This window comes from Rattus norvegicus, chromosome 1 (assembly GCF_021556685.1).
Source record: "Rattus norvegicus strain SHRSP/BbbUtx chromosome 1, alternate assembly SHRSP_T2T, whole genome shotgun sequence".
Taxonomy (NCBI): Eukaryota; Metazoa; Chordata; class Mammalia; order Rodentia; family Muridae; genus Rattus; species Rattus norvegicus.
The window spans coordinates 82,084,179-82,156,267 of NC_141534.1; the positions used below are offsets into that span (position 1 = coordinate 82,084,179).

Sequence of the window (72,089 nt, forward strand, 5' to 3'; positions counted from 1 at the left end):
CACGTCTATACAGTATGAACAATTTACCAAAGCTGCCAATTTGTCTAAAACCCTTTCACAGCATTTGTTACAGAATTGGACCTCGGATTTTGAACAGACGCTCAGGGAATTGAGAGCGGCCATCATTCAAGTAAACTCTACCCGACTGGATATGTCTTTGACAGGATTGTCATCCTGGATCACCTCAGCAGTCTCTTATTTTAAGGAATGGGTGGGGGTGGGACTTTTTGGAGCAGTCCTCTGCTGCGGATTAGTGTTACTCCTCTGGTTGCTTTGCAAATTAAGATTTCAAACAAAGAGGGACAAAATTGTGATCGCCCAGGCACTTATAGCCCTTGAACAAGGAGCGTCAGCCGATATTTGGTTAACCATGCTTAAGCAATAGGTCGCCGGCTGGACAGCTCTTGCACTCCTAGAACCTCGGTTCATTGCACAGGATTAGAGTGTCCAGCTTGAGCAGCCCATGAGGGATGACGAGCTTAGCATCGCACAGGGAAGCTCTACCAAACACGCTCCCTGGAAGGCATGTCATATTACATGAGGGTTTCTGCCCCAGTTTTCCCTCCCTCAAAAAAATTGCAGTGCGACGGGTCGGGAGTGCCCTGGGTCTCAACAACAGCTTAAGAGTATCTCTCTTGTACAGGTTCGCCAACTTTGTGCGAGGATATGACCTCTGCCTTCACCCTCCTGTTTATGGGTGTCCTATTTGCTTAAAAATAGATAAGGGGGAGATGTGGAGGGCCGTCCTCACATTCTCCATTGTAAGATGGCGCCGATATCCGGCAGGATGCACCTAATAAAAGGGCAATACGCAAGCGCTTGGTAAATTCCTCACTCAGGGGGACACGTATGCTGTGGTACGTCATCTGGCACATCTGGCAGCGACCAGCCAGAGAGTGACACGTCCTAGGCGAGGATAGTTTCCTATATAAGGGATGGTCTTTCCCTCACTCGGGGTCTCCATATTGTAAGCTTGTGCTCTCGCTCTCAAGATGCATTAAAGCTATTTCTGCAGAAGGATCCTTTGTGTCCTGCGTCATTCTTGCTGGCGAGACGTAGCGTGGGACATACTTCACATTTGCCTATGAAATGAGCCTTGGTGTCAAAATGGACAAGAAAAGATTCATGTGTTAGCTATTTTGATTTTGTGTGCGTGAATGTTTTGCTTTGATGCATATAAACTGGACATCTCCATCAAGCTCTTCCTTAGAAAACTAAAAGGCCATCATGAAAGATGAGGAAGAAAAGTATTATATGCCTTCATGTTCTAGGCAAACCCTGGAAAACAGTGACAGTGAGAAGAGAACACTTTCACTTGGTAATCAACTTTATGGCTTTATACTCAATATCTGCAATATATCATCATAGAAAAATAACACCTAAGTATAGAAGGTAAGGAATTTACCCTCCTAGTTGAAAAGCTGATGGCCATAGATATTTCCTGAGAGGAACTATCATATTTCCTTAAGATTTCCACATTTTAGAGGCTCCTTGTATGTTGTGCCCTAGTCACATACTAGCTTCTCTAAATAGACTTAGAGACTTTTTTGTTTAGTTTTGTTTAAGGAACACAAGAAATTCAGAGGGAAGTATGATGGATATTGAAGAAAAGAAAGGAATTGAAAACAATCATTTACAGATGAGTAAATCTCACATGCCTGTATAAAGCACTCAAATATCTTAAGTTATATATATGAATATATATGCGTGTGTGTGTATGTGTGTGTGAGTATATATATATATGTATATGTATATGTGTGTGTGTGTTTGTGTGTATGTGTGTTTGATATATATATATATATATATATATATATATATATATATGTATATGTGTGTGTGTGTGTGTGTGTGTGTGTGTGTGTGTGTATGGATGGTGCAAAGCCAGCAAAGTAGGCAAATGTTAAGCCAGGTCACTGAAACACAAAAAGAAGTTATATGTTATCATTCCTATGGAGATCTATTCCTATATTTACATGTATTTATGTAAATTGGTATAACATCAATAATACATTTAGAAGCAGACCTATAATGTAATATTAAGTGATGGACAGTTAAAAGGATTGACAGTTTATAAAGGAGGATACAGAGCTAATATACTTCTAATTTCAATATAGTCAGTTGTTCTCTCTGCTTCATAGAAATTATAAAATGTAATTTCTAGAAACTGTAAAACCTTAAGCAAAGCTCTATGGCTGCAGCATGGCTATTCTAACTGTACTGATGTTCTTTTGAAATGTACAGAAATTTGGCTTGGACAAGACTGCTTTGGGGTGGCTATTTTATTGAGGCTCTTTAATATTTTTATTATGAGTTCATTATAATAAAGTGTTTTAGTTTAAAATACAACATCATTACAGATTTTCCAAAGGTGCAGATATTGTTCCACATATACATATTAGTAAATATACTAAATGTCACTAGTAGACTCAAACAGAAATCGCTTGATTATCACATTAGATACCATTTTTTTATTTTTACTTTTTAAGATTTATTTATTTATTTATTCATTTATTTGTTTTTTATGTATATAATGTTCTGCCTACATGAATGCCTGCACATCAGAAGAGGGCTTAAGAGTTCATAATGGATGCTTAAAAGCCATCACATAATTACTGAGAGTTGAACTCAGGACTTTTAGAAATGCAGCCACTGTTCTTAACCTGTTCCTCATCTCTACAGCAGTTCTTTCTTTTTTTCTTAATATTTTATTGATAATGCTTTCTATTCTCATATATATACATATATATACATATTCATATATATGTATATATACATATATACATATACATATATACATATATACATATATATATATATATATATATATATATATATATATATATATATATATCCTCTGGTGCCAGGTGGCTCTTCTCAGCAATCCGTAGCCTATCAATGTGCATTAGTTCAGGTGACTAGAGAAGAGGGAAGAGATTTTGCTCTCCCCACTGCCAGACCTTCTCCTTTCCTCTTTTCTCAGTCTCCTGCTGCTTTGGTTGCTCTGTCTGTACTGGGCCAGCAGGAGACCGACTAGCCTGCAAGGGGTGCAAGAGAGCTTCTGGAGGCAATTTCAGAAGAGCATATCTCTTCCCCAAGTGGCTATGTTACAGTTCTTATGAAAGAAGTTTTCAAACAGTTGAATAATTCCTGTGCATCTTTAATTTTGAACATGACCCTTAAAAAGAGGTTTTTGGATGGGTCAGTATCTGACAGCAGGTACTTCCTATTGGTTTAGCCTGAGAGCTTGGGAAGACCTCATTTACAGATTGGGGGTATGGTCCTGTTTCTATGACTGATCTGTCTTGAGCCTGTGTGAGTTGTGGTCATATCCTTACCTGTGGAGGAGGGACTTGGGGCATTGCTCTACATGAGTGGTCTGTCTCAAACCTCTCTACAGGATTTTGAGTCTGCAGCTAGTGAGGCCTTGATCTGGGAGGCTGGCAATGCACCTGCCATACCTATTAGGGTTTCAGGGAATTCAACCTGTTTCGACCATGAATCAGGGTACCTTACACTAAATGGGAAGTATGCTTTGCAGTGAAAATTTTGGGTGGGATTGAAGTAGCAAAAGAAAACACTAAATAGGCTGGAGGGGTAGTACAGCTAAGCTAGAGTGGTAATGAAGGATGAGGGTAGGTGTTGGGAGTACAAAGAATCATTGAAACAAGTAATTTTCCCATAGGTTGCACTGTTTGAGAGTATTAACATTGGTATTAAACAACATTAGATTAATCTAGGTAGACATCATGTTTTCCTTAATATCATGTAACTTCTGCCAAGTTTCAGTATCCATTTGGTTTTGGCAAGAGAGTTCAATTGTAGCTGGAAGATCCCAAGTCTGTGGGTCTCAGCTATCATCTGTAGATCTCAGCATGTATCTCAGCAGCCTTCAGTCAGATGAGGTGTCTGGAGGAAGACAGATTTGTTGTCCCAGTCAGGTCTGAGGAGATGGTGTTCAGATGGCAGGATCTCTGGGAGCAGCACTGTAGAAAACCCTGTAGAGTATCCACAACAGAGGAGCAGAGCCCCAGTAGGGGTATATTTCAATAGGGTGGGTGGTGTGTGTTAATCCTGTGTTTGTTTGCTTGGGAGCATATCATGACCTGTTGTTATGATACTAAAAAAGTAAGGGTGTTTAAGGAGTTTAGTCATAGAAGGCATCATTTTAACTCTGCTTTGGTTAGCTGAGGAAGAAAATATCAGCTAATTACATTTCTGGGGTAGGGAGTGACAGTTTGTCTGTGAAATAAAACTGGTTGTTAACTAAGGATTAAATATGGGTTATCAGTATAGTTGATTTGACCTGTGGGACTAGATTAGATGACTTTTAAACCTTAGAGAAAATTTGGATATTTTCGGATATAAATCATGAATACTAGGGAGAAAATAAATATTTAAATAAAGAGACATGAAAATTTTGGTTGAAAAGCACTTACCTTGTCTTATCTATTCCTGTTGGAGCATTTCAGCAAAGCCTGAAAACTTTTGGGTTTCAGGTATGTTTTTCCTTTGTCTTTGGCTGACCTAGATGAAGGAGGAAAGGGGTCTGCTCTGCTGCTGCAACTCTTGCAGCTGTGTGCTCTAAGCAGAGTGATCTTTGTTTTCCCGTTTTTTCTTAGTCCATAAATCCTAAATGTAGATTGGAAGGTGATGAAAAGGCCCTTCTCAAAGGGAGAATAGATAGAGTATAGCACAGTTAGGGCCAGAGGGAGTGAGACGCAATTGCTGTGTTATTGGTGGGTGGTCCCACATCTGCTCTGCTGCAGGGCATAGCCCAGGGAAGGCAGGACACAGGAAGTTGGATGGGCTTCCTCCACTCAGTGGATTGGCAGGTGTTGGGCTCTGGGAAGCCTCAAGAAACCACTGAGGGAGTGGGGAAGCACAGTCTGAGGCATAGGGATGGACAGCTGGAGCTGGCTCCTAGGTACCTGAGCCTGCGAGAAGATTGGAACTGTCTGGTTCTCAGGCTCTTGGACACCCAGACACCACTGGATGCCATGGAAGAGCAGAGAATGAAGTGGGAGCCTGCAGGCAAGACATGCCCCAGCTGAGAGAAATGGTGGAACTCCAGCTGGTCCCATCGCGGGAATCCTTGGCTGCAGTTGGCTGGAGGCTTGGGATTAATGGAGACCACAACTGGGAACCTATAGAGGTTTTGCACAGTAGATTACTATGTGTCTGTGTAAGTGAATGACTTCTCTACAGCTCCTGACAATAGTGGGACTTTTCAGGGCGAGCCTGATATTAAAAACCTTTGCGGCGAGGAGGTTTCTGGGAAGAAAGACTAATTGGCTAAACTTCTAGGTATCTCATTAAAATGAAAATTTGTCTATTGCTAATAGGGGGAAATTGTAAGGGATGGCTGAGATATGTGGGAACACTTTTAGTGGGGCACCCCACATTCTTGTGGTTTTGTTTGTTGCCTTTAAGTCTTGTAGCACTAGCTGTTCTTTTACCAGCTGTGTGAGGGCTCTAAGCTTTTCACTTGATAGAGACCATTGTGGCACCCAGATGGCTTTGATGGAGAGCCAATCAAGGCAGAGTATTAAATCTAAAAGTGCCTCTTAGAATTGGGGGACGATTTGGAAGAGAGAGTTTAGGGTCTTTAGAGGTAATATCTTCTGTCCTAATGTGGTGTTTTTCTATCTGGGTATTAGGAACTACCTCTAAGGCTTATAAGATACCTCTCCCTAGTTGAATGGGAAGACTTAGAGTAAAAGGTGAGGCTGCTGGAAGCTCCGTTGTTTTTTAATGGAGCCTTGCCCTTGGGTGGAAGAGGGAGATGCAGGAGGCGCAGATGGCTCAGTTTAGTGTCTCCTCTGAAGCACTGGGTGTGGGGGAGTCCTGTGTCTTCTCTGCCAACCAAAGAGCACACATAGACAGGTCTGTCACTGATTGCTTTTTCTGGCCTCAGTGTAAGAGGAAGTACTTATTCTTTTTTTTTTAATGCTGCTCTGTTCACTATTGCAAGTAAATGGAACTTAGATACATATGTAGAAAAATGAATCAATAATTAAAGTGGGCTCATATATAAAGTGGAATTATACTCATCTTTAATTAAAACAAATCACATAATGTGCAGAAAAATGGTGTTCTTAAACAGTGTATAATATGAAGTGATATCACCCAAATTTAGGGGAAAAAGCATAATGTTCATATTTACTTCTTAACCTATTAATGTACAAATGCTAACAGCTGTGAGTGTAAGTTCAGTATAAAATTCTAAAAGGAAACAAAGATAAAATTAGGTTCTTGGGAAAGACTAATGTCAGGCAACACTACAAATATGGCATAAAAATGGAGGGAAACACAATAGTTTATCTTCTTTCAGCTCTGTCAGGTATTTTGTTTTTTGTTTGTTTGTTTGGTTTGTTGGGAGGTTTTTGTATTTTTGTCGTGTATAATGGAACATAAAAAATAGATTGTGATAGAGTAAAACCCTAAATAAAACTGATGGCTTAAGAATAGTGATTCTAACAGAATAAAGAGTCTCTGAGATCTATAGAATTTGGGATTAGCCAAGAATTTTGTTAAATAGCTAATTATCCTCATGGCGTAGTAATGTTACCTTTAAGTTCTTTATATTAAAGAGATTTTTTTAATAAGGAAAAGTTCAATGTATAAATTATATCATCCCAGAGATGTATACATTTTTGAACATATATCCACAAATAAATATACTTCATCTTATGGAGAGATTCAGACAGAAACCACATGATTTTCTCTGGGGACACAGAATAATGCCTTTGATAATTGTTATCATCAGTTCATCATAAAAATCACTGAGACAGTTAAGGGTCACGGGCACACAATAAAGGCTACAACTGGCCAACCTAGTTTCAACATAATAAAAAGTGGGATAAAAACCCAAACATTCCAATACAATGAGGAAGAAGACAAGAGCTTCTATTCTCTATTGCTATTTAATAGAGTGTTTTGATTTAATCTCATCAGCTAAGGAACTAAGACAAGGAATGAAAGAAAGGAATGAAAATAGTAAAAGAAAAGTATCTCTATTTACAGATATGTGATTAAAATAATTCTCTACATAAAAGAACTCCCCCAACGTCTCCACCGAAACTTCTAGTGATGTCAAATTTTACAAACACTTACAAATTATAATACATATTAGAAGCCATGTTGTACAATAATGACAATTTTCTGTGTGTTTGTGTGTGAGTGTGTGTGTGTTGTGTGTGTGTGTGTGTGTGTGTGTGTGTGTGTGTGTGTGAGAGAGAGAGAGAGAGAGAGAGAGAGAGAGAGAGGAGAGATTAAAAAAGCATATGAAACAGATCAGAGAGAGTGTGTGTGGAAGAGAAAGTTTAAGAGACAGAGAACAGAGTGATAGAAGAGAGATTAGAGAGAGTGTAAGAAATGAGAAGAGAGTTTGTGAAAGAGTAATCATCTAGTATATTCTGTCCAAATTTTCTATAGCTATGAAAATAAATTCAAGAATAATATTGATATATAGATTGTGAATTTTACAACTGGGAGAGCAAAGCAGGCAAGGTGATTATTATGTCAGGACAACCTATCATTAAGAAAAAAAAGGCAAGGGGTTTGTACAAACTTCAGACAGTGGCTTTGAATCTGAGAGTATAGATGAGGTCATGTGAGATAATATATCAGAGAGAGACTGCATAATACAGTGTGCCATCACAATTACTGGCGGAGTTCTGAATATCTGTCTAGGATTACTATGAAGTTCTTACTAGCATGACAGTCACTTCCTCAAATTTTGTTTGAAGCTTCTATGATCTACCTCAATAGTGTCACAATTAGAGTATAACCCCAAACCACAAGTTTTTAGGAAACACTTACATTTCAGTCATTTTTGTTAAGGAATATGTCCTGGGATATATTCTAGACATGCTCACAGAAGACAAATGAACTTAATAAAATTTTTTGAGATGCATAGGACAAAGTGACGACATTATTTGGGTAAAACTTTCATTGAAATTAAAATCAAGCACTCTAGTGTAATGAGTTAGAAGAAAAAGTATATACCGAGGCCAAGGAGAATTAAATATGCCTAAAATATCAGCACCATAGCATTGAGGTCTGGGAATTAGAAAATGTGGAGAATATGGTAAGATATATATTTTAGAGAGCACAGAACAAGAGAATTGAGTACAGACACCATGAGTAAAGAAATGAAGGTGAGGAAGACAACTCCTTTGTGTTTGGCTAAATAAACATGCCTACAAGATGAAGAGGTGGCATAATATAAAAGAGAAAGTGGGAAATTTAACAGAGAAAGGATGGGTAATTGGGTAAAGAAGTAGTGGATATAGATATTGTTTTGAGGATTCTGAATGATTTTGAGACCCCACATACTGCAATATAATTTAAAAAACTCAGCAGGTTTTAGTGAGTGTATTTCATAAATACCAGCTGCTCTGAAATCAAGCCCTACCCGTGCTCATGTGAAGAAATGACAATTGCACTCAAGTTGACAAGTGTCATTTCATACATATATGTATAGAAAACCTTGTGATATGTCTGAACAGATCATTGGAAGTAGTCATGGAGCAAGACTCATTATCTTATATAGATAATATCAGGCAGTATAGAAAATTTAAGGACAGTCATGTTATCCTATGTGCAAATCTCTACTGAGACACAGTATAGGACTAACCAATAAATAGACACCAAACACTGTAGTCCCATCATTACCATCTCAGGCTCAGATCACAACAGTCACACCTAGATATGTTTATGCTGACAAGGCAGGTACTCGTATACTTTTGTAATGGTAAAGTTAGTAGATCCATCTGTACAGATTCCTCACACATGACTAAAGTGACCAGTATTCTCTCTGAATACTCACAATCTCCTGATCCATGACGTGGAAGCATCTCCACTGGTTAGATTTCATAGTGGCAGAACATTCTAAATAAGTTGTGTGGCAGAAAAAGCATGAATGATCTTTCTTGTTAAAAGAGGCATACTTCAATACTGATCTGTCAGGAAAGACATATCTCTTGGTAAAATGTTGACTTCACTGCTCTGGGATAGCTAAATGTTTCAGGTTTGTATTTTAGAACAATTCCATAGAAGTGAATTTCATGCCTGTCTCTAGAATCTTGGGTAAATTCCAATGCCTTAGACTGTTATATGCATAAGGTAGCAATGCATTACCAATTAGTGTTGAGAATCAGAGCCTGTTTGTGCTCATCTCTAAGTAGTTTTCCTGTGACACACACCCTCATTTTATTACCACTCCTATACAATGTATAAAATAGTTATTTTCTACATTTTGACAATCAATTGAAAATTCATGATCAATATTTAATGTCAAGAATAATTCTACTTTTCTTCACTATATTTAACATAACTTAAGTTTCTTGTATTATACATCTTGGTAGTATTAATGTTCTTAACAGGTTTAGTTACTTTTTATACTTTTGATCAAAATACCAGAAAGAAATGTAGTTTGGATTACACTCCTTCTATGGAGCCTGGTTATGCATTTGTCAATTTTCATGTCTCAGGCAACTTGATTTCTAGACCTATGACTGGCTTGGTGGTTGTGTGAAGGAATAAAAATTGAAAGACAGACTCACAAAAACACATGAATGCATTTTGGAGTAGGGATGTTCTCTAATACTACTGCCACTGAAAGCTGGAACTCATATTAATTAGGTACAACAGAGGATATTATAGTAGCTATTATGCAGAGCAGCTATTCGTAGGTGAAGACTCTCAGACTGCTAAAAAACAGGATGAAGTTGCCTTCATTGGTAGCCTTTTGAGACAATAATTAGACATTCATAAACACTCATATTGAGTCTCCCAAGGAAACCATTGCCACTCCTCTTATATCTTTCCCATATGGGTTTTGGCTTTGCTTGTTTACCATGGGAAAACTGATTTTTAATCTTCCTCCTGAACATCCAGTACTTCATGCTGAATTTCAACAAGAGTGATTTTGGAAAAGGAACCAAACTGAACAGTGGAGAAGATACATAGTAAAATTTGTGCCTTACAGCTCTTTAAATTTTATTTAAATTTATCATAGACATGTCATAATTATATTAGTAATTTCTTTGTTAATTTGATTGTGAAAAATCAATACAGTAATGGCAAAAGGGGAGAAATTACTGAATTTCATTCATGTTCTTTCAACCTCATGACCAAGAGCCAAACCAATGTATGTTTTGATTTAAATGTTAACATTTATCTCACTTTCAAGCTGTTCAGATATTTTACTTTTTCCTAATTTTTATACTTTTCAAAAAATATTTAATTATTTTTTATTTTAATATTATTATTTATCATTTTATTTTTGCTTACTTTAGTCTTACAAATGTGAAAGCTGAATGAAAACAGCCATCTCGACTGTGATTCATCATACATGAATTTTCTCATCACAGGTGTCATTATGATGTATTTTTCCTATATTGTAGAATACTATATTACTATATTAGGATCAATACAGATGGGGGACATACAGGAGTTTCTTCCAGGCATTCTGATGTTGCTTACATCATTATGCAACTTCTAGCTTATGTTTGAGTCATAGCAATTCGTGGGAGTTGTATTCATTTGACTATTTAGTTATGCTTTCGGTTATTCTATATGTCATTACTCCATACCCCTGGAGCTACAATGAAGTAGACTATCTTATGTGAGTTATCATGGTCCAGTGTTTCTCTACTTCTGAAGCACAGGTATATCACAGGAGTCCTATAAATCACTGCTACTTAAATTCTAGACCATAATTTAGTTCTACAGTTGAAGACATTTCTTCCATATAAATAAAAGCATGTTTGTGCCAATATTTTGCTGACTTTGGTCATTTTGTTTAGTATCTCACAGAAAACATATATGGTGATATCCTCTACATTACTATAAGTATTCAGGATTGCTTTCACTATGCAATGTAATTTATACTAACACTAATTTGAGATTTTTTTCTTAATACAAAGAATGACATTTAATTTTTAGGAGTTAACACTGAATCTTTATATAAATATATTTAAAATGGAAAATTTAAAATTTTTTTCTTCAGATTATACTCAGAGCATATACTCAGGGGAAATTTTTTTCTGAACAGAACACCAATGACATATGATTTAAGATCAAGTACTGACAAATTAGACATTATGAATTTGCAAAGCTTCTGTAAGGCAAAGAACATTGTCAATAGGAAAAAACAGAAACCAACAGATTGGAAAAACTCCTTCATTTCATAGAGGGCTAATATAATGTGTTCAAAGAACTCAAGAAGTTAGCTATCAGAGAACAAAATAATCTTATTTAAAATGTGTTATGGAGCTTAACAAAGAACTCTCAATTGAGGAATATCAAAAGGCTGAGAAGCACCTAAAGAATTGTTAATCATCCAAAGTCATCAAGGAAATGCAAATAAAAACAGCACTGAGATACCACCTCACACAAGTCAGAATGAATAAGATGAAAAACTCAGGTGACAGTAGATGCTGACAAGGATGTAGAGAAAGGGGAAAACTCCTCCATTGTTGGTGGAATAGCAAGTTGGATCAACCAGAGGGGAAATGTGTCTTTTTGTTCCTTAGAAAATTTGACATAGTATTACCTGAGGACCCAGATATACCACTCGGGCATATACCCAAAATATGCTCCAATGTATAACAAGGACATACTCTCCACTGTGTCCATAGCAGCATTATTTATAAAAATCAGAAGCTAGAAATAACCCAGATGTCCTTCAAAAGAGGAATAGGTACAGAAAATTTGGTACACATAAACAGTGGAGTACTAATCAGACATTAAAAACAATGATTTCATAAAATATTATGCAAATGGATGGGACTAGAAAATATCATCCTGCGTTTTCAGCAGGATTTCCAAACCTGTGGATCTCTGCCTGTACCAGCTCACTGCTCCCAAACCCCATGGGAGAGAGAGCTCACCGCCCTGACAGGGGGGCACTCCTGAGACTGCAGAGCGGAAGAGACCACCAACACTGCCCACCCCTGACCACATCCCTGGCCCAAGAGGAAACTGTATACTGCCTCTGGGTTCCTGGAGATAAGCACACAGGAGCAGCAGGTCCCCTGCATCTGAGAGGACCTACCTACACCTGAAGGGACCGACCAGATTCTCTGCACCCGAATCCCATGGGAGGGAGAGAGCTAAAACTTCAGAGAGGCAGACACGCCAGGGAAACCAGAAGAGACTACACTATGCCCACATTACTGATTCCAGAGGAAAACACCAAATGCCATCTGGAACCCTGGTGCACAGAAGCTCCCGGGAAGGGCAGCACAGATCTTCCTGATTGCTGCCACTGCGGAGAGCTCAAAAGCAACACCCCACGAGCAAGATTGAGCCTCGGGACCACAGGTAAGACAAATCTTCCTGCTCCAAGCGACCTGCCTGGTGAACTCAAGACACAGGGCCACAGGAACAGCTGAAGACCTAGAGATAGGAAAAACTACATGCCCAAAAGCAGAACTCTCTGTTCACATAACTGGCTGAAAGAAAACAGGAAAACAGGTCTACAGCACTCCTGACAAACAGACTTATAGGACAGTCTAGCCACTGTTGGAAATAGCAGAACAAAGTAACACTAGAGATAATCTGATGGCAAAAGGCAAGCACAGGATCCCAAGCAACAGAAACCAAGACTACATGCCATCATCGGAGCCCAATTCTCCAACCAAAGCAAACACGGAGTATTCAAACACACCAGAAAAGCAAGATCTTGTTTCAAAATCATATTTGTTCATGATGCTGGAGGACTTCAAGAAAGACGTGAAGAACTCCCTTAGAGAAACACAGGAAAACATAAATAAACATGTAGAAGCCCACAGAGAGGAATCACAAAAATCCCTGAAAGAAATCCAGGAAAACACAATCAAACAGTTGAAGGAATTAAAAATGGGAATAGAAGAAATGAAGAAAGAACACATGGAAACAACCCTGGATATAGAAAACCACAAGAAGAGACAAGGAGCCATGGATACAAGCTTCACCAACAGAATACAAGAGATAGAAGAGAGAATCTCAGGAACAGAAGAGTCCATACAAATCATCGACTTAACTGTCAAAGATAATGTAAAGCGGAAAAAGCTACTGGTCCAAAACATACAGGAAATCCAGGACTCAGTGAGAAGATCAAACCTAAGGATGATAGGTATAGAAGAGAGTGAAGACTCCCAGCTCAAAGGACCAGTAAATATCTTCAACAAAATCATAGAAGAAAACTTCCCTACCCTAAAGAAAGAGATACCCATAAGCATACAAGAAGCCTACAGAACTCCAAATAGATTGGAACAAAAAAGAAATTCCTCCCGTCATATAAAGTCAAAACACCAAATTCACAAAATAAAGAAATAATATTAAAAGCAGTAAGGGAAAAAGGTCAAGTAATATATAAAGGCAGACCTATCAGAATCACACCAGACATTTTGCCAGAGAATATGAAAGCCAGAAGATATTGGACAGATGTCATACAGACCCTAAGAGAACACAAATGCCAGCCCAGGTTACTGTATCCTGCAAAACTCTCAATTAACATAGATGGAGAGAACAAGATATTTCGTGACAAAACCAAATTTACACAGTATTGTTCTACAAATCCAGCCTACAAAATATAATAAATGGTAAAGCCCAACATAAGGAGGCAAGCTACACCCTAGAAGAAGCAAGAAACTAATTGTCTTGGCAACAAAACAAAGAGAAGAAAAGCACACAAACATAACCTCATATACAAATTAGAATGTAACAGGAAGCAATAATCACTATTCCTTAATATCTCTCAACATCAATGGTCTCAACTCTACAATCAAAAGACATAGAATAACAAATTGGATACGCAACGAGGATCCTGCATTCTGCTGCCAACAGGAAACACACCGCAGAGACAAAGACAGACACTACCTCAGCGTGAAAGGCTGGAATACAATTTTCCAAGCAAATGGTCGGAAGAAGCAAGCTGGAGTAGCCATTCTAATATCAAATAAAATCAATTTTCAACTAAAAGTCATCAAAAAAGATAAGGAAGGACACTTCATATTCACCGAAGGAAAAATCCACCAAGATGAACTCTCAATCCTAAATATCTATGCCCCAAATACAAGGGCACCTACATATGTAAGAGAAAACTTACTAAAGCTCAAAACACACATTGCACCTAACACAATAATAGTAGGAGATTTCAACACCCCACTCTCAAAAATGGACAGATCATGGAAAGAGAAAGTAAACAGAGATGTAGACAGACTAAGACAAGTCATGAACCAAATGGACTTAACAGATAGTTATAGAACATTCTATCCAAAAGCAAAAGGATATATATTCTTCTCAGCTCCTCATGGTACTTTCTCCAAAACTGACCATATAATTGGTAAAAAAAAAAGGGCCACAACAGGTACAGAAAGATAGAAATAATACCATGCGTGCCATCAGACCACCACGGCCTACAGCTGGTCTTCAATAACAATAAGGGAAGAACACCCACATACACGTGGAAGTTGAATAATGCTCTACACAACGATAACCTGGTCAAGGAAGAAATAAAGAAAGAAATTAAAGACTTCTTAGAATTTAATGAAAATGAAGGTACAACATACACAAACGTATGGGACACAATGAAAGCTGTGCTAAGAGGAAAAATCATAGCTCTGAGTGCCTGCAGAAAGAAACAGGAAAGAGCATATATCACCAGCTTGACAGCACACCTATAAGCTCTAGAACAAAAAGAACCAAATACACCCAGGAGTAGGAGAAGGCAGGAAATAATCAAACCCAGAGCTGAAATCAACCAAGTAGAAACAAAACGGACCATAGAAAGAATCAACAGAACCAAAAGTTGGTTCTTTGAGAAAATCAACAAGATAGATAAACCCTTACCCAGACTAATGAGAGGACACAGAGAGTGTGTCCTAATTAACAAAATCAGAAATGAAAAGGGAGACATAAATACAGAATCAGAGGAAATTCAAAAAATCAACAGATCCTACTACAAAAAGCCTATATTCAACAAAACTTGAAAATCTGCAGGAAATGGACAATTTCCCAGACAGATACCAGGTACCGAAGTTAAATCAGGAACAGATAAACCAGTCAAACAACCCCATAACTCCTAAGGAAATAGAAGCAGTCATTAAAGGTCTCCCAACCAAAAAGAGCCCAGGTACAGATGGGTTTAGTTCAGAATTCTATCAGACCTTCATAGAAGACCTCATACCACTACTATCCAATGTATTTCACAAAATTGAAACAGATGGAGCACTACCGAATTCCTTCTATGAAGCCACAATTACTCTTATACCAAAACCACACAAAGACCCAACAAAGAAAGAGAACTTCAGACCAATTTCCCTTATGAATATCGACGCAAAAATACTCAATAAAATTCTACCAAACCGAACACAAGAGCACATCAAAACAATCATCCACCATGATCAAGTAGGCTTCATCCCAGGCATGCAGGGATGGTTTAGTATATGGAAAACCATCAACGTGATCCATTATATAAACAAACTGAAAGAACAAAACCACATGATCATTTCATTAGATGCTGAGAAAGCATTTGAAAAAATTCAACACCACTTCATGATAAAAGTCCTGGAAGGAATATGAATTCAAGGCCCATACCTAAACATACTAAAAGCCATATATAGCAAACCAGTTGCTAACATTAAATTAAATGGAGAGAAACTTGAAGCAATCCCACTAAAATCAGGGACTAGCGAAGGCTGTCCACTCTCTCACTACTTATTCAATATAGTTCTTGAAGTTCTAGCCAGAGCAATCAGACAACAAAAGGAGATCAAGGGGATACAGATCGGAAAAGAAGAAGTCAAAATATCACTATTTGCAAATGATATGATAGTATATTTAAGTGATCCCAAAAGTTCCACCAGAGAAGTACTAAATCTGATAAACAAATTCAGCAATATGGCTGGGTACAAAATTAACTCAAATAAATCAGTATCCTTCCTCTACACAAAAGGGAAAGAAGCCAGGAAAGAAATTAGGGAAATGACACCCTTCATAATAGGCCCAAATAATATCAAGTACCTCGGTGTGACTTTAACCAAGTAAGTAAATGATCTGTACAATAAGAACTTCAAGACTCTGAAGAAAGAAATTGTAGAAGACCTCAGAAGATGGAAAGATCTCCGATGCTCATGGATTGGCAGGATTAATATAGTAAAAATGGCCATTTAACCAAAAGCGATGTACAGATTCAATGCAATCCCCATCAAAATACCAATCCATTTCTTCAAAGAGTTAGACAGAACAATTTGCAAATTCATCTGGAATAACAAAAAACCCAGGATAGCTAAAACTATCCTCAACAATAAAAGGACTTCAGGGGGAATCACTATCCCTGAACTCAAGCACTATTACAGAGCAATAGTGATAAAAACTGCATGGTATTGGTACAGAGACAGACAGATAGACCAATGGAATAGAATTGAAGACCCAGAAATGAACCCACACACCTATGGTCACTTGATTTTTGACAAAGGAGCCAAAACCATCCAATGGAAATAGATACCATTTTCAGTAAATGGTGCTGGTTCAAATGGAGGTCAACATATAGAAGAATGCAGATCAATCCATGCTTATCACCCTGTACAAAGCTTAAGTCCAAGTGGATCAAGGACTTCCACGTCAAAGCAGATATACTCAAACTAATAGAAGAAAAACTAGGGAAGCATCATGGGCACTGGAAAAAATTTCCTGAACAAAACACCAATGGCCTATGCTCTAAGATCAAGAATCGACAAATGGGATCTCATAAAACTGCAAAGTTTCTGTAAGGCAAAGGACACTGTGGTTAGGACAAAACGGCAACCAACAGATTGGGAAAAGATCTTTACCAATCCTACAACAGATAGAGGCCTTATATCCAAAATATACAAAGAACTCAAGAAGTTAGACCGCAGGGAGACAAATAACCCTATTAAAAATGGGGTTCAGAGCTAAACAAAGAATTCACAGCTGAGGAATGCTGAATGGCTGAGAAACACCTAAAGAAATGTTCAACATCTTTAGTCATAAGGGAAATGCAAATCAAAACAACCCTGAGATTTCACCTCACACCAGTGAGAATGGCTAAGATCAAAAACTCAGGTGACAGCAGATGCTGGTGAGGATGTGGAGAAAGAGGAACACTCCTCCATTGTTGGTGGGGTTGCAGACTGGTACAACCATTTTGGAAATCAGTCTGGACATTTCTCAGAAAATTGGACATTGAACTGCCTGAGGATCCAGCTATACCTCTCTTGGGCATATACCCAAAAGATTCCCCAACATATAAAAAAGACACGTGCTCCACTATGTTCATCGCAGCCTTATTTATAATAGCCAGAAGCTGTAAAGAACCCAGATGCCCTTCAACAGAGGAATGGATACAGAAAATGTGGTACATCTACACAACGAAATATTACTCAGCTATCAAAAACAATGACTTTATGAAATTCGTAGGCAAATGGTTGGAACTGGAAAATATCGTCCTGAGTGAGGTAACCCAATCACAGAAAAACAGACTTGGTATGCAATCACTGATAAGTGGCTCTTAGCCCAAATGCTTGAATTACCCTTGATGCCTAGAACACATAAAACTCTAGACAGATGATCAAAATGTGAGTGCTTCACTCTTTCTTTAAAAGCAGAACAAGAATACCCTTGGCAGGGAATAGAGAGGCAAAGATTAAAACAGAGACAGAGGGAATACCCAGTCAGAGCCTGCCCCACATGTGGCCCATACATATACAGCCACCCAATTAGACAAGATGGATGAAGCAAAGAACTGCAGGCAGACAGGAGCCAGATGTAAATCTCTTCTGAGAGACACAGCCAGAATACAGAAAATACAGAGGCGAATGCCAGCAGCAAACCCTGAACTGAGAACAGGACCCCCTTTGAAGGAATCAGAGAGTACTGGAAGAGCTTGAAGGGGCTCAGGACCCCATATGAACAACAATGCCAAGCAACCAGAGCTTCCAGGGACTAAGCCACTACCTAAAGACTATACATGGACTGACCCTGGACTCTGACCTCATAGGTACCATTGAATATCCTAGTAAGATCACCAGTGGAAGGGGAAGCCCTGGGTCCTGCTAAGACTGAACCCCCAGTGAACGTGATTGTTGTGAGGCGGGCGGCAATGGGGGGAGGTTGGGAGGGGAACACCTATAAAGAAGGGGAGGCGGAGGGGTTGGGGGATGTTGGCCCGGAAACCGGGAAAGAGAATAACACTAGAAATGTAAATAAGCAATACTCAAGTTAATAATAATAAAAAAAGAAAATATCATCCTAAGTTAGGTAACCAAGTAACAAAATGGCACACATATTATGTGCTCATGGATAAATGGCTATTAGCCAAAAAAACTTGGAAGAGCCAAGAAACAATTAAAAATCTTTATGAAGCTCTGGAAGAAAGAAGAACAAACTGTGGATGCTTCAGTCCTCAAAATGGGGAAGCAAATACTCACAGGAGGAAATACAGCAACAAAGAATGAAGCAGATAGTGAAGGAAAACCATTCGGAGAATGCCCCACCTGGAGATTCATACCATATGCAGCCACCAAATCCAGTCACTATTGCTGATGCCAATAAGTACATGCTGAAAGGAGCCTGATACAGCCATCTCCTGAGATGCTCTGTCAGAGCCTGACAAATACAGAAGTGGATGCTCTCAGCAAACATTTGGTCTGAACAAGGGGATCCAAATACATGAGTTAGTGAAAGGACTGAAGGAGCTGAAGGTGTTTGCAACCTGATAGGAAGAATAACCGTATCAACCAAACAGACCTCCCCAGAGTTCTCAGGGTCTAATCCACCAACCAAATTGTACACATTGAGGGACCCGTGTCTCTAGCCACACATGTAGCAGAGGATGGCATGGTGTGGCCTCAATAGGAGGAGAAGCCCTTGGTTCTGTGAAAGCTCATTTCCACAGAATAGGGGAAAGCCAGGGTGAGATTGGATAAGTGATAGTGGCAGAATCTTCATAGAAGCATGGGGAAGGGAGATGGGAGATGGGGGAATATGGATCACCTTTGAAATGTATATATAAAATTATCTATTAAAAATATAAAAACATTACAAACTACTCACTTATTTAAATTATGCCAGCATAAGTTCAAATACATTTTGGACACACTGGATTTTCCATTTTCTTTCCTTAATTTACTCTTTTACTGAGACAGAAATGATTATATAAAATAACAGTGAAGAAAATGAATGTAAAGTGTCTTGAATTGCTTTAAAACTAGAACTCAGGAAAGATTTATTGATAACTGTGTAGTTATTACTTCAGTGTGGTCTAACACTTTTCTTTTACTATGAAACCTATGGTAGATTTTGAGCTGATACCATCACAGAGTATTTACAATGTTCTAGTGTCTGGTACAGGAAGCTACTGTGTTCCTTAACAAAATCATAGCCAAAAATAATGCTTTGCTTATAAGATAGGACATTTGTGGCACAAATTTTGTAGGGAAGGGAATCAAAGATATCTGATTTATGTGAGAAAACACTGCATGGGACTGAATCCATCCAAACTGTATTTGGAGTACCAAGAATCAGAAATTAAATAGTATCAATGCCAACAGAAGTAAATGCCACTATTGTGAAAATATACAGCAATAAAATGACATGTGGTGTTATTGTGTCATACTTATAAATCTGTGTCGTCTGCAGTCATTAGCAGAGAATCCTCCTTCGTCAACAGATGGAAGAAATACTGAGAACAACAAACAGAGTCAGAATTTGAGGTTTAATGTGGATGTTACATCCAAATATATCTTTCTTCAGGCTTCAGGAAACACCATAGAAGAGGAAATAGAAAAAATGTGAGAGCTAGAGTTGATCAAGGACATCAAGGAAGCATGGTTTTCTCAATAAATAGAAATATCATAATTCATACACAGTGAGAGAGACAGACAGACAGACAGGCAGATAGAGACAGAGAGACAGAGACAGAGACAGAAATCAAGAGGAGAAAAAATCATGAGTCTGATAAACTTTGAGACCAATGTCTGAAAGTAGAACTAGACAATTGTCCAACCACAAATATAGTAACAATTTCTATGTTCTTAAAATTTATTTTTTTGCTTTTTCACTTTAAATTCTACTCATTGCCCCCTCTTCTAAGCTATCACCCCCAAGATCTATCCCCACATATTCTTGAGGAAAAATATACTTTTTATTTATTTTAACCTAACATTCTTTGCATATGTATTATTTCTTACAAATTAAATTTTCAATGATATTTTCAAGACTGAATTGACCATGTAAATCCTTGATGCTGTTGTCGAAATTGGTGTAACAAAAAGTATTGCTTGGGATATATTCTTCTAGTTAGGGAAAGTTTTCAGGTTTTACTGGGAGAACAGACCCCTAGAATTACAGAGACTTAAATTTTCAGGGTAGGGAGATACTAAGGGAAAGATACCTAAACACTAATATCAGGTATGAGAAGCAGAAAATATTGTGGGAGCGACTAACTGGGAGAAGGTCAGTGAGCAGGACTTAAGTTAATATGGAAAACAAAATTAAAATAAAAATAAATTTTTGTAGCATGCATATAATGCCACCTACAAAAGAAACATAACCTGAACTAACAATTATCTATCTTTAATATCTCTCAGTATTAATGAACTCAACTCACCTACAAGAAGATATAAGATAACGGATTAGACATTTATATTCCAGCATTTTGATGCATACAAAAGCACACACCTCAATAACAAAGGGAGTCAGTATCTCAGAGTAAATGCCTGGAAAATTATCTTCCAAGGAAATGGTTCTAAGAAACAGGCTGGACTTGCTATTTTAATATACACTGAAATAGACTTTCTACCAAAAGTTATCAAGTGAGATGAGAAAGAACACTTCATATTCATCAAAGAAAAATCTACTAAGGGTACATTTCAACACTGAACATTTATACCCCAAATGTAAGGGTACCCACATTCATAAAGAAACTTATCTAAAGCTCAAACAGACATTGAACACCAAACATGTATGGTGGAAGATTTCACCAACCCATTCTTACTGACAGGTCATTGAAACAGAAATTAAAGAGAGACAGTGAGAAACTAAGAGATGTTTTGAACCAAATGGATTTAACAGATTTCGACAAAACAAAAGAATATACCTTCTTCTCAGCAAATCATGGTGCCATATCTATAATTGACCACATAATGGGCAACATAACAAGCCTCTAGGTACAAGTAGATAGAAATGATCCCATGAATTCTATTAGATCAACATGGCTTTTGGTTGATCTTCAATAAGAACAAAAACAACAAAAATCTTACATACCTGTGGAAACTATAAAATGCTCTAGTCAATGATAGAAAGAAATGCTCTAGTCAGGAAAGAAATACAGAACAAAACTAAAGATGTATAGGGATTCAAGGATAATGATAGTAAAACATACAAAATGGGGCACTGTGCAAGCACGGCTAAGAGAGAAAGAAAAGTAGCACTAATTTCTCAGTATATTAATTGTAGGTCTCTTACACTAGGAACTTAACAACACACCTGAGAGGTTTAAAACAAAAAAGAAGCAAACATAACCAAAAGGACTCAAATTCAGGGACAAAATCAACTAAAAAGAAACAAAGACAAAGATAAACAGAATCAACCACACCAAAAGTTTGTTCTTTGTGTAATCAAGAAGATAGATAAATAAACCTCTAGCCAAACTACCTAGAAGGCCCAGAGACAGTATCAAAATTAAGAAAATCAGAAGTCAAAAGTGAGATATAACAAAAGAAACAGAGGAAATAAAAATTCATGAGATCCTACTAAAAATGCCTATACTCAAAAAAGAAATGGAATATCTTGATGAAATGGATGATTTTCTATCAGGAAACTTGTAAATAAGCCATATTGCTTAACTAAATAGAAATCATTGTATACAAAAAAGAAAAAAACAACAAAACAAAAAACAAAAATAAACAACAACAAAAACCTCAGGGCCAAATGGCTTTAGTGCAGAATTCTACCAGAACTTCAAAGAATACCCAACACCAATATTTCTCAAAGTATCCCATAAAATAGCAACAGTAGGAACACTACCTAATTAATTCTCTGAATCTGTAATAACTCTTATACCTAATCATATAAGAATACAACAAAGGGAACTTAAGACCAATTTCACTTAAGACTATCAATGTAAAATACTCAACATTCTTTCATATCTAACCCAAGAACACATCAAAGCCATCATTCACCATGATCAGTTAGCTTTCATCCCAAGAATGCAAGATTGGATCAATATACAAAAATAGATGAACATAATCCACTATATAGACAATGATAAAAAAACATGATCATCTGCTTAGATACAGAAAACAACAACAACAACAACAACAACAACAACAACAACAACAACAAAAACAACATTGACAAAATACACCCCTTCATGTTAAAAGTATTGGAGAGATCAGGAATTCAAGGCCAATCGCTTAACATAATATAAGCATTTTGCTGCAAATGAACAGCCAATATCAAATTAATTGGAGAGATACTTGAAGTATTTCCATGAAAATCATTGACAGGTCAAAAAATGGCGACTCTCCCCATATCTATTGAACAAAAAGAGATTCCAGAGTTCTCTTAAGATCATGTAAAGGTATCACTTTTGAAGATGATATGATAGCATAAAAAAGCAACCTTAAGTTCTCCTAGAGAAATTTTGAGATGATAAACATCTTCAGAAACTAGCTGGATACAAAAGTAACTCAAATAAATTAATAGCCTTACTTTATTCAGATAAAAATGGGGTTGAGAAAGAATTTAGAGAAACAACTACCTTTGCAAAAGGCACAAATAATATAAAGTATCATGGGTAAAACTAAGCAAACAAGGGAAAGATATGTATGACAATAATTTCAAGTCTCTCAAGAAAGAAATTGAAGAAGTTCCCAAAAAATGAGGAGATCTCCCATGCTCATGGATCAGGAGAATTAACATAGTTAAAAGGGTCACACTACCAAATGCAATCTACAAATCATAGCAATCTCTATCAAAATCAATACACAGTTCTTCAATGATATCTGGAAAAGCAAAAATGAAAGAATAGTGAAAACAATTCTTTACAATAAAATAACTGCTGGGGGAATCACCTTTCCTGGCCTCAAACTATACTACAGATCAATAGTTATAAAAATCACATGTAAATAAATAAAAATCAGTGAGATGAACTCACTGAACAATAGAATAGAATTGAAGACCCAGAAATGAAACCACATACTTAGACACAGTAGATATTTGAAAAAGAAGATAAAAATATAAAATGGAAAAAAGACAACATCTTCAATAAGTGGTGCTCCTCTAACTGGAAGTCACAATGTAGCAACGTAAAAATAGATCCATATTTGTCACCTAACATAAAGCTCAATTCCAAGTGGATCAAGCACCTCAACATAAAACCACATACACTGAACCTAATAGAAAAGAAATTGACAAAGTACTTTGATGTTATTGGCTCAAGGGGAAATTTACAGAATTTCTTATACAAAACTACAATGGCTTAGACTCTAAGATCTAGAATTGATAAATGAGTCTTCCTGAAACTGGAAAATTTCGACAAGACAAAAGAAAGAGACCATAAGACAAATATGCAACCTAAAGATTGGGAAAAAATTCTTCACTATCCCAATATCTGATAGAGGGCTAATATCCAAAATATATAAATAAGTTAAGAAGTTAACCACCAAGAAACCAAAAACCCAATAAAAAATGTAGTATAGAACTAGAGAAAGGATTCACATCAGAGGAATCCAGAATGGATGAGAGTCCCTTAAAGGAATGTTCAAAGTGCAAAGTGATCAGGGAAATGCAAATCAAAACATCCCTGAGATTCCATCTCACACAAATCAGAATGGTTAATATCAAAACCTCACAGAAAAGCACATGTTGTTAAGTATGTGGAAAAGAGGAACACTTCTCCATTCCTGATGGAATTACAAATGGTTACAACCACTTTACAAATCAATCTGGAGATTCCTCCGAAAATTGGAAAAGGAACTACCTGAAGATCCAGCTATACTACTCTTGGGTATATATCCAAAAGATGCCCCACAATGCCACAAGCATACATGTTGCACTATGTTCATAGTGTCCTTTTGGTAATAGCCAGAAAGTGGAAACAACTCAGATGTCTCACAACAAAATAATGGATAGAGAAAATGTGGTTCACTTATACAAAGAAATACTATTCAGTTATTAAGAACGAGGTCACCGGAGTTTTCAGGAATATGGATTGAACTAAAAAATATCATTATGGGTGAGGTAACTCAGAAACAAAAGTACATGGATGGTATACAGTTAATAATATGTGAATATTAACTAAAATAGTACAGAAAACATAGGATAAAGTCCACAGAATGCACAACAAGTTAATAAACCAAATTTCCCAAGTCAGAATGCCTCAATCCTACTTAGGAATAAAAAATAAACCTATTTAGATCCACTTCCCTATAGTACGGAGAGGGAAATTACAAAGCCCACTTCCAGCAGAAAGGCAGTGATGGATGGGGTTGACATTCCACATTCGAAATCTCTGACCCATAATCATTCTTGTCTGAAAGAATTGCAGTGAAAAAAAATGGAGAGGATCCAGAGGAAAACTAGGTCAAGGCACAAGCCCAAGGTACGATCAAGTTTAAGGGGAGACCCCAAGACATTACACTATTACTAAGGCTATGGTGTTCTCACAAAAATGGTCCTATCATGACTGCCCTTTGAAAGACACAACAAGCAGTCAGATGCAGATATGTATACCCAACCAATGGACAAAAACTACTGAATCCCGTGGTTGTAGTAGTGAAAAAGTGAAGGAAGCTAAGTAGGAGGACAAACCTGTAGGAGAATTAGCAGTCTCAATTTACCTGGATCCCTAGACCTCTCGGACACAAAACAAACAACTATACAGCATAACCAGCTGTGAAGAAGGCATATACAGCAGAAGACTGCTGTGGCTAACTCAGTCTGAGCTGATGAGCCTAAGCCTCAAGAGAATTAAGGTCCCAGGGAATGGGAAGGTGTGATGAGATGCTGTGTGGGAGTGGGTTGGTGACATCCTCTATGAGAAGGGTCAGGAGGTATGGAATATGGAACAGTTAGAGCATGGAATGAAATGGGAATAAATCAGGAATGTAAAAAAAGATTAAATAAAACTTTTTAAAAATTACATAAAGGAAGATAATAAGAGAAAACTGCAATTGCATTGAATCTTGGAACATTTGGAGCAAACGATAATGTGCTTCCAGGGTTTTATTTAATTTTTCTTGTTAAAAATACATTTATGGAGGTCTCCCTGGTTGCTGCCGCTGCAGAGAGCCCCTGGGCAGCACCCCACGAGCGAACCTGAGCCTCGGGACCACAGGTAAGACCAAATTTTCTGCTGCAAGAAAGCTGCCTGATGAGCTTGGGACACGGAAGCAGAATTTCTCTAGAACCGGGCACGTTCTGTGTTTACCGGAAGTCCCACACCCGCGGATCCCGGCCCGCAGCAGCTCTCTGCTCCCAGACCCGGTGAGAGAGAGACCCAACCGCCTGGTCAGGTGGGCACTCCTGAGGCTGCAGAGCGGAAGAGACCACCAACACTGCTCACCCCTGCCCACATCCCTGGCCCAAGAGGAAACTGTATAAGGCCTCTGGGCTCCCGTGGGGGAGGGCCCAGGAGCAGCAGGACTTCTGCGCCTGAGACACCGCCGGAACCTGAAAGAAACAGACCGGATAAACAGTTCTCTGCACCCAAATCCCGTGGGAGGGAGAGCTAAACCTTCAGAGAGGCAGACAAGCCTGGGAAACCAGAAGAGACTGCTCCCTGCACACACATCTCGGACGCCAGAGGAAAAAGCCAAAGACCATCTGGAACCCTGGTGCACTGAAACTCCCGGAAGGGGCGGCACAGGTCTTCCTGGTTGCTGCCGCTGCAGAGAGCCCCTGGGCAGCACCCCACGAGCGAACCTGAGCCTCGGGACCACAGGTAAGACCAAATTTTCTGCTGCAAGAAAGCTGCCTGGTGAACTCAAGACACAGGCCCACAGGAACAGCTGAAGACCTGTAGAGAGGAAAAACTACACGCCGGAAAGCAGAACACACTGTCCCCATAACTGACTGAAAGAGAGGAAAACAGGTCTACAGCACTCCTGACACACAGGCTTATAGGTCAGTCTAGCCACTGTCAGAAATAGCAGAACAAAGTAACACTAGAGATAATCTGATGGCCAGAGGCAAGCGCAGGAACCCAAGCAACAGAAACCAAGACTGCATGCCATCATCGGAGCCCAATTCTCCCGCCAAAACAAACATGGAATATCCAAACACACCAGAAAAGCAAGATCTAGTTTCAAAATCATATTTGATCATGATGCTGGAGGACTTCAAGAAAGACATGAACACACTTAGGGAAACACAGGAAATCATTAATAAACAAGTAGAGGCCTACAGAGAGGAATGGCAAAAATCCCTGAAAGAATTCCAGGAAAACACAATCAAACAGATGAAGGAATTAAAAATGGAAATAGAAGCAATCAAGAAAGAACACATGGAAACAACCCTGGATATAGAAAACCAAAAGAAGAGACAAGGAGCTGTAGATACAAGCTTCACCAACAGAATACAAGAGATGGAAGAGAGAATCTCAGGAGCAGAAGATTCCATAGAAATCATTGACTCAACTGTCAAAGATAATGTAAAGCGGAAAAAGCTACTGGTCCAAAACATACAGGAAATCCAGGACTCAATGAGAAGATCAAACCTAAGGATAATAGGTATAGAAGAGAGTGAAGACTCCCAGCTCAAAGGACCAGTAAATATCTTCAACAAAATCATAGAAGAAAACTTCCCTAACCTAAAAAAAGAGATACCCATAGGCATACAAGAAGCCTACAGAACTCCGAATAGATTGGACCAGAAAAGAAACACCTCCCGTCACATAATTGTCAAAACACCAAACACACAAAATAAAGAAAGAATATTAAAAGCAGTAAGGGAAAAAGGTCAAGTAACATATAAAGGGAGACCTATCAGAATCACACCAGACTTCTCGCCAGAAACTATGAAGGCCAGAAGATCCTGGACTGATGTCATACAGACCCTAAGAGAACACAAATGCCAGCCCAGGTTACTGTATCCAGCAAAACTCTCAATTAACATTGATGGAGAAACCAAGATATTCCATGACAAAACCAAATTTACACAATATCTTTCTACAAATCCAGCACTACAAAGGATAATAAATGGTAAAGCCCAACATAAGGAGGCAAGCTATACCCTAGAAGAAGCAAGAAACTAATCGTCTTGGCAACAAAACAAAGAGAATGAAAGCACACAAACATAACCTCACATCCAAATATGAATATAAAGGGAAACAATAATCACTATTCCTTAATATCTCTCAATATCAATGGCCTCAACTCCCCAATAAAAAGACATAGATTAACAAACTGGATACGCAACGAGGACCCTGCATTCTGCTGCCTACAGGAAACACACCTCAGAGACAAAGACAGACACTACCTCAGAGTGAAAGGCTGGAAAACAACTTTCCAAGCAAATGGTCAGAAGAAGCAAGCTGGAGTAGCCATTCTAATATCAAATAAAATCAATTTCCAACTAAAAGTCATCAAAAAAGATAAGGAAGGACACTTCATATTCATCAAAGGAAAAATCCACCAAGATGAACTCTCAATCCTAAATATCTATGCCCCAAATACAAGGGCACCTACATACGTGAAAGAAACCCTACTAAAGCTCAAAACACACATTGCACCTCACACAATAATAGTGGGAGATTTCAACACCCCACTCTCATCAATGGACAGATCATGGAAACAGAAATTAAACAGTGATGTCGACAGACTAAGAGAAGTCATGAGCCAAATGGACTTAACGGATATTTATAGAACATTCTATCCTAAAGCAAAAGGATATACCTTCTTCTCAGCTCCTCATGGTACTTTCTCCAAAATTGACCATATAATTGGTCAAAAAACGGGCCTCAACAGGTACAGAAAGATAGAAATAATCCCATGCGTGCTATCGGACCACCACGGCCTAAAACTGGTCTTCAATAACAATAAGGGAAGAATGCCCACATATACGTGGAAATTGAACAATGCTCTACTCAATGATAACCTGGTCAAGGAAGAAATAAAGAAAGAAATTAAAAACTTTTTAGAATTTAATGAAAATGAAGATACAACATACTCAAACTTATGGGACACAATGAAAGCTGTGCTAAGAGGAAAACTCATAGCGCTGAGTGCCCGCAGAAAGAAACAGGAAAGAGCATATGTCAGCAGCTTGACAGCACACCTAAAAGCTCTAGAACAAAAAGAAGCAAATACACCCAGGAGGAGTAGAAGGCAGGAAATAATCAAACTCAGAGCTGAAATCAACCAAGTAGAAACAAAAAGGACCATAGAAAGAATCAACAGGACCAAAAGTTGGTTCTTTGAGAAAATCAACAAGATAGATAAACCCTTAGCCAGACTAACGAGAGGACACAGAGAGTGCGTCCAAATTAACAAAATCAGAAATGAAAAGGGAGACATAACTACAGATTCAGAGGAAATTCAAAAAATCATCAGATCTTACTATAAAAACCTATATTCAACAAAATTTGAAAATCTTCAGGAAATGGATAATTTCCTAGACAGATACCAGGTATCAAAGTTAAATCAGGAACAGATAAACCAGTTAAACAACCCCATAACTCCTAAGGAAATAGAAGCAGTCATTAAAGGTCTCCCAACCAAAAAGAGCCCAGGTCCAGATGGGTTTAGTGCAGAATTCTATCAAACCTTCATAGAAGACCTCATACCAATATTATCCAAACTATTCCACAAAATTGAAACAGATGGAGCCCTACCGAATTCCTTCTACGAATCTACAATTACTCTTATACCTAAACCACACAAAGACACAACAAAGAAAGAGAACTTCAGACCAATTTCCCTTATGAATATCGACGCAAAAATACTCAATAAAATTCTGGCAAACCGAATTCAAGAGCACATCAAAACAATCATCCACCATGATCAAGTAGGCTTCATCCCAGGCATGCAGGGATGGTTTAATATACGGAAAACCATCAACGTGATCCATTATATAAACAAACTGAAAGAACAGAACCACATGATCATTTCATTAGATGCTGAGAAAGCATTTGACAAAATTCAACACCCCTTCATGATAAAAGTCCTGGAAAGAATAGGAATTCAAGGCCCATACCTAAACATAGTAAAAGCCATATACAGCAAACCAGTTGCTAACATTAAACTAAATGGAGAGAAACTTGAAGCAATCCCACTAAAATCAGGGACTAGACAAGGCTGCCCACTCTCTCCCTACTTATTCAATATAGTTCTTGAAGTTCTAGCCAGAGCAATCAGACAACAAAAGGAGATCAAAGGGATACAGATCGGAAAAGAAGAGGTCAAAATATCACTATTTGCAGATGATATGATAGTATATTTAAGTGATCCCAAAAGTTCCACCAGAGAACTACTAAAGCTGATAAACAACTTCAGCAAAGTGGCTGGGTATAAAATTAACTCAAATAAATCAGTTGCCTTCCTCTATACGAAAGAGAAACAAGCCGAGAGAGAAATTAGGGAAACGACACCCTTCATAATAGACCCAAATAATATAAAGTACCTCGGTGTGACTTTAACCAAGCAAGTAAAAGATCTGTACAATAAGAACTTCAAGACACTGAAGAAAGAAATTGAAGAAGACCTCAGAAGATGGAAAGATCTCCCATGCTCATGGATTGGCAGGATTAATATAGTAAAAATGGCCATTTTACCAAAAGCAATCTACAGATTCAATGCAATCCCCATCAAAATACCAATCCAATTCTTCAAAAAGTTAGACAGAACAATTTGCAAATTCATCTGGAATAACAAAAAACCCAGGATAGCTAAAGCTATCCTCAACAATAAAAGGACTTCAGGGGGAATCACTATCCCTGAACTCAAGCAGTATTACAGAGCAATAGTGATAAAAACTGCATGGTATTGGTACAGAGACAGACAGATAGACCAATGGAATAGAATTGAAGACCCAGAAATGAACCCACACACCTATGGTCACTTGATTTTTGACAAAGGAGCCAAAACCATCCAATGGAAAAAAGATAGCATTTTCAGCAAATGGTGCTGGTTCAACTGGAGGGCAACATGTAGAAGAATGCAGATCGATCCATGCTTATCACCCTGTACAAAGCTTAAGTCGAAGTGGATCAAGGACCTCCACATCAAACCAGACACACTCAAACTAATAGAAGAAAAACTAGGGAAGCATCTGGAACACATGGGCACTGGAAAAAATTTCCTGAACAAAACACCAATGGCTTATGCTCTAAGATCAAGAATTGACAAATGGGATCTCATAAAACTGCAAAGCTTCTGTAAGGCAAAGGACACTGTGGTTAGGACAAAACGGCAACCAACAGATTGGGAAAAGATCTTTACCAACCCTACAACAGATAGAGGCCTTATATCCAAAATATACAAAGAACTCAAGAAGTTAGACCGCAGGGAAACAAATAACCCTATTAAAAAATGGGGTTCAGAGCTAAACAAAGAATTCACAGCTGAGGAATGCCGAATGGCTGAGAAACACCTAAAGAAATGTTCAACATCTTTAGTCATAAGGGAAATGCAAATCAAAACAACCCTGAGATTTCACCTCACACCAGTGCGATTGGCTAAGATCAAAAACTCAGGTGACAGCAGATGCTGGCGAGGTTGTGGAGAAAGAGGAACACTCCTCCATTGTTGGTGGGATTGCAGACTGGTAAAACCATTCTGGAAATCAGTCTGGAGGTTCCTCAGAAAATTGGACATTGAACTGCCTGAGGATCCAGCTATACCTCTCTTGGGCATATACCCAAAAGATGCCTCAACATATAAAAGAGACACGTGCTCCACTATGTTCATCACAGCCTTATTCATAATAGCCAGAAAATGGAAAGAACCCAGATGCCCTTCAACAGAGGAATGGATACAGAAAATGTGGTACATCTACACAATGGAATACTACTCAGCTATCAAAAACAACGAGTTTATGAAATTCGTAGGCAAATGGTTGGAACTGGAAAATATCATCCTGAGTGAACTAACCCAATCACAGAAAGACATACATGGTATGCACTCATTGATAAGTGGCTATTAGCCCAAATGCTTGAATTACCCTAGATCCCTAGAACAAACGAAACTCAAGACGGATGATCAAAATGTGAATGCTTCACTCCTTCTTTAAATGAGGAAAAAGAATACCCTTGGCAGGGAAGGGAGAGGCAAAGATTAAAACAGAGACTGAAGGAACACCCATTCAGAGCCTGTCCCACATTTGGCCCATACATATACAGCCACCCAATTGGACTAGATGGATGAAGCAAAGAAGTGCAGACCGACAGGAGCCGGATGTAGATCGCTCCTGAGAGACACAGCCAGAATACAGCAAATACAGAGGCGAATGCCAGCAGCAAACCACTGAACTGAGAATAGGTCCCCTATTGAAGGAATCAGAGAAAGAACTGGAAGAGCTTGAAGGGGCTCGAGACCCCAAAAGTACAACAATGCCAAGCAACCAGCGCTTCCAGGGACTAAGCCACTACCTAAAGACTATACATGGACTGACCCTGGACTCTGACCCCATAGGTAGCAATGAATATCCTAGTAAGAGCACCAGTGGAAGGGGAAGCCCTGGGTCCTGCTAAGACTGAACCCCCAGTGAACTAGTCTATGGGGGGAGGGCGGCAATGGTGGGAGGGTTGGGAGGGGAACACCCATAAGGAAGGGGAGGTGGGAGGGGGATGTTTGCCCGGAAACCGGGAAAGGGAATAACACTCGAAATGTATATAAGAAATACTCGTTAATAAAAAAAAATACATTTATGGAAATCCATTATTAGTTAATGTTTTTATGGGCCTGAGCATTTGGATAAACTATGTAGAGAATATACTGCCCACATTGAATATCTGATTTCTGTCCCTATTCCCATGTTAGGTTTCTCACAACTGTCTCTTTATCTACCTCCAGAATCACTGTATGACTTTCTCTTGCAGCTGTACTTGTACACAATACAAGCTCTTTTTTACATACTGCACACACATACATATAAATAAAACAATAAAAATATTTTTGTGAAATTATTGGTGTATTTATGTTTTGAAATAATATTGATTCTCATTTGTTTTATTAGAAATGATTTATATCACTTTTTGTAATAATTTTGATTATATATTCTATAAGAATGTATGGTTTTTCCGAAGATACCTTCTAGGGTTTGGCTTTTTCATTTTATTAAATAGTCTTGAGGTGGACTCAGTTCATCTTCTTTAGTGTTAAGGGATTTAGCTGCTTTGCCATCATACTGACCACAAATGTCCTTTAAAGATATCAATTTCCTTATAAATTATTACAGGTTAAATATAACAGTTTCCAATTCATATGTAACCAACAGTAAACAAATAATCTTTTGAATAATGATGTTTCTATAGATGTCAACACAATTTGAATAATTGTGGCTAACTCTGCAATAATATTTTAATCCATTACACTGCTGGAAAATGAACTGGGTGTGTATAAAATACCAAATATAAGATTCCTCATATTCTATACATAATCCATTAAAAATTATCTATAAATTCATAGATATCAAATCATGTGAAATGTTTAAATGGGTGTATTGACTAGTTTTGTGTGTCAACCTGTTACAACCTGGAGTTATCACAGAAAAAGGAAACTCAGTTGAGGAAATGCCTTCATGAGATCCAGTTTTAAAGCATGTTCTCAATAAGTGATTAAGGGGGGAGGATTCAGCTCATTATGGGTGGTACTGTTCATGGGCTGCTCGTCTTGGGTTCTATAAGAAAGTAAGCTGAACAAGACAGAGGAAGCAAGCTAGTAAGAAACATCATTTCATGGCCTCTGCATCAGTTCCTGCTTGAATTCCAGTCCTAACTTTCTTTGGTGATGAACAGCATGGAAATCAGCTGAACAAACCCTTGCTTCTTGATCATGATGTTTGTGCAGGAAGAGAAACCATGACTGAGACAATGCGGGTGTCTAGTTCTTGAATAAAGTCTTCAGTTTCTTCCTTAGCAGTTTTTTTTAATGTTACAATTAATCATTTATCCTCTTCATTAATTTAACATGGATCTTGAATCTGGATTTGCCATATCCAACATGTACAGACCAGTTGATCTTTTGACATTTTCTATTTTCCACTGTCTCCTTCACTTATATGGTGACCAGAAAATATGTAAGAACTCAAAGTTAAATGTCAAAAAATAAATAAATATTATTAAAATTCAAGATGGGAATAAAATATGAATGTAATTTTAGAGGAGATCAATTAGTATAATAAATTTGCATAGAAATACCTTAAACCACAGTTTATATATCAAATCTTTCTTTGTGAAAATGACACCTTACACAAATTTTCAGTGAGAAAATTTGGAAGTTATTGTAGATGTGTTCGTAAAAGAAACATTGTTAACGATCTGTGAAGACTAACTTAGGGAAGTGATTTTTTTTTGGTTAATGCTGATGCATTTGAGACCAATAAAGTATCATATTGTGAGGAAGGAATTCACAAATATGAAGATTTAGTGCAGGTGTAAGCACTTAATTATCTTTTGGGAAAATTAATATACTAGGGAGCAGCATAATCAAAGCCCAATGCATTCTTCCAGAATTTTGTGACTACAGGACCTCAATCAGAACTGTACAAGTAGGGTAGTGTCTGAGAAAAATTAGGTACATACCAATATCGGAAGTTTTACCTACCCCTTCCATTACACAGTATGATAGCATGTTAATATATCTATATGTCTATTTAATTTAATTTTGTTTTAGTTTTTTATTCTTTAATATTTTTACCAAGTACTCATTATCCCTTTCCCAGTCTGCCCCCTGACTCTTCATCATCCCAAACCTCCTCTCCCAGCTTAAAGAGGAAATCCCCACCTCCCCAAACCCCACATCTTCCCAATCCCTTGAGCCTCACATCTCTCCTCTCCGGAGTTAAGTATGTCTTCTCTCACTGAGGCCAGACCGAACCATCCTATGTTGCATATTTGTTGGGGGTATCATATCAGCTGGTGTATTCTGGCTTGTTAGGGGCTCAGTGTCTGAGAATTCTTGGTTTCCTAGGTTAGGTAAGACTGCTGGTCTTCCTGTGGGTCACCCTCCTTCTCAGGATCCTCCAACTATTCTCTAATTAAAACACAGTGGTCGCTGGCTTCTGTCCATTGTTGGATATAATATTTTTGTGTTTGGCATCAGAAAAAAATATTCCAACTAAGAATATTGACAAATAGCTTGAAGAGAAACTCCAAAAACGGACAGAATTTGGTTATGTGTGCAACCCTATTTGAAATCAGAAAATGTATTCTAATTTTTTCTGTGTTAATCCTTTGGTTTGTTGTTTAGTCTTATTAATTGTTTGATTTGAAAGATGGTTTCTATGTGTAATTCCTGTCTGTGGTGAAACTCATATTCTATATATGGTTACAGATTCAACTGCCTTATCAAATTTATTTGATGTTACCAGGGGGGAAATGTCCATGAAAGCATAATATTGAATAAAATTTTAATAATAATTTGAGAATTTTAGTTTTCCCAGAGAAAACTAAAGAGGTGAAAGAATGCAAGATTTTATGGATAATGTATGCAAGATTGGTAGACATGATATTTCTATATCATGAGAGGAACCAGTGAGAGTGAATCTAAAACTATATACATGCATTATAAAGAAATATTTGGTGGGTATATACCAACATTAGATTTGACAGAATTCTGGAAATATTTGTTCAGAATTATGATTTCTCCCTGATCTTTTGGATATAATTTCTGTCTGGTCTCATTAAAATTATGTAGAGTTTGGGTGCAAAGATGCATCCAAGCATCCCTGCACTGGATGCCAAGATGGAGAAGACCTCAACAGCAACCATGACCCTGCCCTTGGTGCTATGGTACACAGGGAGAAAGGTGACCCAGACACTGCAGAACACTAGCATGCTGAAAGTCAAGAACTTGGCTTCGTTGAATGTGTCAGGCAGATTCTTTGCCAAGAAAGCCATAGTGAAACTTCCAAAGGCTAGACAGGCCAAGTATCCCAGGACACAGTAGAATGCCATAACAGAGCCCTTGTTGCACACAATAATGATGTTGCCATGCTCAGAATGTTGATCAATATCAACAAAGGGAGGAGAAACTGCTAGCCAAATTGTACACAGAATACATTGCAATAAGGAACATATGGGAATAATGTAGTTGGGTAACCCCAATACCAGGAAGTTTCTTAACCTCCTTCCTGGGTCTGTAATTTTAAAAGCCAGAACCACAGTGATTGTTTTGGCCAGAACTGTGGAAACAGACACAGTGAATACAATTCCAAATGTGATTTGCTGTAAGATACAGGTAGCTCTGTTAGGATGGCCAATGAAGAAAAAGGAGCACAGAAAACAGAACATGAGTGACATGATTAATATGTAGCTAAGGATTCTGTTATTGGCCTTCACAATAGGAGTGTTATGGTGCATCACAAAGACCCAAAGAATCGCAGCTGTGAATGCAGACAAACAGAAGGCTATTATTGCCAGAAGCATCCCCAAGTGATCATCATAGCTTAGAAAAATCACACCTTTCTGAATGCATTTGCTCTTTTCTTTGTTGGCATACTGGTATTCTGGACAATTCACACACTGATCCATATCTGATGTCCAAAGAAAAGTTTAGTTAGTGTAAGGAAAATAATAGTAAGAAATTATTTCTTTTTCAATTTAAGATTGTTGATTATATCATATTTATGGTTATCAGAAAGAAAAGATTTCCAAAACAATTTTTTGTTCAATGTTGATATCAAGTTGAATATTGAATGGAGAGAAGATACTTTCCTAGACCCCAATGTTGTTCAGTATATTTTATAAATACAAACCCATATATTCACTGTTTCCTGACATACTTGACTGGTTTATGAATGTATTCCCTGTGACACATTATAACTCTGACTTTACTTCAACAATATCTGTAATAGGTATTTGAGAACTCACTATCTCAAAGTCATTGACATAGAGAAAGCACTAAATTGAAAATGTAGTCTTTGTGGATGTGCACACATATTGAAATGTATGTGTCCATGTAAAATTAAAATTGCATTGTTGAATTTAGGTGATTCCTCTCATAAATCATAAGAATAAGGTGGTGAATGAGAGGAAATACAATATTGATGTTTGAAAAGTAGAAAAAAATTAAAGAAAAAACCCTCAGATGTTTCTTCCTCTAGAAACAAGTAATGATCACTTCTTCAGTTAGAATGCTGAGGAATTTCATCCTTGCCTCATCTCCATTCCCTCAGTGATGGTGAATGTACTCAAGGATAAAATCAATATTGAGAAACAAAATCAGTAAAGTAACAGTGGAATCCTTGAGCTAGTGTGAAAACCCAGGTGGTTTTTCTTAAGCAATAGGATCCAATTCCTAAGTTGTAATTCCTATCATGGCTACAATATCAACTGTAATTTATTTGAATTTAATTTTTTTGTCATTTCAGAGAATGTTGATGTGCTTCTTTGGTTGTCAGAATTCTTGTCTAGAACAATGCCTTTGTGGAGAGCTATTATTTGATAAGTTACCTAAAAGCTTAAGAAGTTGGTTTAGCTATAAATAGAATATTTTATTCTAGCAGAGAACCTGAGGTTAGATCCCAGCACTGGTGTCTCATGATTGCATATAAGTATAACTATAAGAGTATTAAGTCCTCTTATGTGTACCTGTACATGTATTAGCCATTACACACATATACAAATTAATATAATGAAATGTTTTGTTGTGTTTTTGTTGAATTCATTGATGTAGATATTAATTCTTTTTTGTTTTTACATCTAAAACAATTTCAGTATACTTTTAGAAATTATTTTCTACTGTAGTGAAATGTTGGAATGCATGGCTTCAAAAGAGATCTTCTGAGTACATTGTGTGTTTCTTCTTCAGACATCATGGGAATTAAGTCTGATTGTAAGCCTTAGTAACCAATAACTTAACTGTTGTACCATCTCACAGGCATGTTATATCTTTTAATAAGTTTAATTCTTTGTATACATTGAAAGACAAAATAATTGAAAAGCTAATCATAAATATTATGCATGTTGCCAACCCTAAATAATACTTTAAATAGTGGGAGTGGATTGTAATATGAGTCTCATATATTTTAAATCCTGGGTTAATGTTTATCCCCTACTTTCTGGATTCATAACACATCTAGCTTTGAACAAGATCTTCAGAATTTTACATACTAAGCAGTTTCTCTTAAATTTTCAAATATAATTGTATTCTATATTAATCATACAGAACATGAATTTTGTACCTAACAGTCTCATAATCTAGCCCAACAGATTTTCTATTACATTTGGTACTTCATGGGCTCCTGCATGTACATGGAGTGCATAATCATATAAAGGATGGATATATTAATGAAATATGACTAATTTAATTGTTTCAAAAATTGTTAATAAAATTTAAAGTATATGTTGTTTTACAATAGATCAATTATTGGGAAAAATCTTGTGGAGTATTCCCTTATATTGCAGTTTTATTTCCTAAAGTATTTTTGAGAACATATAATCTGCCATGAATTTTCAATGAGTCAATACGTGATTCAAGAAACAAGTTATATGTGTTTGTTTGTTTTTGGCATGGTTCCATTAATTATTTTTATTTCCTCTACGAGTGAACTAGAAAAGTGATATATTTTATATTTGCAGGTGCTTTTATTTGACTTCATAATCCTTGGCGGGCACAAGAGTAATATGTATTTTTAGGATATATCAAAGCAGCAAACACTCACTTGTCTCATTAGAAATTTCATTTTCGGGGCATAGGCTGCAAACAAAACAGCAGGCTGCCATTCCCTCCTTCCAAGTTTTTCTGAATCCAGGACTACAATCTGCACTGCACACAGAGGATGGCATCTGAGAAAAAAATAGACAGATTCTAAAAATGAGTTTTAGCTATTATTTTTGTGTTGTACATTAGTATACTGAGATTCAATGAGCTTGTTTTATGTACACCAACTTATTGCCACTTCACTCTGTCCAATTTTAATAACCAGCTATGAATATTGAAAATACATTGAAGAAATGGTGGCTAATTTCTCAATGGTTAGTTATTCAGAAAAAAGAGCTGATGATGAGTTGTATATAAAAACTGGAGATTGCAACCTGATGTTTTTTAGTTAATTGTCTTCAAATTGGAATTAAGAGCTGTGAATAGAATGAGGGAACTTTAATTGGGATATTTTCTCAGACAACACTAGCCTGTCCTCACACCTTTCAAGCATTTTTTAAATTGGTAATTGATATAGGAGTTGCATCTCACTGTGGGTAGTATAGCCAGCAAATAATGTGCTTTTGAGACCTATGCCTTAGTTCCAGTCTCCAGATATCCACACTTGTTTTTCTTTGACTATAAGCCATACATTAAATCACCCCTTCATCTTCTTGTCCCTTATGATCAAATTTAATTAAAGCAACAGAGAAGCAAGTTAGTATTTGAAGACATTGGAAATGCAACAGTATGTTTCTTAATCACTGATAATAAGTATGATCTTGGATATATTACCATTTTAAAGCATGAGAAATTGTATATGAAAAAATAGGGGAATATGCAGACACTGGTTTAATATTGTTGGAAATGATAAAGTGATGTGTAGTGTTAAATATGGAGTGTTTCATTAGGTTAAAATGCTCCACAGTGGCTACAAATACTGGAAAAGGCTGGGTAAAAATTAGATTGTTTAACACTAATTGAAGATTTGAAGAGGTCTCCCTATGTTTTTCATATTGTTGAAATAGGGTTTTACCATGAAGTATCTAGAGATTAATTTTCACAATAAAAATTAGAGTACATTTTCTCTTTTTTACCCCATGATTTTCTTAAAATTTATGTTAACACTAATATATTAAAGATTATTTTGAGCTAAAGTACTAAAAATGGCATACTTTATTCTTTGAGTTTATTTTAAAGTAGTATCTTCATATCAAACACGGCTGGTTTAGGCTCACAATATAGGACAAATTGGCAAGAAACAATTATTTTCAGACAACTGAGCCTAAAGGGCCTGGATAAATACATGAATCAATAAAACTACCTTTTATTATTTCTGACTTTCATGGATAATAATTTTCTCTGCATGTATTGTCAAGGTGTTTGTGAAAGAAAATGTCTTGTCAATATGTGTTCCTTCTGTTCTTTCACTTGTTTTATTCTTCACCTCTGAATTTTGTGCCAGGTTAACGGCCATTTCTATATGTTACAGAAAATAATGTAATTCTATATTGTGTTCTGTATTACAATCAAAGAATATGCATATGTGGAACCATGCTTGCATCTCAGGATTAAATTCTCTCTGTCTCAGAGTGTGATCTTTCTGTTGTCTGTTATGTTATTTGATAGTTGTTTAAGTTAAGAATTATTCTATACATATCAATCAGAGATATTGATATCAAATATATTGCCCTCTTATTACACATTTAAGGGTTTCCTAACACTTTATAAAGAAAAATTCTCCTCCTGTTTTTCAATGAGTCTCCATCTCTTCTGAAGAGACCAAGACATATCTTAAAATATCAAAAAACCTTCTTGTCATTGATTACATTTAGAGAATATTACCAAAGATATTAAACTATAATTGAAAATTATTTTTGTCTGGTTGCTGTTATTGCTGTATTTTATGAGTTTTAATAGCTATTTCTTTGTCTGCTATAATAGTCCTGTCTACATATTCATTTAAAAATTCGATCATCTAACTTAAAAGTGTGAAGGGGTTCTTAAACTTTATTAAAAATTGATATTTCAGTGGATATGAATTTCTGTAATTGTATCCTTACTGAACTTGGGATATGTCCTTGTATTATATGGGAAACATTTTTGCGTATAATGACAATGTTAGAATTATAAATATTACTGTTTAATAATTGTAACATTAGCCTCACTTGTATCAACATGTCTTCCAGAGGTTTAAGTTAAAGGAGGAGATTACTGTCTAATAACAACAATGATATGAAGAAAACATTGTTCATTTTAAAGAAAGAATATCACAAATTGGTGAAGAACAGTTTTACATTCATTATTTTTCAGCTTATGGTTCCGATAAGACAAAGGTGTAATTTATGCATGCATGAAATCTTCAGAGAATTAGTAAAACAGGTTAAAAATGAAAAAAAGAAATATAAAACAGGAGCCTTCAAGTTGTTTCTGATGTGATAAAATATTTAATTTCTTTATGTTGAAGTGTTAATGAAGTGTAGTATAAAACAGTAAGTTAGTACACACCCACCTTTTTACTTCCTGTTGCCAACTCAATCATGTCTCCATATAAGTGAAAAAGTCTACCATTTGGAAAATATGGACTGAACTTTCCTATCTTCACCTTAATCCAAAGGTGTTGTGAGAAGTTATGAATGTGAACAATGTCATAGTCTTCCTGCACTCGCTCTCTGTGTTTCATAATCACTCTGTCCCCAAGAGGATTAGTAAAGTGGGTCTTTCTGAGAAAGGAGTTTAGCTAGAAGACAAGCGTTGCACAACAATGTACATACCACTCCTTCAAGTCATAAAATGCATTATAATTTCATAGTTAAGGAGACATTATTTAAAGAATGAACGAGATTAATTAGAACAAAAGCGATTGGAGAAATGAAATTAACAGGTTTTATGTGGAAGTCCTTTAACCCATTAGACTTGAGTTTGTACACAGCAATAAAAATAGATCAATTTCCATTCTTCTATATGATGAAATCCAGTTGAACTAGGACCATTTGTTGAAACTGCTGTCTTTTCTACTGTATAGTTTTAGCTTCTTTGTCAAAGATCAAGTGACCATAGGTGTGTGGGATTATTTCTGGGTAGTCAATTCCATTCCATTGATCTATCTGCCTGACTCTGTACTAATACCATACAGTTTTTATTATTACTTCTTTGTAATACAACTGGACTTTAGGGATGGGGATTTTCCCAGAAGTTCTTTAATATTTGAGAATAGTTTTCACAATTCTAGGTTTTGTTGTTATTCCTAATGAATTTGTAAATTTCTCTTTCTAAGTCTGAAAATTTGGCTTTGTATTTTCATGGGTATTTCACTGAATCTGTATATTGCTTTCAGAAACATGTCCATTTATACTTTATTAATCCTGCCAATCCATGAGCATGAGCGATCTTTCTACAATATGAGATCTTCTTCAATTTCTTTCAACAGAGATTGTATTTTTTTTGCCTACAGATCTTCACTTCCTTGGTTATAGTTACACCAAGGTATTTCATATTAATTGTGACTATTGTAAAGGGTGCTTTTTCCCTAATTTTTCTCAACCTGTTTATTGTTTGAGGAGAGGAAGTCTACTGATTTTTTGTGTTTGTTAATTTTGTATCCAATCAATTTGCTGAAGTTGTTTATGAACTGTAGTAGTTTTCTGGTAGAAATTTGTGGTCACCTAAGTATACTATCATATCATTTGAAAATAGTGATATTTTGACTTCTTCCTTTTATTTTTTATCTCTTTAACCTGTTTTTGTCGCCTAATTGGTCTGGCTAGGACTTCAAATGCTATATTGAACACGTAGGGAGAGAGTTGGCCAAGTGGACCAATATCTTCCACATACAACTAGATACCCTGAAACTAATAGAAAAGAATGTGGGGAAGAGCCTCAAACACCATGGGCACATGGGAAATATTCCTTAACAGAACATCAGGATTTATGGTATAACATCAAGAATGAACAAATGGTACCTCATAAAATTTTAAAGATTCCATAGGGCAAAGGACACTGTCAACAGAACAAAACAGCAACCAACCAATTGAGAAACGATCTTTACCAATTCTACATACGATAGAGGATTAATATCCAATGTATACAAAGACTTCAAGAAGTAAGGCTCCAGTGAATCAAAAAAGAATCCTTTAAAAAAATGTGTTATAGAGCTAAACAAAGAATTTTCAACTGAGGAATATCAAATAGCCGAGAAGCACCTAAACGTGTTCAGCATCCTTAGTCATTGGGTAAATGCAAATCAAAACAACTCTGAGAATTCACCTCACAATGGTCAGAATGTCTAAGATCAAAGATTCAGGTTACAGCAGATACTGGCTAGCATGTGGAGAAGAGGAAAATTCCTTTATTGTTGATGGGATTGCCAGCTGGTTCAACCATTCTGGAAATCACTCTGGTGGTTCCTCAGAAAATTGGACATAGTAGTACCTGAGGCCCAAGTTATATCACTCCTGGGTATATACCTGAAAGGTGCTCCAACATATAGCAAGTATTTATGCTCCACTATGTTCAAAGTAGACTTATTTATAATAATCAGAACCTGAAAAAAATCAGATGTTCTTCAACAGTGGAGTGGATTCAGAAAATTTATTTGCACAATTGAATATTACTCAGCTATTGATAACAATCTCTTCATGAAATTCTGAATTCAATGTATGGAACTAGAAACATCATCCTGAATGAGGTATCTGAATCACAAAAGAGCATGCATGTTATCCACTTCCTGATAAGTGGCTATTTGCCCAAAAGCATGGAATAACCAAGATACAATCCCCAGACCACCTGAAGCTCAAGAAGAAGGAAGAACAAAGTGTGGATGATTTTGACCTTCTAAAATGGGGGAAAGACAATGCTCACAGGAGGAAATATTGTGACAAATTGTGTAGCAGAGTCTGAAAGAAAGTTCATGAAGAGACTGCCACACTTGGGGGATCCATCCCATATACAGAAAGTATTGTGTATTCTGGAAGTACTTGCTGACAGCAGCCTGATATAGTTGAGAGGCTCTGCAAGAAACTGACATAGACAGAGATGAATGCTTGTGGCCAATCATTGAACTGAGAATAGGGTACCCAATGGAGGAGTTAGAGAAAGGACTGAAGGAACTAAAGGGGTTTGCAACTCCATAAAAAGAACAACATCAAGAGACCAGAAACTCCAGAACTCCATGGATCCCAGGGATTAAACCACCATCCCAAGAGTACACATGAATGGACCATTGGCTCTACCTGCAAATGCAACAAGGGATGGCTTTGTCAGGCATCAATTGGTGGAGAAGCCCATGTTCCTGTAAAGTCTTGGAGAACCCGTGTAAGGGAATGTCAATTCGGAGAGCTAGGAGTTAGTGGGTGGTTGGGTAAGACAGCACCCTCATAGAAGCAGGCGGAGGGTGGGTGGGATAGCGTTTTGGGGGAGAGAAAACTTGGAATGGGAATAACATTTAAAATGTAAATTACACATATTATCCAATAAAAGAAAAATAAAACATTATAAAATGAAATTTTCATAATATTCCAAGAATTTCAGTTCACTAGACTACCAAACACAAATGTACAAAAATACAGAACCAAACAGAGATATGCAACACCCACATTCATACACACACAAACACATTAAACCATAAAGAGGCTCACATCTTTTCTGAGCAATACATATAATAGAGCTATACACATATTTACACACAAGTATACACATGTGTTGACACACAGATGTAACCATTCAGGTACAAAAATGATATACATATGCACAGATATGAAATTATACAAAATACACACACTGGCACACATATAAACACACATATACACACACAGGCATGCACACGAAAACACACAAATGTACACAGACATACAAAAATACACAGGGAGAGTTATAAAATATAACCACCAGGCCTGAGTGATATTGACACCCAGAGAAATTTATACCCATACATAATGTATAAAAGGCAGGTAATGGACAAAAATGAATAAAGAAATATCAGAAATATAACCTTTAAAGCAGATAGAAGCACTCACAAAATACATACAGTGGTACACAATGACAAAGAAACACACACATACACACAGAAACACACTTATAGAAAGAAATTCATACAAAGAAAAATTGTTGCTCATATCCACAGTAATACAGATACATAAACACGCATGCCCAAAGCAAAACTGATAAAAAACAGATACACAGAAAGTATAAAAATTATACATATACACAGTGAGAAAGATACATTCACACCTATAAACATATTTTTATAGATGGATTTACACAGTGAGAAAGATACATTCACACCTATAAGCATATTTTTATACATGGAACTGACTACCAACATTATTTCTTGTTTAATTACTCTTAGAAACCATGTAAGTTACCCAGAGGAAGCAATGTGTGCCGAATCACTGAAGGACCCTAATGAAAACCACTCCTTAAAATGATTTCCAAACAATTGTTATGTATATATAACCTCATCTCATCCTAGATAAAATTCATGAAGAAGGACTGTTTATAGTGAGTATTAGAAGGGATATGATGATGGATAGTTAGGTGCTCCCTATGAAACTGTCAGTTACAACTGATACACCATACCTTATTCCCAAATTAGAGGGCAAGAAAAATATCTTCAACAGAATTATAGAAGAATACATTCCTAACCTAATAAAAGAGATGGCTAAGAAACATAGAAAAAAAAACATATTGAACTCAAAATAAATTGGACCAGAAAAAAATTTCTTCTGTCACGTAATAGATAAAACACCAAATCCACAAAACAAAGACAGATTATTAAAAGCAGTAAGGAAAACTGGTCAAGTAACATATAAATGTAGACCTATCAGAATTATATTAGACTTCTCGACAGAAAGATGAATGCTAGAAGACCCTGGGCAGGTGCCATACAGATACTAAGAAAACAGAAATGCCACTCAGGATACTGTACCCAGCAAAAATCTCAGTTGACAAAGATGGAGATACCACAATATTTCATAACAAAACCAAATTTATAGAATATTTTTCTGCAAATCCAGGCTTACAAAGAAAATACATGAAAACTCCAACACAAGTAAGGAAACTACAATCTACGAAAAGCACGAAAGTACTCTTCTTTCGACAAGCCCAAAAGAAGATAGCCACACAAGCATAATTCCAGTCCTAAGAACAAAAATAACAGGAAACAACAATCATTGTTTCCTAATATCTCTTATCATTAATGTACTCAATTACCAAATAAAGAGATATAGACAAACAGAGTGGATATATATATATATATATATATATATATATATATATATATATATATATATATATATATATATATATGCTGCCTAGAGGAAACACACCTCAGTGACAAAGACAGCCAGTACCTCAAAATGAAAGGTTAGAAAAAACTTTACAAGCAAATGGTCACAAGAAACAAGCTGGAGTAAGCATTCTAATATTGAATGCAATCAACTTTCAACCAAAAGATATCAAAAAAGTAAGGAAAGCCATATCGTATGCATCAAGGGAAAAATCTACAAAGATGAATTTTCAATTTTGAACATCTATGCTCCAAATACAGTGGAACCCACTATCATAAAATAAATTTACTAAATCTAAATCATTCATTGTATCACACACAATAATACGTTGGGACTTTAACACCTCATTCTCATCAATGGACAGATCATGGAAAAAGAAACTAAGAAGAAACAGGTTGAAACTAAAAGAAGTTATGTACACTCACAGCTCACTGCTCCCAAAACCCTTGGCAGAGGGAGCTCATTGCCTGGACAGGTGGGAACTCCTGAGACTGCAGAGCGGGAGAGACCACCAATACTGCCCACCCCTGCCCACATCCCTAAACCTTCTGGGAAACCAGAAGAGACTACACTCTGCCCACATTTCTGACTTCAGAGGAAAACACCAAACACCATCTGGGACCCCAGTGCACAGGGGCCTAGGGAAAGGCAGCACAGGCTCTCCTGGTTGCCGCTCTCATGGAGAGCTCAAAAGCAGACTCCACGAGCAACTTGAGCCACAGGACCACAGGTAAGACCAACTTTTCTGCCCCAAGCAAACTGCCTTGTGGACTCAGGACACACAGAAGCAAAATTCCTCTGAGACCAGACTCTTCTGGTTTTTAGCTGGAGCCCAACCTCGCTGATCCCTCTCCACAGCTCACTGCTCCCAAACTCTTGGGAGAGACAGCTCATAACCGTGGACAGGTGGGCACTCCTGAGACTGCAGAGCGGGAGAGACCACCAATACTGTCTACCCCTGCACACATCCCTGACCCAAAAGGAAACTGTATAGGGTCTCTGGGAACCAGAAGAAAGAGGTGCTCGAGCGGCAGGTCCCCTGCGCTCCAGACACTGCCCTGACCTAAAGGGACCCAGTAAACATTTCTCTGCACCTAAATCCCATGGGAGGGAGAGATAAACCTTCAGAGGGGGCAGACACGCCTGGGAAACCAGAAGAGACTACACTGTGCCCACATTTCTGACTCCAGAAGAAAACACCTAATGCCATCTGGGACAAGGTGCACAGGGGCTCAGGGAAAAGGCAGCGCAGGCCCTCCTGGCTGCTGCCCTCATGGAGAACTCAAAAGCAGCCCCCCATGAGGAACTTCAGACATAGGACCAAATGTAAGACCAACTTTTCCGCTCCCAGGGACCTGCCTGGAGGATCCAGAACACAGGCCAACAGGAAGAGCTGAAGACCAGTAGACAGGAAAGACTACATGCCAGAAAGCAGAACACTCTGTTCCCATAAATACCTGAAAGTAAACAGGAAAACAGGTCTACAGCAATCCTGACACACAGGCCTATAAGATGGTCTAGCAACTGTAAGAAACAGCAGAACAAGGACAGAGACAACCTGATGGTGAGAGGCAACCACAGGAACCGAAGCAACAGAAACCAAGACTGCATGTAATTTTCAGAGCCCAATTCTCCCACCAAAGCAAACACTGAATATTAAAACACACCAGAAAAGCAAGATCTAGATTTATAATCACATTTGATCATGATGCAGGAAGACTTCAGAAAGACATGAAGAACTCCCTTAGACAAACGCAGGAAAACATAAATAAACAAGTAGAAGCCTATAGAGAGGAATCACAAAAATCCCTGAAAGAATTCCAAGAAAACACAATAAAACAGGTGAAGGAATTAAAAATGGAAATAGAAGCAATAAAGAAAGCACAAAGGGAAATAACCCAGTATATAGAAAACCAAAAGAAGAGACAAGGATCTGTAGATACGAGCATTACCATCAGAATAAGATGGAAGAGACAATGTCAGCAGCAGAAGATTCCATAGAAATCATCAACACAACTGTCAAAGATAATGTAAAACAGAAAAAGCTACTGGTTCAAAACATACAGGAAATCCAGGACTCAATGAGAAGATCAAACATAAGGATTATAGGTATAGAAGAGAGCGAAGACTCCCAGCTCAAAGGAAAGTAAATATCTTCAACAAAATCATAGAAGAAAACTATCCGAACCTAAAAAAAACTGATGCCCATAAACATACAAGAAACCTCCAGAACAATAAATAAATTGAACCAGAAAAGAAAATCCTCCTGTCACATAATAGTGAAAACACCAAGTGCACAAAACAAAGAAAGAATATTAAAAGAAGAAAGGGATAAAGGTCAAGTAACATGTAAAGGCAGACCTATCAGAATCACACCAGACTTCTCACCAGAAACTATGAAAGCCAGAAGATCCTGGACAGATGTCATACAGACCCTAAGAGAACACAAATGCCAGCCCAGGTTACTGTATTCAGCAAAACTCTCAATTAACATAGATGAAGAGAACAAGATATTCCATGACAAAACCAAATTTACACAATTTCTTTCTACAAATCCAGACCCACAAAGAATAATAAAGGAGGCAAGCTACGCCCTAGAAAAAGCAAGAAACTAATCATCTTGGCAACAAAACAAAGAGAAGTAAAGCACACAAACATAATCTCACATCCAAATATGAATATAACAGGAAGCAATAATCACTATTCCTTAATATCTCTCAACAACAATGGTCTCAACTCCCCAATAAAAAGACATAGAGTAACAAACTGGATACACAACGAAGACCCTGCATTCTGCTGCCTACAGGAAACACACCTCAGAGACAAAGACATTACCTCAGAGGGAAAAGCTGGAAAAGAACTTTCCAAGCAAATGGTCTGAAGAAGCAAGCTGGAGTAGCCATTTTTATATGGAATAAAATCGATTTTAAACTATAAGTCATCCAAAAAGATAAGGAAATACACTTTATATTCATCAAAGGAAAAATCCTCCAAGATGAATTCTCAGTCCTAAATATCTATGCTCCAAATGCAAGGGCATCTACATATATAAAAGAAAACTTACTAAAGCTCAAAGCACACATTTCACCTCACACAGTAATAGTAGGGGATTTCAACACACCATCTCATCAATGGACAGATCATGGAAACAGAAATTAAACAGAGATATAGACAGAATAAAAAGAGAAATCATGAACCAAATGGACTTAACAAATATTTATAGAACGTTCTATCCTAAAACAAAAGGATATACCTTCTTCTCACCGCCTGATGGTACTTTCTACAAAAGTGACCATATAATTGGTCATAAAACAGGCATCAACAGATACAGAAAGATAGAAATAACCCCATGCATCCTATCAGACCACCACAGGCTAAAGCTGGTCTTTGATAATTATAAGGGAAGAAGGTGCATATATACATGGAAGTTGAACAATGCCCTACTAAATGATAACCTGGTCAAGTAAGAAATAAAGAAAGAAATTAAAGACTTCATAGAATTTAATGAAAATGAAAGCACAACATACCCAAACTTATGGGACACAAGGAAAGTTGTGCTAAGACGAAAACTCACAGCTCTGAATGCCTACAGAAAGAAACAGGAGAGAACATATTTCAGCAGCTTGACAGCACACCTAAAAGCTCTAGAACAAAAAGAAACAAATACACCCAGGAGGAAGAGAAGGCAGGAAATAATGAAACTCAGAGATGAAATCAACCAAGTAGAAACAAAAAGGACCATAGAAAGAATCAACAGAATCAAAAGGTGGTTCTTTGAGAAAATCAACAAGAAAAATAAACCCTTAGCCATACTAACAAGAGGACACAGAGAGTGTGTCCAAATTAAGAAAATCAGAAATAAAAAGGGAGACATAACTACAGATTCAGAGGAAATTTAAAAAATCATCAGATCTTACTATAAAAGCCTATATTCAACAAAAGTTGAAATCTGAAGGAAATGGACAATTTCCTAGACAGACACCAGGTACCGAAGTTAAACCAGGAACAGATAAACCATTTAAACAACCCCATAATGTCTAACGAAATAGAAGCAGTCATTAAAGGTCTCCCAACCAAAAAGAGCCCAGGTCCATATGGGTTCAGTGCAGAATTCTATCAGACATTCACAGACTCATTTTAATACTATCCAAACTATTCCACAAAATTGAAACAGACGGAGTACTACCGAATTCTTTCTATGAAGCCACAATTATTCTTATACATTAACCACACAAAGACCTAACAAAGAAAGAGAACTTTAGGCCAATTTCTCTTATGAATATCAATGCAAAAATACTTGATAGAATTCTGGCAAACTAAATCCAAGAGCACATCAAAACAATCATCCACCATGATCAAGTAGGTTTCATCCCAGGCATGCAGGGATGGTTTAATATACGGAAAGCCATCAACGTAATCCATTATATAAACAAACTGAAAGAACAAAAGCACATGATCATTTCATTTGATGCTAAATAAGCATTTGACAAAATTCAACACCCCTTCATGATTAAAGTCCTGGAAATAATAAGAATTCAAGGTCCATACCTAAATATAGTAAAAGCTATATACAGCAACCACTAGCTAACATTAAACTAAATGGAGAGAAACTTGAAGCAGTCCCACTAAAATCAGGGACTAGACAAGGCTTCCCACTCTCTCCCTACTTATTCAATATAGTTCTTGAGGTTGTTCCCAGAGCAATCAGACAATAAAAGGAGATCAAATGGATACAGATTGGAAAAGAAGAAGTCAAAATATCACTATTTGCAGATGATATGATAGTATATTTAAGTGATCCCAAAAGTTCCAAGAGAGAACTCCTACTCCTGGCTCCTACACCTTCAGCAAAGTGGCTGGGTATCAAATAAATCAGTAGCCTTCCTCTACACAATAGAGAAACAAGCTGAGAAAGAAATTAGGGAAACGACACCCTTCATAGTAGTCTAAAATAATATAAAATACCTCAGAGTGACTTTTACCAAGCAAGTAAAAGATCTTTACGATAAGAACATCAAGCCTCTGAGGAAAGAAGTTGAAGAAGATCTCAGAAGATGGAAAGATCTCCCATGCTCTTGGATTGGAAGGATTAATATAGTAAAAATGGCCATTTTACCAAAAGCACTGTACAGATTCAATGTAAACCCCATCAAAATACCAATCCAAATCCTAAGACAGTTACACAGAAAAATTTGCAAATCATCTGGGAAAACAAAAACTCCAGGATAGCTAAAACTATCCTCAACAATAAAAGGACTTCCAGAGGAATCATTATCCCTGAACTCCAGCAGTGTTACAGAGCAATAGTGATAAAAACTGCATGGTATTGGTACAGAGACAGACCAATAGAACAGTAAAATCGAATTGAAGACTCATAAATGAAGCCACACACCTATGGTCACTTGATTTTTGACAAAGGAGCCAAAACCATCCAATGGAAAACAGATAGCATTTTCAGCAAATGGTGCTGGTTCAACTGGAGGTCAACACATAGAACAACGGAGATCGGTCCATGCTTATCACCCTGAACAAAGTTGAAGTCCAAGTCAATCAACGGGCTCTCACATCAAAGCAGATACACTCAAACTAATAGAAGAAAAAGTGGAGAAGCATCTCAAACACATGAGCACTGGAATAAATTTCCTGAACAAATCACCAATGGCTTATGCTCTAAGATCAAGAATCGACAAATGGGATCTCATAAAACTGCAAAGCTTCTATAAGGAAAAGAACACTGTTGTTAGGACAAAATAGCAATCAACAAATTGGAAAAAGATCTTTTCCAATGCTACAACTGATAGAGGCCTTATATCCAAAGTATACAAAGAACTCAAGAAGTTGGACAACAGAAAGACAAATAGCCTTATTAATAAATGTGGTTCAGAGCTAAACAAGGAATTCACAGCTGAGGAATGCCGAATGGTTGAGAAACACCTAAAGAAATGCTCAACATCTTTAGCCATAAGGGAAATGCAAATGAAAACAACCCTGAGATTTCACCTCACACCAGTGAGAATGGCTAAGATCAAAAATTCAGGTGACAACAAATGCTGGCAATGATGTGGAGAAAGAGGAACACTCCTCCACTGTTGGTGGGATTGCAGACTGGTAGAACCATTCTGGAAACCAGTCTGGAGGTTCCTCAGAAAATTGGACATTGAACTACCTGAGGCCCCAGCTATACCTCTCTTGGGCATATACCCAAAAGAGCCCCAACAGATAACAAAGACACATGCTCCACTAAGTAGATATGGAAAATGTGGTACATCTACACAATGGAATATTACTCAGCTATCAAAAACAATGACTTTATGAAATTCATAGGCAAATGGATGGAACTGGAAAATATCATCCTGAGTGAGGTAACCCAATCACAGAAAAACACACATGGTATGCTCCCATTGATAAGTGAATGTTAGCCCAAATGCTCGAATTACCCTAGATGCACAGAACACATGAAACTCAAGAAGGATGACCAAATTATGAATGCTCCACTCCTTCTTTAAAAGGGGAACAAGAATACCCTTGGCAGGGATTAGAGAGGCAAAGTTTAGAACATAGGCAGAAGGAACACCCATTCAGAACCTGCCCCACATGTGGCCCATACATATACAACCACCAAACTAGATAACATGGATGAAGCAAAGAAGTGGAGGCCGATAGGAATCTGATGTAGATCTCTCCAGAGAGACACAGCCAGAATACAGCAAATACATATGCGAATGCCCTCATGAAACCACTGAACTGAGAACGGGACCCCCGTTGAAGGAATCTTAGAATGGGCTAAAAGAGCTTGAAGAGTTTTGACACCGCATATGAACAACAATGCCAACCAACCAGAGTTTCCTGGAACTAAGCTACTACCCAAAGATTATACATGGACCTACCCTGGGCTCCAACCTCATAGGTAGCAATGAATAGCCTATTAAGAGCACCAGTGGAAGGGTAAGCCCTTGGTTCTGCCAAGACTGAACCACCACTGAATGTGTTGTTGGGGAGAGTGTGGTAATGGGGGGAGGGTGGGAGGGGAACACGGATTGAGAAGAGGAGGGGAAGGTGTTAAGGGGATGTTGGCCTGGAAACCAGGAAAGGGAATAACAATTGACATGTAAATACGAAATACCCAAGTTAATAAAGATGAAAAAAAATCATCAGATCCTTCTCAACAAATCAAGTAATTCTGTATGGGATGGAAAATATTGAACAATAACAGGATGCTGTGAGTGAGTAGGGGTGAGTGGGATCATCTTCATAGAAACAGAGGTAAGGGTGTTGGAAGTGAAGGAAAGAGGATAATATTTGAAATGTAAAGACAGAAAATATCCAATAAAAATATAAAAATAAAGAAAACCTACCTTCAAGCAATGAGTACCTGCTCCTTTCCCATTTCTTATTTCCTGTTTATCAATCTCTTGCAGATTATTTTCATGGAGGGCATGGGCCATGGCATACACAGCATTGTATACGCTATTACTCTCATCATTAAAGGCCATCTGAAACTTCTGTTCTGTTAGCCATTCCAATGAGGAATTAGAGGTAAAGTTCCTTAATATTTTACAGTTAGATCCTGAGGTTTCATAGCTAAAGTACTTCCACTCTGATATTAATAGATTTAAATTTCTGCTTCTGAGATGGTCCCACATCTCTACAAAATTTTTAAATTCAGAAATCTCACCATGGTGGTGTAGAAATGTCAGAGTCCCATAGAATGTTCCATGATTTAAGTCTCTCTTACTTGTTGGGAAATCCAACTCTGATTTGGTGACCCATATCCTCTGTATAACCGGGGATTCCCACATTCTGAAGCTCAATTCAATAATACTGTCTGTTTCCCCATAAATGATAATAACATTTGTGGATGACATCACAATTTGGTTGTAGTACATTTCAGTTTTGTCATAAAATGAAATATCATCGATTGCCATCATGTTCACAAAGGCAAAGCAAATTTCTTTGTTTTGGGCCTCTTTTTTCAACTCTGAGAGAAATTGATTGCCTTCATCATTATCTGAGATGATAAGGCCAATCCAGTTCCAGTTGAAGTAGAGTATGAAGGAAACCATTGCTAGTGCTAGTGATGTGTCCTTTGGGGTCATCTGATAGAGATAGGGAAATTGTTCATTATCACTGAAGATGGAATGGAAAGGTCCATAGGAAATCTGAAGGAACTACAATAGAGAGAGCAGCATGAGTTGTAATGCACTTAAAAACTTGTAATCATATTTACCTACAAACAGTTGATTACCTATGACATTTGCTCTCATCACTGAGTCAAATAAGCACATGTGGAAGCCTGGTACATCCAAATTTAATGGGAACAGCAAGCATAGCTGTTTGATAAAGATATAACAAAACATATTTGCATGTTATAATAACTTCCTTTCTGTCATTCAGTTTTGGTCCTGATATCAGTGTATTCAAAGTTTGGAGAGATTTTAATATATTTACAACTTGGAGATATTTGGCTAATATTTTTTTTTCAAAAAGGCATTTATGCATTAATCCAGAAATTCTTCCGCTATTATTTAACAGAGAAGTTTGATGCATAACTGCTTCAGCTACTAGGAACACATATTCTTATCTTGCCCTACTTGTAGGTATTCCTTGTACACTAAAGGATGCAACTCACATAAAGAAGATATAGATCTCCTTTTCAGGATAAGGCTCCAAAAATACTTTGTGAATATCTGCCTCTCTCCTCCTCAGGAAACAGATAATCAAAGTAAAGTAAATTTAAGAGTGTAAACTCAAATTGGCTGCATAAAGATGTATGAGGCAGATCATATTTAAAAACTCATCCAACTATATACCTAAGCAATGTTGCTACAAAATATATCAGACTGATAAGTTGTATTTTTAAGGCAATTATACAGAAACAAAGTTAGACTAAATGGTGTTATCTCTAATAAACAAAATATCTTATAATGATGGAAAAATAATTTTGTGGAAATATATGAAAAAATGAGGTATCAGAACATCATAAACCTTCTTTCTTAGAATAGTTCACTCATGAAGGTCCACTCTTGTATCTTATAAGGATGAAACAAATGAAAACACAAGGTAAGACATAGCAATAAATTCCACAAAGATATGACTTAATCGTTATATTATTAAAGAAAATGATTTATTCTAACTATAGCAGTATGTTGATTAAAATTTTGACAGAGGTTCTAATGATAATGGATACTCTGACCATTAATGGTTGCCCAAACACTTGCTTTTAGTAAAGTGGCTAATGTCACAGACTGGAATGGAGGTTATCATCCTGTCTAGTGATACTGAAATGTCTTGAACTGCAAAGCTAAACATTTTTTGTCATCATGCCTCTGTAAAAAGGTACTCCAGATAATTAAAAGTTGGGTTATAGAATAAATGTCTGTAAAATAAAATTTTGTTCATTCACAGTTTATCACTGATAACTAAACGTATAAAACCACCATTGTGGTAAGTAATAAGTGCGTTATTTGAAATTTTAACAATGATAATCTAAACTTAGATGATGAAGATGAAGATAACACATATCTGGGGACATAAATAATATTTTCTAGGTTTTAGAACAGCATGATTCAATCTCTGCCTATTGATATTTGTATAAATAAAGAAACACTCTGCTGCAAGTTTCTCTCTGCCACCATGCCAGACTCAATTCTTCACGGTCTCCACTATTCTTCTTTTCTGGAATCTGTAGAATTCTGGAGGTAATGCCTAGCAGAAGGCCTATCTTGTTTATGATTAGTAATTAATGTGGAAATACATAGATTGTTTGATATAAACATAAGCCCAATCTCATCCATTAATTTTCTTAATACCTATCAAAATATGCCAAAGAGAAATGATGTGAATAATTCCTTGTCTATGATAACTCACACGTGGAAAGAAGAAGGTGTCCAAGTCTCTAAAAAGTATTATGGACGACATCCAATTCAATCCTATAAGCAGAAATGAACACATACTCTCTTCACTACAGACATAATTAGGTAAAGGCCTAAAAAATTTTTCTTTAGCTATATGTAGTGCAGTTTTTCCATCACAATAGCTTAAAGTATGTTTTATAATCAAAGACATATTTGGTAAAATATCAGGATTCCTGTTGATTTCTTCCATTGTAAAGGCTAATGCCAAGGCATATTTGTTGGTTTTAGTTGTTTTTCTGTAAAAGAGCACAGTTTTTATTATGGAAAGATGTTTATACAAGTTCAATTGTAATCAATAGAAGCACTATTCTGTACTGGACGTTTCAGCTTTTGACCTCTGAAGATGGAAACAGCTGGCTTGTTCTGAGTGTGGGATGAAATGATAACCTATAAAATAGCAAACATTTTAAAAGTTTATGTCAGTATGTCTCCCATAATAAGATATGGTATTTATGCCACTTACAGAAAATTTCCATCTCTGGTTTTGAGTGCCTACTCAGAAAGTAAAGAGAAAAAAATAGATATGGATAAAACAGTAATTCAGATCATGAATTCATTTTGAAATTATTAAGCATTATAAAAATTATGTGTGTTATGAGAGCTATTGAGTTCATGATATTTTCTTGTGAAATTACCTGAATTCGTTAGGAGCTGAGAACATGATTTATTTATCAGTGCATAATAGTCTTTTTGCCGCAAATTTTTTTCCTATACTTATAATCATTTATAATTATTGGCCAATATCCTTAACATGTCCCACCATATCTCCCCTCATCTTGTTAATTTTTTCGTTCTATCTTTCGGTGAAAGTAAATGTTTTCTAAATATATAAATTCAAATATCAAACATGTATTTGGCAAATCATACATGTCTATGCATATATTTGTATATGTTTGAGTAAGAATTACTTTGGTCATAAGAGGGCAATATATCTGAGTGTTTTATTTTTACTATTTTTACAGGTGTTTTTATCTTTGATCATAAATTCTTATTCTATTTCCCACATGAAACTTTACCCCACTAAAGTTAATTTTATTTTTTTCTTTCATTGGTTATTTTTTTCATTAATATTTCAAAGTTATTTTCTCTCCTGGTTTCCTGGACATAATCCCCATATCCCATCCCACTCCCCTTCTTCTATAACGGTGTTCCCCTTGCCATCCACCCCTCTAACTGGCCCTTTACATTCCCTTCACTATGCAGTGCAGCCTTAGCAGGATCAAGGGCTTCTCCTTTCATTGATACCCAACAAGGCCGTTCTCTGCTAGCTATGCAGCTGGAGTCGGGGATCAGTCCTTGTGTAGTTTTTGGGTAGTGGTTTAGTCCCTGGGAGCTTTGGTTGGTTGGCATTGTTGCTCTTATAAGGTTACAAGACCATTCAGCACTTTCGATCCTTTCTCTAATCCTCTAACTGGGATCCTGTTCTCAGTTCAATGGTTTGCTCCTAGGATTCAGCTCTGTATATGGCATGTTCTGCTTGTGCCTCTCAGGAGACAGCTATATTAGTCTCCTGTCAGCATGTACTTCTTAGCTTCATCAATTTTATCAATAAAATATAAGGCTCCAAAAATACTTTGTGAATATCTGCCTCTCTCCTCCTCAGGAAACAGATAATCAAAGTAAAGTAAATTTAAGAGTGTAAACTCAAATTGGCTGCATAAAGATGTATGAGGCAGATCATATTTAAAAACTCATCCAACTATATACCTAAGCAATGTTGCTACAAAATATATCAGACTGATAAGATACTTTTCTGCAGTCTATACTCACTTCAAATGTGCCAGTACACACATGTGCCAGGTACTTAGTGCAGAAATTAAGGGCTTGCCCCAACACCCAAGTATCATTCACCTACTTTCTATTAACAAAGGATTATGACATATTCACTCTGGGTATTTCTCATCATTATAACATAATTTCTACTAAATATCTTTGGCAACTTTTCCAGTTAAAATAAAATAATGCTAGCATCCTACTGAGAACTAGGAAAATAAGTAAATTGCACTGATATTTGTATTTGCAAGTATTATATGTTTATAGTATAGAAGAAATTTTGATGTAATATGTTCATTTTTTTAATGAAAGTGACCAGAAGATAGTGGGAATGGAATAATACCATACTTTGTTTATGTTTATGTAAAGACTAATATTTCCCATGTCATCCTTGCCATTTAATACAATCTGATCAATAAAAAATAAACAAATGCCTATATGTTTAATGATTAAATTAGAGGAAAATTAAATAAGGTTTTCACAAAAAATTGTATCCCTGTGGTGTTTTCATTCTATACTCTATAAAACTGTTGATTTTATGATATTCTCTATTACCACACACAAAATTGTCAATTAGAAATGTTACTAATATACAAAAGCATTTTAAGAACAAAACTTGTAGAGTGTTCAAACTACTTCCTTCAGTGAAACTTTAGGAAACATCAGTTACTTAAACTGTCTGTGTAGCCCAGCAGTCTAGAGCACTGTGTTTTAAAACAACTATCAGATACACACTAAAATAGGAATTGATTTCACATTAGTAGTATGCGCACATATATTTTCTAAAATTACTGCAAAAAGTCTCATAAGATATACATATCATAAAGGGGTAAAAGATATACCAACTTAGACATGCAAAGAGTACACATGTTTCTAAAACAGTGACAAAAATCTAATGGAAAATTCCTGTATCTCTTTTCTCAAATGTTATGACTCTCCAACACCACAATTGTAACCTATGCCAGTGACAAGGGGCATAAGCAGTCACCACTGTTATTGATAGCCTCACTATTCCAGGAATGTAAACATATCATTTAATTTCATATGTTTCAAATATATTTTATTCTAAAAAGAGTGCCAAACTGAAATTTATAAAAGACAAAAGCCAGTGATTGTACCAGAACAGTGTGAAGCACACAACCACGGGTCTTTTCGGATTTTATCTTTTAAAACAATTGGATGTCTTGCCCTCTAATGACCTAAATACTCCTTGCTCATTACATAAAACCATATACAAACAGGCATTCGTATGAATTATGAAATTCTGAGTATAAACATCTTCTCTTTCCAAACTTGATGAAGCATTAGAAGGCAAGAAGTGACCATGGGCAATGAATTTGGGGGAGTAACTTTGTATATATGTAAATATCTTGATAACTATATGCGCTGTAAATATTACTGGAACCAGCATATGCTAGAGAAGCAACACGCTGAAGTACAGATTATCAGCAGAATTTATGACCACATATTTTCAAGCACTTGGGATAAAACTCAATGAAATATTATGGGATCAAACTCAATAAGTCATCGCTGTCTAGTGTGCAACATAAACTGTTATTAGGAGTGCTTTATGTGAAAGATCCATGTAGATATTCCTTTCTTTCTCAGCTTCCAGGCTTTAAGTCAGATGTCACCTGGAAGAAAAATAAAACCTTCACTGGATTAATTAAAAGGAGAAAATAGGATTGAATCTGTAAAGTAATTAAGCTTGTTTAGTGGTGTTCTGACATAACAACATGACAGAAGACTCAAGAATTTATCTAATCTTTATATTCAGAACACTCAAGAAATATGAAAGATGTCATGGAAATTTACATGGAAAATACAAATTCACTTACAGGACATTAAGAGTCTCATTGTAATAATCTTTCTCCATAGGCAACTGAACTGCTCCAAGGATGAAGGCACAACTTATCTCCAAGTCTTTTTTCTTGGATTCATTCAAATTTATTCTCCAAAAGCACCAGGAATCAATGAAATTTGCCATGAGAAGTGGAAGGTTGAGGAGGAAAAATACTACCATCAAAATGAACATATTTTTCCTGCCTTAACCCTGTGCAGTATGGATTGTGAAGTGCCTTGCACATGAGCACATCAAATTTCTACCATCTTTTATTACTCTGTGTACAGAAGAGGTTGAATATTCATGACTCATTCTGTTTTTCCAAATTGCTTCTAAGTCATGGAGGAAGTTTAAGCACTTTCTTCCCTGGGGCTCTGCAACTGGTGACCACAGCTCATGTAACACAGATTGGTAAATACTTTGGAGAATTATTCATCTCAGGCTCCATGATATCACTCATGTTTGTTAATGCCTGGAAGGAAGCCTTTTCTTCCAGTTTGGTGTTGTAAGTTTTAACAAGGTTATTATATGGACAAAATTAGAAATGATGTCAGTAGATTGTATCAGAACATTTACAGTGAGAAATCCAGTAATGGTACATTCAGAGCTACTGCAGACACACAGGACATTGTACTACAAGATTCAAGACAGGAATAGGCAGGCTCATGTTTATAGTCACTGAGATCCACAGACCATATACGGTATTGATTATGTCATACAAGTGGCATGAACAGAGTATCAAAACAATGCTTTTGCTTCCATTTTCTTGAGAATCAATAAACAGAACAAGTCAGAAATATATTTAATATAACTACCAAAAAATATTCAGTAGTTCACTGATCCACAGTCAGTTAAAATGATAAAGATTGAATATTACAGTTTCAAAAAGATCCAGAGAGAATGTCATGCTCTGTGCTTTCTTCCTTTTATTCTTTCTTTTTATTGGTAATTATAATAGTATACTTTTCAAATTTTATTCCCCTCCCAGGTTCTCCTCCACAAATCCCCTATCCCCTCTGCTTCCCTTTCCTCTCTGAGAATTCTTATCCATAAACCCACCTAATCCTGTCTCAACTCCTTAGCATTCCCCTACCCTGCATCATGGAGCCTCCATGAGACCAAGGAACACCCCCTCCAGTGATGCTAAATAAGGGACTCCTCTACTAAATTTCAAGCTGGACCAATGGTAGCCCCATTTGTACTCTTTGGTTGGAATTTTATTCCATGTCACTCTACTTTCCAAACATTCAATACTAATGAAAAAGTAATGTAATCTAAATATTTTAATTCAAAATCATGATCTTCCACCCTGATTCTCATGTTTCTTTTTCAATTTAAAAACTTATGTTGACGAATCTATTCTACCTTGCCTTTATTTTCCTACATATTTCTTGCTCATTTTCATTGCACTAGTGGCTGTTAGGAAGTGTTTTTTATTAATATCTTCTTTGTATCTTAGAAACAGCTAATGACTATGAAACAGCACCAAGTTCTAATGTGTAAACTTTTCTCGTACAATCTTTCTACCCATCTATTCTTACTTTAAATCTAGCATTAAAATTGGCAATCATGAGTTTAATGAATATTGTACACGTATGAATTTTTTTCAGTGGATTTAGACTGAATGAAATGAGAGCACATGTAGGCAACTCATTGGTTTATGGAATGATAAGCCAAATTTTGTGTTATAATGATACAAACAAGTTTAGTGCTTTGCACTGGATATTGCAGTACACTTAAAAGTCAATATTTTTCATATGTATGACTTCTGGTTCTGTTATAAGGTGTCATAGAAAGCTTAGACTTGTATTTAGAAGAATGTGAATGGAAAATTCTTCAGAGGAATACAGAGGGAAATTTCAAGTGAGAGGGATGAGGACATACATCCTTCTCAAATATTTTAACTCAGAATTCTTCCTGTGTGAAGGAAATAGAGAAATAAAAAGTAGAGCATATACTGATGAAAACATCATATAAAGATGTCCAACCTTGGAAATTATCTCACATGCAGCTACCAAAACCAGACACTCTTGCTGATTTCAAGAAGTCCTTGCAGACAGGAGCCTGATACAGCTGTCTTCTGAAAGACTCTGCAAGAACCTGACCAATTCAGATGCAAATTCTTGCTGGAAACTATCAGTCTGACCATGAATACTCCAATGAAGGGCATAGGGGAAGTATTGAAGGAGCTAATGTGTTTTGAAACTCGATGGGAAGAACAACAGTATCAACCACCTAGACACCCTAGAGATCACATGCTCTAAACTACCAAAAGAAAATTACACATGAAAGGACCAATGGATTAAGTTGCATATGTAACAGAGGCATCAGTGGAAGGAGAGGATCTTGGTCCTGAGAAAATACATAAGGGAATGCTGGTACAGACAGGCAGGAATGAGTAAGTGGTTGGTGGAACATCCTCATATAATCATGGAGCAGGTGGGATGGCCTAGATGCTTTGCAAGGACTATCTGTGAAGGGAGATAACTTTTGAAATGTAAGTAGGTAAAACTCTCCATAAAAAAAAGAGTTCAAATGAAATTTGCAGTACTCCAGATTTAGTATTCATATTTTTGTGTTCAATAATAAATATTATTTTTGAAATACCACACATTATTTCAGTTTTCATTATGGCACACTGACAAAAATGTAGCATACATTCTGTTAATATCTGTACCTCCATCAACATTATTGCTTTCTAATCTTGCTACTGAATCAGTTCAATCAGCCTCTTTCTCCCTTCATGACATTGGGTGTATGTGCAATTTTCAATCCAAAATGATATTTTACTGATATTTCTTACTACCAGCTTCACATGATACATTCATTCACAATTCCTTCATGCCTATTAAGTGGGCAAATACCTCCACTACTTTCTTTGTGCAAAGATGTGGATACACATGTGTGCTCACCCACAATCATACAAACACTCATAAACATGGATACACACACACACACACACACACACACACACAAATACACACTGCTAAAAATAACCAACCCCCCCCCCAAAAAAACACTGTTATTTCCAGACTCAGGAAAGTCTGATTTTCCTCAGACAGTCTTTAGTTTAAAATGATAACATCCTGTTATATCCTCAAAACTTTTTAACAAGATAATTCTTGAAGGTTTGAGAAAAGTTTCATATTTGTATGTAAACCCTTCATCTTTGTCATATAAATTGTGATATGACTATAATAACAGTAGACCCAGAAATCTTATATGTTTAACTTCAAATATTTTTCAATGATCTCTGCATTACATAAAGACTAGTTCCTTAAATATTTATAAAATTGTTTTATGAATGTTAGTCTAAATAATTATATTTAAGAATTGATTTCCACTGAATATAATGGTAAAATTCTAAGAATACAAATTATGTCCCTCAGCTCTTCACTGTTCTAGAGACAGCCACATTTACTTGGGCAATGCAAGTCCTGTACAAAAGATGGGAAAGGTTTGAGTGAATAGATTTTACTGTATTGGGTGCCTGGTTACCAGGGTTGCTTTCTCTGCATCTGGCAAAATGGAGATTTTTGTCATCAACAAAGCCTTCATTGACTCTACCCATTGCAAATTCAATGGCACAATCAAGACTGAGAGTGGGATGATTGTGATCAACACAAAAGCCATCACCATCTTCAAGGAGTAAGATCCTGCTATCATCAAATAGGTTGACGCTGGTGGTGAGTTTGCCATGGAGTCTACTGGCATCTTCATCACCATGGAGAAGGCCTGGGCCCACTTGGAGGTTGAGGCCAAAAGATTCATTGTCTCTGCCCCTTCAGTCTATACCCCGATGTTTGTGATATGTGTGAACCAAGAGAAATATGACAACTCACTCAAGATTTTCAACAATATATCCTGCGCCATCAAATGATTTGCCCCTCTGGCTAAGTTCATCCATGACAACTTTGGCATCATGGAAGTGCTCAAGACCACAGTCCATGCTATCACTACAACTCAGAAGACTTTGGATGAGTCGCCTGGAAAGCTGTTGTGTGACAGCCATGGTTTAGCCCAGAACATCATCCCTGCAACCACTGGTGCTGCCAAGCCTGTGTGCAAGGTCATCCTGGCAAGGTGAAACCTGCCAAGTATGATGATATCCAGAAACTGGTGAAGCAGACATTTGAGAGAGCATTAAATGGTATTTTGGGTTACACTGAGGATCAGTTTATCTGTCGTGGCTTCAACAGAAACTTTTACTCTTCCTCTTTGATGTTGATGCTGGCATTGCTCTCCATGACAACTTTGTAAAGCTCATTACATGGTATGACAATGAATATGGCTACAGTAGCAGGTATTAGACCTTATGAATTACATGGGCTCCAAGAAGTAAGAAACCCTTGACCACCTACCCCAGCCCAGGAAGGATACTGAGAGAAGAGAGAGGCCCTCAGTTGTTGAGAATTTCCCATCCCAATTTGGCCCCCAAGACTGAGCACCTCCCTCAAAATTTCCATCCCAGTATCCCACAATAACAGGAGAAAATCTATGGAGACATCCCTACTCTCTTGAATAGCATCAATAAAGTTTGCTGTACCCACAAAATATCAGTATATGTGGCAATAATGAATATCCATTTTTTGAAAGTAAAATACCTAAGTAATATATGGTATGCTTTATTTACTCATTTGTTGAAATCGCTGAAATGCATGCAATCTTGCATATTGTGAACAATCACAAATAAAAACAAAAACATTGACAGAAAATAATTTCTTTGGTATGTTCACTCATGTTTACTTTCAGAAAAATCCATCAGAGCTGTGTATCAACTATAGCATACGCCTACATGTACTGCCATTCATACTGGAGTCTTTTGTGAGACTTGGTACAAAGTTGTCATGCTCAATAAATTCTTTTGTCCCTGTTTACCAACACTTTTCCAAAGTCAGTTTAGATACACAACCTATCTCAAGTACAATTTATTTTTCATACTAACTGCACCAGTCATAGTCTTGTAATTCTCCACAACTTGAAAATTTGATGTAAAAATTAAGTGCTATTTTTAAAAAAATCTAAATTATTATTGCTGGCTATGTATGTGATATAAAATATAATCATTATATTTAGGCAATTCATACGTATCTCTACTGGCTGCCATTATTTTATTATGAAGTAGTATCGGGTATTTTCAAATGCTTTTCTTCATCTAATCAATCTTGCTGTATACAGGTAATATACCTCAACTTCAAATACATACATTATCTTAGAATAAAAGTTGGAAAAAAATTTTATAAAAATATATCTAATGAGCAAGCTTCTGGAGCCATTCTAGTAGATGAGAAAATAGACTTCAATACAAAACAAATTATAAGAGATAAAAGATATTACATATTAATCAAATTGCTTTGATTCTTATTTTGTTTGCACAAACACAAGGATACACACTTTTGTAAAAGAAATTCTGCTAAAGATTAAATCACCCATTGACAACCATTAAGATCTCACAATCTGACTTCAACTCTTCTACAGATCTAGAGTAATGAAAACGTACGGTATTGGTATAGAAACAGACAGATTGATTAGTGGATAAAAATTAAAGTCTCTGAAATAATACTGCACAGTTGCAGACAATTGCCTTTTACAAAGAAGCCAAAATAATTCTAGGAAGAAAGTAGTTTATCTTCACCAACTGGTGCTGGTTGTCTGCACGTGGAAGAATAGAAATAAATCCATATTTATCACCCTGCAGAAACCTCAATTCAAAGTGGATATAGTCTTCAATTTTACATTTAAAATTCTTCAGGTCGCTTGCCTGTAGAGGATCACAAAATCATGTCACAAGGTGTGTGCTGATCATGATGAATCACTTCTCAGAAACACTTGTCCACATCATTAAGCCAGAAAAAAATGCTTTAACTGAACAGTGAGCATTGTTAGGGACAGCTTAGAAGTGTGGAAGTGACCAGTGTTGAAGGGACCCTTCACTCTAGTGGTGTTAGATGGTGAGCAAGTCCTGGGAAGCAATGAGATAAAACTTGTATTCTAGATACCATAGACTGAGGGACAACTAGACTCTGCACTTCTACAGTCTTGCTTTCCAAACACATATAGCAATTGTTCTATAGATGTCTTAAAAATGCAGTTGTGGAATTGATTGTTCTCTCAGTCTATGAATATTTGTTTTATTATCAGAAAAACCTGAATTGTGACCACCTCACAAAATATGGCATTCCATCATTACACATTCCTTGATCTGTCAATACTGGAACCAACTGTATGAACAAGGCTGGCCTTGGGCAAATAATCTGCCTCCCTGTCTTATTATTCCATGGCTTAATGAGGTGTACCATCACTTCAGACTAGAAACTGTTTTTTTTTTTTTTTTTGTTGCTGTTGTTGCTGTTGTTGTTTTTTGAATGACTGGCTTTAATTGCTTAATCAAATTCTCTCTTGGTATACATTTTTTCCTACCTGAAAAATAACTTTGTCCTAAGTAGTATTTCTAAACCAAATCCTCGAATACATGTAAGCATTAAATTTTGTTGGATACACTCCTTGTTTTGATTTTAGATTACATGTGACTGAACAAAATAATTTAGGAATATATTCTGTTCTGTGGAGGAAAGGAAAGCTTGTTGCAAAACCTAGGCAACTTTCCAGAAGAAGAGATTTTGGGGATCTAAAAAGAAAATCTGCTATTGCCATTTTACTAAACCAACATGAATCCTAACTACATTATAAATATTTATCCTTATATTCAAAGAAAAGTACAGCTCTAACACCTAAGAGAAATTTTGACTGAAGTAGATGGGTATCGTTACTGAGAAACAAACTGAAACAAATTCAGAAAATAAGAAATCTTGTGGTGCCTATCCCTATCTGATTAATCTTCAACACAATTGCATATAAAGCTTAGGTATCATAGTGGAAGAAAATGTTGGAAGTGAAAATGTTGCAAGAGTGAGAGAAACAGGAAATTTGCTGTGATAATAGACTCCTACACTTTGTAGACAGATGACATCCATGATGTCTCATAAATTTGGCTTTCTAAACAAAAATGGAAAAACGCTGATATTGTTCGGAATACTAAAATGGATGAGGTCACTTTCATGAGGACTCAACCATATGCAGAGGACTACAGACAATCAAAGAATGATGAAATTGAGGAAATAGTCTACTCACAGGCAAAGATTTCCAGTATGTAATCTAACACAAGAAATCATCCCTGAAACGTTGTACATGTAAGTTATATTGTATGGATGATGCAGGTTCTATTTATATATAATTCATAAATGGACATTATGAATACAAGTGTTGAGGAGTATACATGGGAAGGATTGAAGTGTTGAATGAAAGGGGGAAATGATGTATTTATTTTTAAATTTTTAAAGTAAAAAATTTTTCTTAAAATTTAAAAAGTTATAAAAGGACAATATTTCAAAGAATATCTTCATGTCTTCATTATAAAAAGTTATTAGACTAAACTCAATGTTCTAATGATCTCCATTGCTTCATGTGACAGCAAGTTTTTGCTTTAACTCCTAATTCTTTAGAAATGCCTTTTTGTATTTTAATATTTAATTAATATTTTTATTTATTTTTTATTTTTTAAAAATTTTACTAGATATATTTCTTTACTAACATTTCAAACGTTATTCCCCTTCTCAGTTTCCTAAACATAAGCCCCCATTCCCTCCTCTTCCTCCACTTATCCATGAGTGAATACCAAGTATGATTTTCTGTGATTGAGTAACCTCACTCAGGATGGTTTTCTAGTTCATTCCATTTGCCTATGAATTTCATGAAGTCATTGTTTTTGATAGCAGAGTAGTAAGCCATAGTGTAGATGTACCACATTTTTATAATCCATTTCTCTGTTGAAGGGAATCTGGGTTCTTTCCAGCTTCTGGCTTTTATAAATAAGGCTGCTATGAATATAGTGGAGCATACGTCTTTGTTGTATGTTGGAACATCTTTTGGGTATATTCCCAAGAGAGGTATAGCTTGGTCCTCAGGTAGTAGAATGTCAATTTTCTGAGGAACCTTCAGACTAATTTCTAGAGTGTTGTACCAGTTTGCTATCCCACCAACAATAGATTAGTGTTCCTCTTTATCCACATCCTTGCCAACATCTGCTATCACATGAGTTTTTGATCCTAGACATTCTGATCGGTGTGAGGTGGAATCTCAGGGTTGTTTTGATTTGCATTTCTCTGATGACTAAGGATGTTGAATAATTCTTTAGGTGATTTTTGGTGATTTGATATTCCTCAACTGAGAATGTTGTGTTTAGCTCTGTACACCATTTTTAATAGGGTTAAATGGCTCTCTGGAGTGTAACTTCTTTAGTTCTTTGTATATTTTGGATATTAGCTCTGTATCAGATGTAAGATTGGTAAAGATCCTTTCCCAATCTGTTGGCTGCCAGTTTGCCCTAATGACAGTGTCTTTTGCCTTATAGAAGCTTTACAATTTTCTGAGATCCCATTTGCTGATTCTTGATGTTAGAGCATGATCCATTGGTGTTTTGTTCAGGAAATTTTCCCCAGTGTCCATGTGTTCAAGACTCTTCCCCATATTTTCTTCTATTAGTTTGAGTGTATCTGGTTTGATGTGGAGAGCCTTGATACACATGTACTTAAGCTGTTTACATTGTGATAAGAATGGATCGATTTGCATTCTTCTACATGCTAACTTCCAGATGAACAAGCACAATTTGTAAAATGCTCTTTCTTCCATTGGGTGGTTTTAACTCCTTTTTCAAAGATCAAGTGGTCTTAGGTATGTGGATTCACTTCTGGGTCTTCAATTCTGTTCCACTGATCTATCTGTCTGTCTCTGTACCAATACCATAAATTTTTATGGCAATTTCTCTGTAATACTGCTTGAAGTCAGGGATGGTGATTACCACAGAAGTTCTTTCATTGTTGAGTATAGTTTGTTATTCCAAATGAACTGCTCTTTCTATCTCTATAAAGAATTGAGTAGGAATTTTGGTGGGCATTGCATTGAATCTGTAGATTGCTTTTGGCAAATTGTCATCTTTACTATATCAATCCGGCCAATCCATGAGTATGAAAGATCTTTCTATCTTCTGAGATCTTCCTCTATTTCTTTCTTCAGAGACTTGAAGTTTTTTGATATAAAGTACTTTGTTACTTTGTTGAGTATTCTTAAATGGGGCAGGTTAGTTATTTCCAAGTTAAGACATAAATAGAGGACAACCAAGGATTATGTTTATGACCTGTAATGTTTGGCAGTATTGGTAATCCTAAGATAAGAAACCGTTACTGAAGATACCCAAGTCTTCACTCAAAGAATAATATGAAATCTAGGTGGAAGTTTTGACTATACTGGATATTTTTATAGGACTAGTAGTGATCATAAATGTTACCCAATGATGGGCCTGGAGAGGTGTAACAATATTATCCCTGTTGAAACTATGTCATGACCATCCTACGAGTAACTAATGACTGCAAAATTGAATTGAAGGTCCATTTCTCAAGATAGTACCCATGCCTGGTACCATTATCAGGGATTATAATATGTAGCTACAGAACTACATAAACTCTGGAGAAAGATCTAACAGTAACATTCAGCTTAAAGGAAAATTGATAATGTTTCTGCAGAATCTTGTTTTTATATGAAGGATAAGTCTATACCTCAATCCTCATTAGGGAATTTTATTTTTAAAATTTATGGATACACTGGCATTCAAAAAGGTGAGAGTAATGGATGTTGGCATGTTTGGCTAAAACTAAATATCTATATCACACCTTTCATTTCAAGAGTCAGGAATCATCCTGGACGACTATTCAGAAGTTATATAAAAGCAGAAGTAACATATGACTCCAACTAAGGTTTTGTTCAGAAAGAATATGATGCTTTCCCTCAATAATTAGATTTACCAATATGCACATAACTTTTCCAAAATCAACCACATCTCCTGGTCAAGATGGCCAATTCATGTCTCAAATTTAGTCATATTTCATTTCAGTTCTCTAAACAACACAAGTGTTTTTTTTTTCTCAAAATCATGAAGTTTGTAGGAAATAGTGGAATGGGAATCAGGAAGAGATCAGAATATTAATAATATTTTAACAATGAGTAATACACATATGCAAATATAAAATAGTCTAAGAAATATTTAAGCATTAAATGTTATAAGTGCTTTTTGTTGGAAAAAGTCATTAAAACTTTGTACCAGGGAGACACTAAAGCTTCCCTCAATTTCTTACAAATCTGCCCCTAAGATTTTAGCATCTTCCAGAGAACACCTGGTCAGCTTTCAGAGATAATGAAAACTAATGCCTTCTCAAAACATCTTGTGTTTTGTAAATGTTCAAAAAAAACAGTTTATATACTTTTGGTATTTATCAATTGATACATTCATAAGTAATCTGGAAATTCTGTAATTTGCCATTGTGACTAAAATTGCAATCATGTAGAGAAATACAAAGCTGTCATATCTTTGTCTACTACAGAGAGAATAACAACCAGATATTCACTCTTATTAAAAATTACAGAACATAAATATGAAAAAAGATGAATTGTGTCCCAAAATTCCTAAAACATTTCCTTAACTTAGAATTTTGGCATTTAACAGATAATGTTTATCTGAATGTGCATTCCAGAGTGTATATGCTCTGCAGTTTGTAAGTCTGTATTTTCTCTCAATTTTAAATTATAGGTAACAGAAGAAATGTCTTTAAATGAAGGAAGTAATGCAAAGGAGTGAATGGAATATTGCTAGAATACCAAAAGCACTTACTAAATTTTAACTTTCAGCCCACGGATAAATGTTGCTAGCTAATCCCCATAATCTATTATTACATAATAGATTATGTAATCCCCATAATCTATTCTACATCAGAAATGGGGAACACCACTGAAAACCCATAACTTTTATACAATGTAGAGATTAGCTAATTTTGCTGAGCCTAATTCCAATAAAGTCATCTATATCACAAGTTCTTTATCAATTGTGAGGGAGTATTATAGAAGACAGCCTAAAGATTGAAATTCAGAATATTAGAAAATTTTTCATGAGATTTGCCCTTCCAAAATGAATGAATAAACGAGATCTGAGCAATGGAAATATTAGGAGACATGGCAATGTTTAATTGAGAACAATTTCTGGGATCACATTTCTGGACAAAGAATTACAGGCTACTTAATAAATACAGAGTAACACTTAGCTTTCACAAGGATGACCTGCCTAATGGATTGTTTAAAAGAAAGTAGTAAAATACTTATACAACTAGCATAAAAAGAAGCTTAGCAGACTAAATTACATGCTTGTTCATTAAAATGTATATATCATATGCAACAGTCATGATAAGGGAACGATATTGTGCAGATTAAGTTTTGTTATGGAATATTTGTGAAGAAGTAGCTAACAGTTTTAGAGGGACATGGAAGAAGTTGCAGATAAGGAGATATTGGGAAAGGATCAGACAAAGACAGGAAGGGTAGAAATGGTAAAGTTTAATATATATATAATATATTTATGAATAAATATATTGGGCCAAAAACTTTTCTTCTTCCCCACCCAGTTCATATTTTTATCACCCATTTATGGCCATTTCACTCATGCTAAATTGTTGCTAACCTGGTCCTTAGTTTCATGAGACCCTCATCTTCTGTGTTTAGGTTAACCCCTGCACTTGACTATCTCACAGAATCTTCTCCCATTGCCAGATACATCAACTTCTATTTTTGCCTCAACACATTGAACCAAGGCTTTTTTTAATGACAGGAGAAGAATCTATACAGTGCAGAAAAGTTTCCCTTTACATCCCCCCTTTTAGTCCAAAAAAAAGGCCTTTATTCTAACATGTATAAATTTTATAAAATGAAAATGTTTACAAAAGTATATTTTAATTCAAATGTATTAGAAAAATGTATTATCAAAATTGCCAAAATACTTATATAAGATGAAATCTCATTTGATATTTAGCATGTCTTTTTACGTCTGTTGTGCAGGAATAACTATTATGATTCATATAGAGAGTAAATAAAGATGATCAAAGAACTGGTACTATTGACATATTTGACCCCCTTTTGAATATTAGAATATATGTAACAGAACAAAACTTAAAAATCAAATGAGGGTAAAAAAATTAAAAAATCAAATAACTCCATATGCTGTTAGAATTAAATGCAAATAAGGAGAATTAAATGTCATCTAATTTGTTCCTAGGTTTATTCTTCCTTAAGTCATACTTTAGCTATATTTCAGGAGCAGGATATAAAGAGGAGATTGTTCTGTATATAAATTGTTAAGTAAAGAATAGTACATAGTAAGAACTACACATATACAATGAAATAATGAAAGCTGTGCTGAGAGGAAAACTCATAGCTCTGAGTCCCTGCAGAAAGAAACAGGAGAGAGCATATATCACCAGCTTGACAGCACACCTAAAAGCTATACAACAAAAAGAAGCAAATACACCCAGGAAGAGTAGAAGGCAGGAAATAATCAAACTCAGAGCTGAAGTCAACCAAGTAGAAACAAAAAGAACTATACAAAGAATCAACAGAACCAGAAGCAAGTTCTTTGAGAAAATCAACAAGATAGATAAACCCTTAGCCAGACTAACGAGAGGACACACAGAGAGTATCCAAATGAACAAAATAAAAAAATGAAAAGGGAGACATAACTACAGAATCAGAGGAAATTCAAATAATCATCAGATCCTACTAAAAAATCCTATATTCAACAAAACTTGAAACTCTGTAGGAAATTAACAATTTCCTAGACAGATAACAGGTACCAAAGTTAAATCAGGAACAGATAAACCATTTAAACAATGCAATAACTCCTAAAGAAATAGAAGCAGTCATTAAAGGTCTCTCAAACAAAACGAGCCCATGTTCAGATGGGTTCAGTGCAGAATTCTATCAGACCTTCATAGAAGAGCTCATACCAACACTATCCAAACTATTCCAGAAAATTGAAATAGATGGAGCGCTACCGAATTTCTTCTATGAAGCCAAAATTACTCTTATACCTAAACCAATCAAAGACCCAACAAAAAACAGAACTTCAGACCAATTTCCCTTATGAATAATGATGTAAAAATTCTCAATAAAATTCTTTCAAACCGAATCCAAGAGGACATCAAAACAATCATCAATCATGATCAAGTAGGATTCATCCCAGGGATGAAGGAATGGTTTAATATATGGAACATCACCAATGTAATCCACTATATAAACAAACTAAGATAAAAACAACATGATCATTTCATTAGCAAAACACAACATGAAGTATGAACATTTAACAAATAATATCATGACATGAAAAAATAAGTTGAAAACAATGAGATAAAGCATTTTATTTCAAATTCAACATGTATTTGCTTTGAAATGTATTTTTCATGATGGCCTCTTACTCTGTAACTATAGCTAGCCTGCAACGCACTATTGTACTAGGTTGTCCTGAAAAATCACAGAGATCTGCCTGTCCTTGCCTCCCAAATGCTGTGATTAAAGTTTTTCCCTACAT

At 36.4% G+C, this 72,089-nt stretch overlaps 1 pseudogene; it reads right to left on the reverse strand.

Moving 5' to 3' along the window:
• Vom2r-ps53 (vomeronasal 2 receptor, pseudogene 53) lies at positions 34,812–58,823 on the reverse strand (annotated as a pseudogene).